The sequence below is a fragment of the Nicotiana tomentosiformis genome, chromosome 6, assembly GCF_000390325.3.
Source record: "Nicotiana tomentosiformis chromosome 6, ASM39032v3, whole genome shotgun sequence".
Taxonomy (NCBI): Eukaryota; Viridiplantae; Streptophyta; class Magnoliopsida; order Solanales; family Solanaceae; genus Nicotiana; species Nicotiana tomentosiformis.
The window spans coordinates 142,472,950-142,545,038 of record NC_090817.1 but is presented as its reverse complement, the minus strand read 5'-3'; the positions used below and the strand labels follow the sequence as shown (position 1 = coordinate 142,545,038).

The 72,089-nt window shown below is 35.4% G+C and overlaps 5 protein-coding genes and 1 non-coding gene across 9 annotated transcripts; 4 read left to right on the top strand and 2 right to left on the bottom strand.

Annotated features, from left to right (window-relative positions):
* Positions 1-5,974: 5,974 nt before the first annotated feature.
* On the bottom strand, positions 5,975-6,047 carry TRNAK-UUU (transfer RNA lysine (anticodon UUU)). Its single transcript has one exon. It is a non-coding gene; the product is annotated as a tRNA-Lys (tRNA).
* Positions 6,048-46,939: 40,892 nt separating this feature from the next.
* LOC104101897 (uncharacterized) lies at positions 46,940-50,963 on the top strand. The gene is made up of 2 exons (XM_009609449.4): positions 46,940-47,528; positions 50,591-50,963. The coding sequence occupies exon 1, from the start codon at positions 47,031-47,033 to the stop codon at positions 47,523-47,525; it is 495 nt and encodes a 164-aa protein (XP_009607744.1). The 5' UTR covers positions 46,940-47,030; the 3' UTR covers positions 47,526-47,528; positions 50,591-50,963.
* A 1,246-nt stretch (positions 50,964-52,209) lies between these two features.
* Positions 52,210-52,963, top strand: LOC104101899 (calmodulin-like protein 3). Its single transcript, XM_009609450.4, has one exon. The coding sequence runs from the start codon at positions 52,484-52,486 to the stop codon at positions 52,946-52,948; it is 465 nt and encodes a 154-aa protein (XP_009607745.1). The 5' UTR covers positions 52,210-52,483; the 3' UTR covers positions 52,949-52,963.
* A 565-nt stretch (positions 52,964-53,528) lies between these two features.
* LOC104085772 (uncharacterized CRM domain-containing protein At3g25440, chloroplastic-like) lies at positions 53,529-57,259 on the top strand. Of its 4 annotated transcripts, none has more exons than XM_033653306.2 (4): positions 53,529-53,805; positions 53,953-54,280; positions 55,441-55,848; positions 55,957-57,259. In XM_033653306.2, the coding sequence occupies exons 1-4, from the start codon at positions 53,687-53,689 to the stop codon at positions 56,494-56,496; spliced, it is 1,395 nt and encodes a 464-aa protein (XP_033509197.1). In that variant the 5' UTR covers positions 53,529-53,686; the 3' UTR covers positions 56,497-57,259. The 4 variants fall into 4 exon arrangements, with proteins under 4 accessions (XP_033509197.1, XP_018622710.1, XP_070034056.1 ...); XM_018767194.3 differs by having other exon boundaries at positions 53,530-53,805; positions 53,956-54,280; XM_070177955.1 differs by having other exon boundaries at positions 53,549-53,805; positions 53,978-54,280.
* Positions 57,260-60,539: 3,280 nt separating this feature from the next.
* On the top strand, positions 60,540-65,303 carry LOC104085771 (probable 3-beta-hydroxysteroid-Delta(8),Delta(7)-isomerase). Its single transcript, XM_009589894.4, has 5 exons — positions 60,540-60,659; positions 62,538-62,723; positions 63,780-63,926; positions 64,035-64,143; positions 64,804-65,303. Exons 2-5 carry the CDS (start codon positions 62,576-62,578, stop codon positions 65,063-65,065), a joined length of 666 nt encoding a protein of 221 aa, XP_009588189.1. The 5' UTR covers positions 60,540-60,659; positions 62,538-62,575; the 3' UTR covers positions 65,066-65,303.
* A 1,388-nt stretch (positions 65,304-66,691) lies between these two features.
* LOC104085769 (photosystem I reaction center subunit XI, chloroplastic-like) lies at positions 66,692-70,169 on the bottom strand. Its single transcript, XM_009589893.4, has 3 exons — positions 69,875-70,169; positions 67,678-67,903; positions 66,692-67,067 (listed from the first exon to the last, which is right to left on the bottom strand). The coding sequence occupies exons 1-3, from the start codon at positions 70,046-70,048 to the stop codon at positions 66,802-66,804; spliced, it is 666 nt and encodes a 221-aa protein (XP_009588188.1). The 5' UTR covers positions 70,049-70,169; the 3' UTR covers positions 66,692-66,801.
* Between the last annotated feature and the right edge of the window lie 1,920 nt (positions 70,170-72,089).

Sequence of the window (72,089 nt, the reverse complement as noted above, 5' to 3'; positions counted from 1 at the left end):
CATGATTATGAACTCTTCCAGATGAAAGAAGGAAAATCCATTGAGGAAATGTTTTCAAGGTTCAGCCAAATCATTAGCGATCTAAAAGCCTTTGGTAAACCCTACTCAAGTGGTGATCAAGTTCAAAAAATTCTAAGGAGCCTACCTACCACTTAGCAGACAAAAGTAGTCTCACTCGAATCTCAAGATCTAAACAAACTTTCATATGATAAACTACGGGGAGATCTTATAGCATTCGAGAAGACCCATCTCAAGAAAATAAACCAGGAAGAAAAGAAGAAAATAGTTGCCTTCAAAGCTACAACTGAAGGACCTGAAAATGATATTGATGATGACCCAGAAGCTCTTGAAGAAGAAATTGCCATATTATAAAGAAACATGGATGGATTAATGAGAAGGTATAGAAACACAAGAAGAGGAAGGATACCACCTAGGCGAACCAGGCAATACAATGAACAAGACAAGAATGATGGAAAATGTTATGAGTGTAGAAGGTATGGGCATGTTCAAGCTGAATGCATAGATCTTAAAAGAAAAGTCTCTGGAGGATTCAATAAAAAAAATCTTTCGGAAGCTGGAGTGATGAAGATAATTCAGAACACGAAGAAATAGAAAACATGTGCTTCATGACCATTTTGAAAAATAATATGAACAGATACTCTGGTTGCTGGACTGATGAAGATGCATCAGACAATGAATATAAAGAAGATACTGAAAATTATTTCATGGCATGAGGTGAAACAAGCGAGGTAAGATCCTATAACCGTGATAGATGTAATGATTTGCAGGATATTCTTGACCTTACTCTAAAGGAGTCTCAAAAAATATTGAATGAACTAAGGAGACTCAATAGAGAAAAGGAGGATTGAGAACTTAAACTCGAAGTCTGTGAAATTGAAAAAGATGTACTTCAAGATGAAGTTCAAGAATTGCAAATGTAACTTAATGGCATGCGCAAGTCCACCAGTCACAGTTCTGTCAAATCTAATAAGGCGACATACAAGTCAACAGGAAAAGGACTGGCTAGAACTGAGTCCACAAGTACTAACACAAGTAGGAGATCAAAAACTGGATCAACTCCTATGTGTCATTACTGTAACAAAGTTGGTCATAAATACTCATTTTGTAGATTTCGTAAAATAATGTCTGAGGATAGATTTGGAAACCCAAAAATAATCCTGATTCAAGTAATACTAACCAACAAGGACCCAAGCAAGCTTGGGTACCTAAAAGAAGGTGATAACTCCATTTTGCAGGAACATCAGAGAAAGAGTCGCAAAGAAAAATGGTATTTAGACAGTGCGTGTTCCAGTCACATGACGGGCGACAAAAATCTATTCAAAGAAGTCACAAAAATAAATGGAGAAAATGTCAAATTTGGAGATGATTCAAGAGGAAAGATAGTTGACACTGGCACAATTCCATTCAACAATAATTGCAATATTACTGAAGTTTATCTAGTGGATGGACTCAATTACAGTCTTCTAAGTGTAAGCCAACTGTGTGATTCGTGGTATGAAGTTAAATTCAAGAAAACTGGATGTGTTATTGAAGATGAGGCATGTAAGATTATTCTTCCAGGTAAAAGGTATGGAAACGTCTACATTCTTGATGGCATTGAAAATTTAGATAGTCATATCTCTTTAGCATTCATATCCGATGATCTATGGCTCTGGCATAAAAAACTTGGTTATGCAAGCATGCATCTTATTGAAAAGCTCTCCAAACATGATTTAGTTATTAGTCTTCCTAAGCTCAATTTTTCTAGAAATCATGTATGTGATGCATGTCAAATTGGTAAACAAACTAAAAACTCTTTCAAAATCAAGGACATTATGTCTACTACCAAGCCTCTACAATTGCTTCACATGGATCTGTTTGGACCTACTAGAACTGCAAGCATTGGAGATAAACGATATGCTTTTGTTATTATTGATGACTACTCACGCTTTACATAGGTGATTTTCCTATCTCATAAAGATGAAACATTGAAGAATTTTGAGATTTTCTGTAAAAAACATTGAACGAGAAAAGGGGCATCTTATAGAAACTATTCAAAGTAATCATGGAGAAGAATTTGAAAGTAGAGCTTTTGAAGAATTCTGCAACGATCAAGGATACACTCATAATTTCTCAGCACCAAGGTCACCGCAACAAAATGGAGTGGTTGAACGTAAGAATAGAACTCTGCAGGATATGGCAAGAACCATGACACTAGAACATTCTCCCCCAAATCATTTCTGGGCAGAGGCAGTCAACACAGCTTGTCATATTCTCAACATGTGTTTGATTCGATCCATTTTGAAGAAAACTCCATACGAATTATGGAAAGGTAAGAAACCCAATATTGGATAATTCCATTCTTTTGGAAGCAAATGTTTCATCCACAACAACTGCAAGGACAATCTTGGTAAGTTTGATCTAAGAAGTGATGAAGGTATATTTCTCGGCTACTCGAATAACAGTAGATCTTTTAGAAGCTATAATAAGCGTACCTTATGTGTAGAGGAATCCGTTCATGTTATTTTTGATGATAATAACTCTATGGCCGAGAAAGGAGATTTTGCAAGTGATGAAGAGATCAACCAAAGATCAGTGAATAGAAGACTTCAAAAGAAACTACTAACAAAACGACTTAAATCCCACAGTTGACTAATGAAGGCATCAATGAGCACGATCAACCTCTGAATGAGTCGACTAATCAACATACTGAAATAGTACCAAATGAGTGGAGAAGCGAATCAGAATATCCTCAAAAGTTCATCATTGGAAATCCAATTGATGGAATGAAAACAAGAGGAGCTTTAAAGAAAAAGGCCAACATCGCACTCATATCTCTAATAGAGCCAAAGAAAGTTGACGAAGCCTTGAAAGACTCAAGTTGGGTACAAGCAATGCAAGAAGAACTTGATCAATTTGATAAAAATCAAGTTTGGACAATGGTGCCCAAAGCAGCAAATGCAACAATCATAGGAACCAAATGGGTATTCAGAAATAAACTGAATGAAGAAGGTAAAGTTATCCGAAAAAAAGCAAGGCTAGTCGCTCAGGGTTACTCTCAACAAGAAGGAGTCGACTATGATGAAATCTTCGTTCCGGTAGCACGGTTAGAATCAATTCATATTTTATTAGCATATGCTTCTTTTAAAGGTTTTAATTTTTTTCAAATGGATGTTAAAAGTGTATTTTTAAATGGTTTCATTGATGAGGAGGTTTATGTTAAACAACCTCTCGGTTTTGAAAATTCACAGTTCTCTTATCATGTGTTTAAGTTGAATGAGGCTCTGTATGGGCTAAAGCAAGCACCTAGAGCGTGGTATGAAAGACTAAGCTCATTTTTGGTTAGTCATGAGTTTTCAAGAGGTAAGATTGACACTACTCTTTTTATCAAGAGATCATCTTCTAGAAATCTCATTATTCAAATTTATTTTGATGATATTCTATTTGGAAGTGCTAACCTTGTTTTATGCAAGGAATTCTTACATCTCATGCAAAGTGAGTTTGAAATGAGCATAACTTAATTTTACTTATAGGAAACTGAATCCCAAAGGATGTTATGAGAATGGGAAAGACTCTAACAGAAGATCTAGAAGCACAAATCAAGGAGGCAAGAATCAAGCTGTAACCGTGCGTTCTATGAAAATTGGATATTTGAATCGACCATTTACGGAAGGCATAAATCAATCAACATAAGATGATCAATCAATCAATATAGAAGATCAATCATGTAGATATTCGAATCAACCATTTATGGAAGGCATCAATCAATCAGTATAGAAGATCCTCTGAAAATATTCTCCCCAACGGCTCGCAAGGAAAAGAAAATCAAGGAAGCAACGAAAGGAAAAGTCCATTATATTTTTGGAATGAAATCATCTTGATTGGTTCTGAAAATCAACTGCCTTGGGTTACTGCTCAATCATTACACTGTCACGCCATGAAAAATGGAGACCAACTCACCATATATATTCTACAGAAGATGTCAAGGATTCATATACTTTGATCAAACCAAATTCAATCTCTTTGTTCTACTTCAAACAAACATTGTAGTCTGTCATAGATTTTTTGTGTAACTAAGAAGAGAAGAGAGGGAGAAAAGAACACTAGTGAGATATTGTATCAATTATAAGAGAGAAGAACAAAGTGATCAAAAGATTGTTGGTGTATAACAACATCGACGCATCTTTACTAAACCACTTCATATTTGAAAGAGATCACCCTTGCAACCCAAGGGGACCGGACGTAGGATTTACTTTGAATCCGAACTAGTATAAAACATTTTGTGTCATTTACTTTCTGCAATTTACTTTCTTATATTTAGTCTTGAAAAACTCAGTCGACTAGAACGCAAGTTAGTCGACTACCTCGCAAAAGAAATAATAAATTTCAATTTACCCCCTCTAGCACTTTCATATAACACATATTGAATATCCTTTGTCGGTAATTTTTTCACTTTTTTTAAATTTGCACATTTTAGGAAATTCCTAGTTTCGCCACCGAGCATAGTCTCTCTTTTTCAAACCACAACCCTCTTTCACTAAAAGATCTTCCTTCTAACTTCTTCACTTTTTTATTTCCTTTTTCTATTACATTGGAGGATCTACAGACGGAGCTAATGAGAGTTGAACCCATACAATAAAGGCTCCTATCGATATTATTAGACTATAAGTTTTGATTATTCCTTTTAATTCACTTTGTATAGCATTGCTATGGAAAGAAGGGATAATACATGGCATGATATACTTAACAAAATATGGGTATCTACGTCTAGAGGCGGATGTAGTACTCTGACACTTGGTTCATTAGAACTTAATACTTTCGACGGGAGCATAAATTTATATGTAAAAATTTATTAATATGTAACAAATAGTATGTGTGAAAGTATAATTTGAAGAACACAATGAGTTCTAACATATACCTTTTTTTTTTGTATAGCTGTGAGGCATTTACACAAACAAATATATTAAAGCACTTTAATGAACGTGGCCAATTCCAAATGCTTTTTATTTCTAAAGGATAATGCCAATGTGACACACAGAGAGAAGATAGGGAACAACCTTACGCATGTGCAGTCTAATTAAGTTGGACCCGGACCAACTAGAAGATCAATTGAATTTGTGTTACATCTACATCCCAAGTTAAGCACTCCAACATTTGGAATTCTCTATCACTTTAAGTAGCATCACATACTTTATAATTATGCAACATAAATTAGTCTTTGTATATTATTAACAATAGAATAAGGAAGATCCATTTGGATAGCAACGATTATAGAACAATTGTTTCTAAGCTTCTTTACACGTAGAAGAGTTAGCAAAGGTACAGACCTCGGACCGAACCAACGAATCAGTGTATCCACTTGAATTTGGATCAATTTCTTAGCGCTCCAAAAATTGTATACTACTATAGTATTAATATATCATTTATCTACTTTAAAACCATTACTATTATTATAATCAAAATCGTTACTAAGTGTATTTTGGTTAATTGAGTTTAGAACTGGTTAATGTGACCACAATTGAAGGACAAGTAGGGCCAATCCACACATGGGTTTCCCACACAACGCCTTTTAAAATTTGTGATTAGATTGATATTTGAGTACAAAATATCATCATTACTAGTGATTTGGACATGTTATAAAGTATGGTTCCACTCATGTGTGGCTTTGATTTGCTTTATGATTGAGATCATATTTGTCTATCAGATTCAGAGCTTTGGAAGACATTATTTGTACAAGAAGCAAATATGAGCTTGTAAAATCCACGACCACACTAATCTTATGAAGCTAACATAGTAACATTTTTTTTAACATAATAGAATCAGCTTATGTTTAGGTTTTGGAATTCCGTAACCTAGACTTTCATTCTTGCAAATTGGTGTAAAAATGAACCAGAAACACAAATTTTAAAATTCAATAGGTCTGCTGCTATTATTAAAACAAGAATTGAAGCGGAAGAGAAAAAATGAAAAAGGTCGCCGTCTGTGGGAATCGAACCCACGACCACATGGTTAAAAGCCATGCGCTCTACCAGCTGAGCTAAGACGGCCTGCTTGAACAATCTCTCTATTTATATTCTGATATCAAATATAACTATATTACCAACAGAGTCATTGCTCCCTTGGCTAAGAATTTAGCTATTTCAAATTTCTTTTTAGATGGGATGAGATGGTATGAAGGGGAGCCTTGGCGCAACGGGTAAAGTTATTGTCATGTGACCAGGAGGTCGCAGGTTCGAGTCGTGGAAACAGTCTGTTGCAGAAATGCAGGGTAAGACTGCATACAATAGACCATTGTGGTTCGGCCCTTCCCCGGACCCCGCGCATAGCGGGAGCTTAGTGCACCAAGCTGCCCTCTCATGGAATGAGCTGGTACATTGTGAGGGAACTGATAATAATTACAGTTGCTAGTTAAATATAAAAAAAAAATACACATTAGTTATCTATAAAATAGAAATATTATATATTAGTGTACAAAAATAATTTTTTGGGGTATTAGTTTTGGAGATGGCTATACGATGTAAAAATTCCATCAATAAATTGCATATGCTGATCCAAGTGCTTGGACTCCTTGGGCCAAAATGAAGTACCTCACAAGATGCTGCATTAATTCGTATCAAGAGTGTTGAAACTGAAACTAAAGTATACCAGAAGTTATATATATATATTTGGTAATTATAGTTTTTTTTGGGTTCAAACTTATATTTATATTAAAAAATTTATTAAATATATGTAAATTATTAATTTAAAATCTAATAATTTAAAAGAATTAAAATTCTGAACTTATCACCTTCAAATCTATGTTCTATGTCTCTGCCACTAGAATACGTAAATAAAGTTGCCGCAACATTATCATTAAGTTCTGCGCTAGACCCACTCGTCTTAATTGAAATGGTAGGAAGGAAGAATTGAGGGAAACTAAGGACAAGAAGACTGTCATTTAGCTTTTCTTTATTTACCTAACACAAATGTCGATAAAATTTCAAAGGTAGCAAATGTTTTTCTTTATTTTTGAATATCTTTGTTCCTAACTACTATTTGAACTGCTAGCTGCACATAATTCTTTGCAATTACTCCCCCGAGAAATCAGATGAATTTACTATCGCACTCAAAACTCATTTTTAATTATTGACTTCGTAATTTAATATTTATATATGTATGATGAATTCCTTAATACAATATAGGATCTAAGCAACATAATGAAATTTATTTGAACTCGTGCATAAAACTCTAACTCCGCCCCGAAAAAAATACATTTAGAAATGGGTGTTCTTAAAAAGAAAGGTTTGAACTTGGTGATACTCCGTGAGATTGAAATACTCGAGATTAACAAACATCAAGTAATCTTTATTTTTACGCATAATAAATTAGAAAATAGCGCACAAGATAATTTTTGCAAAATTACTTTTTCTATTTCAATTGTAAGTGAACAGTGTCACGATCCGAAATTTTCACCTTCGGACCGTGATGACACCTAACATTTCACTTGCTAGGCAAGTCAATGTTAGAATAATATTAACCAATTTTTAAATTATTAATAATCAAAGAAATAAATGCGGAAGCAAAGTTTAAAATATAGTAAAAAATTCATAAAAAATAACGGTGTCTAAATACCATTCCAGAATTTGGTGTCACAAGTGCACGAGCTTCTAGAATAATATAAATAAAGGTATGAATAAAATAAAGTTGTCTAAAAATAAACACACAGCTAAAGTAAAATAGACGGGGACTTCAGAACTACAGACGCCATGCAGTTATATCTCAAGTCTCCTCCGAATAGCTGAAATCCGAGCAAGTCTATGGCACGCCGCTGGGACCAACTCCAAAATCTGCACAAGAAGTGCAGAGTGTAGTATCAGTACAACCGACCCCATGTACTGGTAAGTGCTGAGCCTAACCTCGATGAAGTAGTGACGAGGCTATGGCGGTTCACTTACATTAACATGTACGCAATATTAATAACAACAACAAATAATAAAAATAAATCAGGTAACTCATTTATAATAATTGAAGCCAACTCAGCAGTCATAATCCATTATTATTTCACCCAATTCTGTTGCAGCGTACAACCCGCTCTCACAATATATTCTTTTTAATCAAGTCTGTCATATATTTATTTCAATCAAGTATATATATAGACTTTTAAATAAGTCTGTTGCGGCGTGCAATCCGATCCCCCAATATTAAATTTTAAATAAGTCTATTGCGGTGTGCAATATATATATATATATATATACACACACACTTTTATTTCCGTTGCGGCGTGCAACCCGTTCCCCCAATATAATTTTAAACAACTCATAAATGTAATAAAACTTACTCCAATAAATATCACGTCCAATGAGAAATTATTAAGCATCAAGGCACACAATTTATAATTTATTTATGAACCAAACAATGACAAATAATAATTTATTATAAAAATTATAGAGAAATTAGGCAGTTTAATATTTAATGTGCTAAATGTCAAATAACAATTAAAACACATAATTCAAATAGCATGTAACAATTAATGCAGGAATTCAAGACTTAATATTTGACAAAAAATAGGAGAGAAATAATTATTATAATAATTAATTTATGATTTAAAATTTTTTATGGTTTTTCAAGTAAGCAGGCAAACAATTAATTTGACGACGCAGAGACACTCGTCACCTCGCCTATACGTCGTTCACATGCAATTCACATAACAAATAATTTAAGGGTTCTATTCCCTCAAGTCAAGGTTAACCACGACACTTACCTCGCTTTGCAAATTCCAATCAATTACTCAACCATAACTTTTCCTTTTAGATTTGTCTCCGAAAGCTTCAAATCTATTCAAGAACCATTCGATATATTCACTACTAATCATAGGAATTAATTCCATATGAATTTATAACTTTTTCGGATAAAAATCCAAAATTCATTTAAATATTCGACAGTGGGACTCATATCTCAAATCCCGAAAAGACTCGCGAAATCCGAATACCCGTTCCGCTACGAGTTCAACCATACAAAATTTGTCCAATTCCGATAGCAAATGGACCTTCAAATCTTAACCTTTTGTTTTTGAAAGATTTTATAAAAAGTCCAATTTCTTCCATTTAAATCCGAAATAAATGGTGAATATAGATATGGATTTGTGAAATATAATCATTTTTGGTTAAAGAATACTTACCCAATTCAAAGTCGTGAAAATCCCCCTTTAAATCGCCCAAATCTGAGACTTGAAACTCAAAAATGAGTAAAAATGGCTAAGATCCGATTTTATGTATTCTGCCCAGCATTTTCGCATGTACGAGCTATGTTTTCGCACCTGCGGTCACGCATTTGCGAGAAAAATTTCGCATTTGCGATTATCCCAGGTTTTGCCAAGAACCTGCTGCTTTCAACATGCTCTAAACAATCCGAATTTCGTCCGAAACTCACCCGAGCCCCTCGTGACCTTATCCAAATATCCCTACAAGTCCCGTAATATAATACGGACTTACTCGAGGTCTCAAATCACATCAAATTATATCGAAATTGCAATTCACACCTCGATTCGGACTTTGAGTTTTTAAACTTTTCAATTTGCAAATCTCGTGCCAAAACATATTAAATGAATCAGGAATGACTTCCAATTTGGCACACAAGTCATAAATGAGATAACAGAGCTATTCAAATTTCCAGAATTGGATTCCGGCTCCGATATCAAAAAGTCAACCCCGTGGTCAAACTTGGAATCTTTAGCCTTTAAATTGCTAGTTCCGTTAAATGGTCATAACTTGAGTTAGGGACCTCCAAATTAAATTTCGGGCATACGCCCAAGTCCCAAACCACGATACGGAGCTACCGGAGCTATCAAAATACTGATCCGGATTCGTTTGCTAAAAATGTTGACCAAAGTCAATTTAGTTGAGTTTTAAAGCTCTATTTCATATTTTAACCCATTTTTCACATGAAAACTTTCCGGAAAATTTTACGGATTGCGCACGCAAGTCGAAAAATGATAAATGGTGCCTTTTCGAGGTCTTAGAATATATAATTACTTATTAAATTTAAAGATGACATTTTGGGTCATCACAATATGAGATTATTTTCTCGTTTTCTACGTACTAAAAAAATAAAAATATGTTAAGATTAATTTAACTAGCTCCCACAATAAAAGGAAATTATTTAGTTGGTGAAATGTCTTAAATTCCAACCATAGGGTAGATATACAATGGTGCACTCCAATATATTAGGAAATCGAAGGCTCTTTGATAACTTTGAAAATAGCGAAAGAAGTTTATCAATCTATAATATATTAAAAGCACGAAGGTCCTTAGTAATTTAATAGTCATTTAATTATTTTTTTAATATTTAAATAAGTAATTTAATTAATTTTCTAATATTTAGAAATAATTATTTAATTATTTTTCTAATATTTAGGACTTTTATTTCTATACACTTATAATTTGAGTCCTTTTAATTAGGTACTTTCAATTCACACTAGAAAAGTTTTGACCACGTTGTACTCCTTTTAGGTTTAGGAGGGTTTTTTTTGTTAATAAAATATTCACTTTCAACTCCATTCAAAATGGGGAATTAGGACTATTAAATTTCAACACAAGGAAAGCTTTGATCGCCTAACTCCTTTTAGGTTTAGGAGGTTTTCTTTTGTTAATAAATTTTGTCAAACTCTCGACTCCATTTACATTTAGGAGTTCCATTAACTCCTTTATTATTTTGAGCCATGCGTATTGTTTTTTATTGTATGACATTAAATATTGTCAATCCTTTCGTTAGATTAACATTGGAGTAATGCCTTTTGAGTTATTTTATCTTTGTCCTTCTAATACAAATATCGTATCAGTATGCGAAACTAAAAAGTTTTTAGACCGTTGTAATATTGAGCACCAAAGAAATCAATTAAAAGTGTCAAGTTTGATACCAAATAAAATTTTGTTTCTTATTTACCTTTTAAAAATTATTAGAAATTCCTAATATTTTTGACTTTAGAATTAATTATGATTTTTTACTTTATGCATACAGTTTCACTAATATTTAGAACTTTGAAATGTATTAAAATTTTATTTATTAAGTTGTTCTTATTTTAGAAATTCATATTTAAATCTAAAATTATATTTTATAATGTTATAGAAGGTATAGAATGGATAATCAAGTGGTAAGCATGCAAATGACGTTCTATTATGCGCGCATATGAAGTGAAGGAAATAAATCATAGAGATGAGTTCGAATGAAGCAAATGTCTCATCTATCAACGTATGTATTAGTTCCTCCATAATCAACTATCAACTTAGAGCAACAAAAAGAAAGGTCTTGCTCCAAAGCATAGACCTGCAGAAATCTCTACTACATGTTTGGTCAAGCTTTAAAAACGGTTTATTTTAAAAAGTAAATTTGTCAAAATAATAGGAAAATACTTTTAGAGAATAATTGTTTGTGTTTGTCTAATTTATTAGAGAATTAATTTTTTCAGTATATTATGTGATGACCCAAAATGTCATCTTTAAATTTAATAATTATTTCTGTATTCTAAGACATCAAAAATTACTATTTATCATTCATCGACTTGCGTGCGCAGTCCGTAAAATTTTTCAAAAAATTTTTATGTGAAAAATGGATTAAAATGTGAATTAGAGCTTTAAAACTCAATTGAGTTGACTTTGGTTAATATTTTGAGCAAACGGATTCGGATAAGTATTTTGACAGTTTCGGTAGGTCCGTATCGTGATTTGGGACTTGGGCATATGCCCGGAATCAAATTTCGAGGTCCCTAGCCCGAGATATGAAATTTTGATGAAAAATTAAAAGTTTAAGTTCAAATAGTGACCGAATATCGAATTATGTGCAAACGACCCCGGAATAGAATTTTGATAATTCCAACAGCTCCGTATGATGATTTTGAACTTAGGAGCGTGATCAAAATTTTATTTGGAAGTCCGTAGTGAAATTAGATTTGAAATGACTAAAACAAGAATTTAAGTTTGAAAGTTTGACCGGGGAGTTGACTTTTTGATACCGGAGTCGGAATCCAATTCTGAAAATTTTCATAGCACCGTTATATTATTTATGACTTGTGTGCAAAATTTGAGGTCAATCGGACCTGATTTGATAGGTTTCGATATCGAATGTAGAAGTTGGAAATTCTAAGTTTTATTAAGCTTGAATTGGAACATGATTCGTGATTTTAGCGTCGTTTTATGTGATTTGAGGTTTTAAATAAGTTCGTATGATATTTTAGGATTTGTTGGCATATTTGGTTGAGATCCCGAGGGCCTCGGGTGAGTTTCAGATGGTTAACGGATCAAAAATTAGACTTAAAAAGCTGTTGCAATTTTTCTCTTCTGCTGAATATTCTGGGTTGTGATCAAGCCTAGATATCGAGCCCAGGGTCGACGACCAGGGACGAGGCCCAGGATTGAGCCCATGCTCGATGCCCTGATCGAAGGACCATGCTCGATGCCCTGATCGAAGCCCCAACCTTGATGCCATGATCGAAGGACCAGACTCGATGCCATAATCGAGGCCATGACCGAGGTCTAGACTCGAGCCTGTGATCGAAGCCACGATCGAGGCCTAGGCTCGAAGGCCACGATCAAGGCCCATTTCGAGGCCCAGTTCCGAAGGCTGCCTGGGCAGATTTATAAAAGAGGGCATTCATCCCATTCGCCATTTTTAACAAATTGGAGCTTGAGGAGAGGCGATTTTGGATAGATTTTCAAGGAAAGACATTGGGGTAAGTGATTCTAACTCGGATTTGGTCTATATACACAAATATATTATTATTTTCACCATTTAATTAGTGTTTTGAGATTGAAATTTGGAAAATTTTTGAAATATCATGGAAACGAATTTTCGAGATTACGATATCGATTCAGAGTCGGATTTGAGTGAAACTGGTATGGTTGGATTCGTAATTGAATGGGTTATCGGATTTCGTAACATTTACCGGATTCCGAGATGTGGGCCCCACGAATGAATTTTTAATTAATTTTAGGATTTTAATTGAAAATGTAGTATTTTCTTATAGAATTGATTCCTATAAATTTTAGTGATTGTATCGAATTATTTTTGGTTAGATTCCAGCCAATCGAAGTTGGATAATCGAGAAAAAAGCCTACTAGTGGATTAAATTGGAGCAAGACGAGGAAAGTCTCTTGTCTAATCTTGTGAGGGAGAAATTACCCCATAGGTGATTAAAATTAAATAATTATTGCTAATTGTGGGGGCTACGTATGCACGAGGTGATGAGAGTCCGTGCGTAGCTACTATTAATGCTAAAGTCCGGGTAGTTTAGGACTCAAAGTATGAATTACTTGTGTAAATTGTATTCCTTGTTAATTAATATATATATATATATATATATATATATATATATATATATATATACACACACACACACACACACACACACACACACACACACACTTGATTTTCATATACTTGAATATATATTATGAATTGTTAGATAAAAATATTAAAGGATGGAAATCTCATATACTTGATTTTCTGTTTAAATTAATTAATTGTTAAGAGAAATTGTTCTTCCTCCCAAATTTATCTTGTAATAAATATACTCTCCTTTCGGAGGTACATAAAAAAATGTCCTCCTTTCTTGTTGAGCGGGCCAAATACCTCGGCAGGATAGATGCATCTATGGATTGTGTCGCACGTTCCTCAACAGTGTACACGACACTCTAGATCGGGTCGTACGACCTTGACAGAAATCGTGCTTAATAATAATAATAATTACACGATACTTGGTCAATTTATTGCATCTTGTAAAGCTATTTAATAAATTAAAAATTTATTAAAATTGAATTGCAGCTTGTAAAGCTATTTGATAAATTAGAATTTTTATTGAAATTGAAGGATTTAATTAATAGATTAAAAATTGTTGCATTTGAAAGATTTTTATTAATTCTGCTAATTGAATAAAATTATTATTAACTCTGTGAATCATGTTGATTTGAATAATTATAATTTATTTTATTTATTATTATTGACCCTTAGTAAGTGTCAAAGTCGGCCATCTCGTCTCTACCACTTCGAGATTAGGCTTGATACTTACTGGGTACACGTTTTTTATGTACTCATGCTGTACTTTTTGTGCATGCATCTAATAAAGATACTAGTGGAGGACCTATCATCGCACATCCTCGTTATCCAGGGACGTAGTGGTGAGCTGCCTTTCTGAGCCGTCCTGCAGCTACCAGTGCCTCTTCTTGTATTTTTTTAATTCTGTCTATTTTCATTTCAGACAGTATTTGGAGTTTTGTATAATCTACTAGATGCTCATACACTTGTGACACCAGGTCTTGGCACACACATTGGTAGAATTTGGTGTCTTATTATTTTTCTTAGATTTAAATTTTATCGATATATGTTTAATTTATTAGTTGGGTTGCCTAGCTGTAGTGTTGGGTACCATCACGACCTATAGGTGAAATTGGGTCGTGACATATGTTATTGTATTTGGCTAATCTTTTTAAAAAATATTTGTGAGTGTCATAAACGAAAATATGGTATGATGATTAAGGATTTCTATAAGATAATTTTTTTTTTTATTGATATATATATATATATATATATATATATATATATATATATATATATATATATATATATATATTAAAAGCATGAAACCCCTTAGCGAAATATCGTTCGCCTTTTTTATTCCTTAAAAATAGATTTCATATTAGATAAAACAGTCATTTAATTAATTCCCTAATATTTAGACCTTTAAAATTGACTAAAATTTTGATTATTAAATCTTTCCTTATTTGAGGTAGGTAAGAGGTTCTAAAATTTAGGACATTAAATCAATTGGTCTTTTACCATACATAAATTCTTTCTTTGTTTAAACTCTATATATAACATAATTATAATTCTTTTCATGTTACTTTTAGTCTATGTACAGTTCTATTGGAAAAAGAGTAAAGTAACGCTTGTGTTTTATGCCTAATATTTAAAAGGTTATGTATTTAGGACTTTAAATAAGTAATACTAAAAAAAATTCACATTTAGTTCTTGTAGAAGTTATAAAAATATCAACCACGAAAGACGAGTAAAAATATTATTTTTGCAAATATAGCTCTTGTAGAAGTTATATTAATATTAACCACGACACTGTGAATGGATAAAAGGTGCAAATTTATACGTAAAATAATGGTTAATACTTCAGGAATTGTCCCTTTCTTGCACCTAAAGTTTTTGTTAAATCCTTAAATTAGACCTTAAAACTAATTAATATTTTAATTATCTTACATAAATTATTTTTATTTGAATAATATAACATAATTTTAATTCCTTTCACGTTATTATATGTGAATTATAATAGTTCATATTATATTTGAACTACTTCTCTCTCCAAACAATATTTTTCTATTTTGTAAAATTTTATGTATAATATCTTTAAAAATTTCACTCAATAATTAAAATAAATGACTAAAATAATATTTAAAAGTATAAAATATAGGGATGTGGGGTGGGCAAGGGAGAGATAGACTAGAAAAATATTTGGTAACACTAATGATTCTGCAAACACAAATATCCAAAAATAAACTATCACATCGTTTTTTATTCCTTAAAATAGAATTTGTACTGAATAAAATTATAATTACAGTTAAATATTTAAAATTTGGGATGGAATAATATCAAGAATCTTAATCAATAAAAAATAAATTATTTCCTTATTGAGAACAAATAATTAAAATTTTGAATTAACTAATTAACAAAATAATCCTATCCAAATCCTTTTCTAAATTCATCATATTAGTAAAAAGAATTTCAAGTTGAAAAAACTCTTAGGGTGCACAAATGTATTTCAATAAAAGAGAATTGGTGGTTAAAACAATCAGAAATAAAACAAAATCGATGATGAAATGGTATTAAGAGTCAAATTAAAATAATACAAACTGGAAGTACTAAGGATGAAATAATAGAAGATAATTATTTGAGTTGTCATTGATTTTTTTTTTATGTTTGCTTTTATTACATTAAATGATAGCTCCCTATATTTTTATATCGTCGTCAGAGAAAAAAAGTTGTCGAGGACGAACGTTTGTATAATAGATGGAGAATGTAATGACCCAACTGGTCATTTTGACTTTTAGAAACCCGTTTTCTAAAATAAAACTCCCCAAACATACTTTTATTAATTTATGACTTGCGGGGATGGTTGGTTCGGGATTTGGAAGCGTTTGGGTTTAAATCGGAACACTTGATTTCTTAAGTTAGCTTTAAATGGACAAGTTTGACTTCGGTCAATATTTTAAGAAAACGACCCCGGAATCGGAATTTGACGGTTCCAATAGGTTCGTATGATGATTTTAGACTTGGGCATATGTCCGAATCGGGTTTTGGATAACCCGGGAGCGTTTTGACGCTTAATAGTAAAAATCAACTATTTGAAGGTTTAAAATTCTTTAAATTTGATTTGGAGTAGGAGTTTTAGTAATTGAAGTCCTTTTGAAATTCCGAGTTTGAAAATAGTTCCGTATAGTGATTTAAGACTTGCACGCAAAAATTCGTGTCATTCCGAGTAGTTTAAGTGTATTGGAAGTAATTTGAAAAACTTGAAATTTTTAAGTTTGAATCAATTTGGTTTAGGGTATGATTCTTAGATTTGATGTTGTTTTACGCGTTTTGTGAGTTCGAGCTAGTCCGTTTTATGATTTCAAACTTGTTGATATGTTCGGGCGGGATCCCGAGCGTCAACCGGACGAGGCTCAGATCAAGTTGGAAGTTGGGAGCCAAAACTGAAGCTCCCAGCTACTGTCAGAATCGCACCTGCGCTTGGCCAGCCGCAGATGCGGCAGTATCTCGCAGATGCGAGTTTTTGTGCGCAGAAGCGGAAAAAGGGAAGGGGGCAATCGACCGCAGATGCGGAGAATTTGCGCACCTGCGAACGCGAAGGTGCGAAGCTTTGTGCGCAAATGCGAGAATTGTCCAGGCAAGTAGAACTCGCACCTGCGAGGATTTTCGGCAGGTGCGGTACTCTGTCCGCAGGTGCGAAAGACCTGTTTGGCAGAAAGCTTAAAAGAATGGGAATTCACCATTTTTGCCCATTTTCTTCCATTCTTGGGCAAATTTGGAGCTTTTTGAGAGGAGATTTTAACTAACAACTTTGAGGTAAGTTAATTCTATACCCTTGAGTTAAATAAATAGATTATGGGTAGATTATAACTAGTAAATCTTAGAAATTAAGGGTTTAGGTGAAAAACCTAGATTTTTATAAAAGTGAGATTTTAACCACGAAAATAGTTATGGAATTGAGTAGAAATTATATATTCGAGTTCTTGAGATTATGGATAACGTTTCCATCCGAAAATTTTCAGAATTCGAGCACGTGGATAGGGTAATTTTAGAAATTTTACTATTTTGGATAGGGTAATTTATTTAATTGATGAATTTCGAATTATTGAACATATATTAATTATTTTATGTAACTTTTGGATAGTTTCGGATTTTTCGGCATTGAATCGAGAATTTTACGCAACGTGATAATCGGGAAGTGGACTTTGAGACGAGGTAAGTCTTTTGTCTAATCTTGTGAGGGAAAAATTACCCCATATGGATTAAATTGAATAATTATTTTTAATTACGGGGGCTACGTACGCACGAGGTGACGAGAGTTCGTGCGTAGCTACTATAAATGCTAAAGTCCGGGTAGTTTAGGACTCAAAGCATGAATTATTTGTGTAAATTATACTCCCTGATTAATTAATATTAAATTGATATATATGAATATATTTTGAATTGTTAGATAAAGATATTAAAGGATAGAAATCTCATATGCTTGATTTTCTGTTTAAATCAATTAATTGTTAAAAGAAATTGTTGTTCCTCCGGAATTTATCTCATAATAAATATACTCTCCTTCTAGAGGTAGATAAGAAAATGTCCTCTTTTCTTGTGGAGCGGGCCGAACGCCTCAGCAGGATAGATGCATCTATGGATCGCGCCACACGTCCCTCGGCAGTGTACACGATACTCCGGATCGGGCCGTACGTCCTCGGCAAAAATCGTGCTTAATAATAATAATAATTATACGATACTTTAATAACTTATTTCAGCTTGTGAAGTTAATTGATAAATTGGAAAATCCTTGGAATTTAATGAATTATTATTCTTGCTTGTTAAATAATTAATTGTTATTCCTGTAATGATATTTAATTGATAAATTGAAAATTATTTGAATTAAAGAAATATAATTAATATATTGAGAATTGTTGCATTTGAAGGAATTTGATTATTTTCGCTGATTAAATAAATTATTTTTAATTCTGTAAATCATGCTGATTTAAATATCCTAGTTGTATTTCAATTATTATTATCGACCCATAGTGAGTGTCAAAGTCGGTCATCTCGTCTCTACCACTTCGAGATTAGGCTTGATATTTACTGGGTACAAGTTGTTTACGTACTCATACTACACTTGCTGCACTTTTTGTGCAGGAACAGAGGCAAGTACTAATGGGGGACATATCGTCTTACACCCACGTTATCCAGGGGCATAGTGGTGAGCTGTTTCTCTGATCCGTTCTGCAGCTACTAGTGTCTCTCTTTGTATTTTCATTATGTCTATTTTTATTTCAGACAATATTTGAGGTTTTGTATAATCTACTAGATGCTCATACACTTGTGACACCAGGTCTTGGCACACACATTGGTAGAATTTGGATTTTATTATATTTTTCTTGGTTTTAAATTTTATCAATGTATGCTTAATATATTAGGTGCCTTGCCTAGCTGTAGTGTTGGGCGCCATCACGACTTATAGGTGAAATTGGGTCGTGACAATATGGTATCAGAGCACTAGGTTTACGTAGGTCTCACAAGTTATGAGTAGGCCTAATAGAGTCTTGCGGATCGGTACGGAGATGTCTGTACTTATCTTCGAGAGGCTATAGGGTGTTAGGAAATTACCTTTCTTCATATTACATCGTGCAATTGATGTAGTTCTAAATATCCTTATCTTATTCTCTCTCAGATGGTGAGAACACGCTCGAATGAGGTTCCAAACCAGGGAAGAGCTACTCCCCCAGTTGCTAGAGGCCGAGGGAGGGCTACAACCCGTGGTAGAGGGCGAGTACATCCCAGGACTGTTCCAGTTATGCCGCCAGTGGGTCTAGCAGAAAATTCCATTATTGAGGAGCAGGGTGAGGTGCCTGTGGCAGAGCCAGATCTGGTGGATTTCACATCTGCACCGGAATTTCAGGATGTCATAGGTCGTATGATGCGGTTCATGGATAATATGACTCTGGCCGGTTTATTTCCGGCAGGCCCAGCCACATCTCAGGCGGGCGGGGGAGCGGAGGGGGGAACACAGACCCCTACTGCACATGCTCATGGAGAGGCAGCTGCTGTATATCAGACCCAGGGTGCACCACCCGTGGGTGGAGCCTAGCCAGTGGTAGCAGCTACACCTGAGCCCAGGCCAGCTGTAGCCGCTGATCCTCAGAAACTATTGGACAGATGGACTAGACTACATCCTCCTGTCTTTGGGGGTGAGCGACATGAGGATCCACAGGACTTCATTGATTGGTGTAAGGATAGATTGTACAACATGAGGATATTGGAGTCTCATGGAGTAGACTTTGCTACTTTTCAGCTAGAGGGCTGATCCTGTAGATGGTGGCAGTCTTATGTTCTTGGCAGACCAGCAGATTCTCCTCCCATGACTTGGGACAGGTTCACCCGTATCTTCATGGACAGGTATATTCCACCCTCCCAGAGGGAAGATTTGCGATTTCAGTTTGAGCAGCTCCAGCAGGGTCAGATATCAGTGACTGATTATGAGGCGAGGTTTTCTGAATTATCTCGCCATGCACTTATGATACTCCCTACTGAGGCGGAGAGAGTGCAGAGATTTGTAGCCGGTTTACATACTGGTATTCAGGCCACTATGGCTCGAGAGGTTGAGATGGGTACTTCTTATGAGCGAGTTATGTAGATAGCCCGGAGGATTGCGTGTGTGCGTCAGCGGAGCCGAGAGCAGATTATGAGAGATAAGTGGTTTAGGTACTCTAGAGAGTTGAGAGGTGCTCCGTCTGGGGGAAGAGGTCAGTTCGTGAGGGGGCAATCTAGCAGACCCCCATTTCCAGCACCACCACCTCCTCGAGGTGCTCCAGTGCGACCTTATCTCAGTGCTATACCAGAGAGTTCTTACCGCCCACCAGCTATTCAGGGTCCTCCCAGTGGGTATTCAGGTCCCCAGGGCTAGACTCTTAGTTAGCAGCCCATCGCACCGAAGAGTTGTTATGAGTGCGGGGATCCTAGTTACATGCGGAGGTTTTGCCCCAGGCTCCAACTTGGTCCGAGCCTCGTCCGGTTGACGTTCGGGGCCCCCGAGACCTCGCCCGAACATACCAACAAGTTTGAATTCATAAAACGGACTCGCTCGAACTCACGAAACGCGTAAAACAACATCAAATCTAAGAATCATACCCTAAACCAAATTGATTCAAACTTAAAAATTTCAAGTTCTTCAAATTACTTCCAATGCGCCGAAATACACTTAAACTACTCGGAATGACACGAAATATTGCGTGCAAGTCTTAAATCACTATACGGAACTATTCCCAAACTCGAAATTCCAAACGGACTTCAATTACTAAAAATCTATCACGACCCAATTTCACCTATAGGTCGTGATGGCGCCCAATACTACAGTTAGGCAAGCCAACTAATAAGTCATACGTATATTGGTTAAACTTTTATTCCAAGAAAATAATAAAATTCCAACTTCTACCAATGTGTGTGTGCCAAGACCCGGTGTCACAAGTGCATGAGCATCTAGTAGATTATACAAAACTTCAAATATTGTCTGAAATGAAATAGACAGAATATAAATATAAGAAGAGATACTGGTAGCTGCAGAACGGCTCAGAAAGGCAGCTCGCCACTATGCCTCGGGATGACGTGGGTATGTGATGATAGGTCCTCCACTAGCACCTGTCTCAGATCCTGCACAAAAAGTGCAGGAAGTGTAGTATGAGTACGTAAAAAACGTGTACCCAGTAAGTATCAAGCCTAATCTCGAAGTGGTAGAGACGAGATGGCCGACTTTGACACTCACTATGTGTCAATAATAATAACTGAAATATATCTAGAATATTTAAATCAGTATGATTTACAGAATTTACAATAATTTGTTTAATCAGCAGAGATAATCAAATTCCTTCAAATGTAACAATTCTCAATATATTAATTAAATTCCTTCAATTCAGAAAAATTCCAATTTATCAATTTAAATCTCATTTATAGGAGTAACAATTAATTCCATAAACAAGCAAGAATAATAATTCATTAAATTCCAAGGATTTTTTAATTTATTAATTAGCTTCTCAAGCTGAAATAAATTATTAAAAGTATTGTGTAATTATTATTATTAAGCACGATTTCTACCGAGGACGTACGGCCCGATCCAGAGTGTCGTGTACACTGCCGAGGGACGTGCGGCGCGATCCATAGATGCATCTATCCTGCCGAGGCGTTCGGCCCGCTCCACAAGAAAGGAGAACATTTTCTTATGTGCCTCCGGAAGGACATTATGTTTATTATAAGATAAATTTGGGAGGAGAACAATTTCTTTTGACAATTAATTGATTTAAATAGAAATCAAGCCTATGAGATTTCCATCCTTTAATATCTTTATCAAACAATTCACAATATATTCATATATATCAATTAATATTAATTAATCAAAGAATACAATTTACACAAGTAATACATGCTTTGAGTCCTAAACTACCCGGACTTTAGCGTTAATAGTAGCTACGCACGGACTCTCGTCACCTCGTGCGTACGTAGCCCCGACAATTAGCAATAATTATTTAATCTTAATCACCTATGAGGTAATTTTCCCCTTACAAGATTAGACAAGAGACTTACCTCGTCTTGCTCCAATTTAATCCACTATAAGGCCTTTTCCACGATTATCCAACTCCGTCTGGCTCGAATCTAGCCAAAATAATTCGATACAATCACTAAATATTATAGGAATCAATTCTATAAGAAAATACTACATTTTAAAGAAAAGATCCGACATTAATTAAAAATTCGCCTGCGGGACCCATATCTTGGAATCCGGCGAAAGTTATGAAATTCGATAACTCATTCAATTACGAGTCCAACCATACCAGTTTCACTCAAATCCGACTCCGAATCGATACCGAAATCTCAAAATTTCGTTTCTATGAGATTTCTAAACTTTTTTCCAAATTTCAATCTCAAAACACTAATTAAATTGTGAAAACAATGATATATTCATGTATATTGATCAAATCTGAGTTAGAATCACTTACCCCAAATGTATTTCCTTGAAAATCTGTCAAAAGTCGCCTCTATTCAAGCTCAAGTTTGTCAAAAATGGCAAATGGGTTGAATGCCTCTGTTTTTATAACTTACAGATCTGCCCAGTTCGATCTTGGGAGCTCGATCTGTCCAGTTCGATCTGTCTTTCGATCTTAGGAGCTCGATCTCGGGAGCTCAATATCGGGAGCTCGATCTTGGGAGCTCGATCTCGGGAGCTCGATATCGGGAGCTCGTTCTTGGGAGCTCGATCTCGGGAGCTCGATCTCGGGAGCTCGATTTTGACAGCATTTCCAGCAGAAAAATTGCAGCAGCTAAGTCCTACTTTTGATTCGTTAACCATCCGAAACTCACCCGAGGCCCTCGGGACCTCAACCCAAAACACCAACAAGTCCTAAAACATCATACAAACTTATTTGAAACCTCAAATCACATCAAACAACGCTAAAATCACGAATCATGCTCCAATTCAAGCTTAATGAAACTTAGAATTTTCAACTTCTACATTCGATGTCGGAACCTATCAAATCAACTCCGATTGACCTCAAATTTTACACACAAGACATAAATTACATAATGGAGATATGAAAATTTTTGGAACTGAATTTCGACTCCGGTATCAAAAAGTCAACTCCCCGGTCAAACTTTCAAACTTTAAATTCCTATTTTAGCCATTTCAAGCCTAATTTCACTACGGACTTCCAAATAAAATTTCGATCACGCTCCTAAGTCCAAAATCACCATACGGAGCTGTTGGAATCATCAAAATTCTATTCCGGGGTCGTTTTCTCAAAATGTTGACCGAAGTCAAACTTAGCACTTTAAGGCCAATTTAAGGAACCAAGTGTTCCGGTTTCACCTCAAACACTTCCAAATCCCGAACCAACCATCCCCACGAGTCATAAATCATTACAAGCACTTACGGAAAGTTTTATTTTACGGAACGGGGTTCTAAAAGTTAAAATGACCGGTTGGGTCATTACAAAATCCTACTCCAAACCAAATTTAAAGAAGTTTAAACCTTTAAATAGTTGATTTTTACTATTAAGCATCAAAACACTCCCGGGTTATCCAAAACCTAATTTGGACATACGCCCAAGTCCAAAATCATCATACGAACCTATTGGAACCGTCAAATCCTGATTCCGGGGTCATTTTTTCAAAATATTGACCGAAGTCAAACTTGTCTATTTAAAGCTATCTTAAGGAACCAAGTGTTCCGATTTAAACACAAACGCTTCCAAATCCCGAACCAACCATCCCCGCAAGTCATAAATTAATAAAAGCATTTTCGGGGAGTTTTATTTTAGGGAACAGGTTTGTAAAAGTTAAAATGACCAGTTGGGTCATTATATTCTCCACCTCTTATACAAACGTTCGTCCTTGAACGGGTTTAGAATAATACCTGGAGTGCTAAATAAGTGTGGATATTTGCTCCGCATGTCCTCCTCGGCCTCCCAAGTCGCTTCCTCGACTGGTTGGCCCCTCTACTGTACCTTTACTGCAGAAATCCTCTTGGACCTCAACTAACGAACATGTTTATCAACAATGGCAAATGGCTCTTCTTCATAACCCAAACTCTTATCTAACTGAACTGTGTTGAAGTCCAACACATGTGATAGGTCAGCATGATACTTTCGGAGCAGAGATACATGAAAAACCGGATGAACTCCCGATAGACTGGGAGGCAATGCAAGCTCATAAGCAACCTCCCCAACTCGTCTCAACACCTCAAATGGGCCTATAAACCTTGGGCTCAACTTGCCCTTCTTCCCGAATCTCATAATTCCCTTCATCGGCGAAACCTTCAAGAGAACTTTTTCACCTACCATAAATGATAAATCACGCGCTTTCTGATCCACGTAACTCTTCTGTCTTGACTGTGCTGTACGAAGTCGCTCCTGAATCAACTTTATCTTTTCCAAGGCATCCTTTACCAAATCAGTACCATATAACTTAGCCTCACCGGGCTCAAACCATTCGATAGGTGAACGGCATCGACGGCCATATAAAGCCTCAAATGGAGCCATCTCGATGTTGGATTGGTAACTATTATTATAAGCAAACTCGGCCAAAGGCAGGAAATGATCCCACTGACCTCCAAAGTCAATCACACATGCCCTGAGCATATCCTCCAAAATAAGAACTGTCCGCTCTGACTGCCCGTCGGTCTGTGGATGAAAGGTTGTGTTGAGCTCTACACGGGTCCCTAATTCACTCTGTACTGCTCTCCAGAAATGTGAAGTAAACTGGGGGCCTCTATCTGATATGATGGAAATTGGCATACCGTGTAACCGAACTATCTCCTAAAAATAAATCTGGGCCAACCTCTCTGAAGTATACGTAGTCACAACAGGAACAAAATGTGCCGACTTGGTCAACCGCTCAACAATGACCCAAATTGCATCAAACTTCTGCAAGGTCCGCGGTAACCCAACTACAAAGTCCATAGTGATGCGTTCCCATTTCCACTCCGTATAGTCATATGCTGAAGTAGGCCATCTGGCCTCTGGTGCTCATATTTAACCTGCTGGCAATTTAGACACCTAGCTACATACTCAACTATGTCTTTTTACATTCGTCGCCACCAATAATACTGCCTCAAGTCACGATACATCTTCGGAGCACCTAGATGAATAGACTACCGAGAACTGTGTGCCTCCTCAAGGATCTTTTTCCTCAGTTCATCCACATTAGGAACACACAGACGATCCTGGAGTCGCAGAACACCATCTGCACCAATAGTGACTTCCTTGGCACCACCTCGTAGTACCGTTTCTCGAATATCCATTAAGTGTGGGTCATCATACTGGCGAGCCCTAATCTTCTCAAATAGTGAAGACTGAGCTACGACACATGCAAGAACTCAGCTGGGCTCTGAAATATCTAGCCGCAGAAGTATGTTGGGCCAAGGACTGGATATCCAAAGCTAATGGCCTCTCTTCTGCTGAAATGAAAGCCAAACTACCCATACTCTCTGCCTTTCTACTCAAGGCATCTGCAACTACATTTGCTTTACCTGGATGATATAGGATAGTAATATCATAATCTTTTAGTAATTCCAGCCATCTGCACTACCTTAAATTTAAGTCCCTCTGCTTGAACAAATGTTGCAAATTATGATGATTAGTATAAACTTCACAGGACACCCTATGCCTCCAAATCTTAAGGGCGTGAACAATCGCAGCTAACTCCAAATCATGAACCGGATAATTCTGCTCGTGGGGCTTCAACTGAAGTGAAGCATATGCAATAACTCGCCCTTCCTGCATTAATACATAACCCAAACCAACACGTGAAACGTCGCAATACACTGTATACATCCCCGAACCGGAAGGTAACACTAACACTAGTGTTGTAGTCAATGATGTCTTGAGCTTCTGAAAGCTTGACTCATAATCATCGGACCATCGGAACTAAACACCCTTCTGGGTTAATTTGGTCAAAGGTGCTGCAATAGATAAAAACACCTTACACAAATCGACGATAATAACCTTCTAAACCCAGAAAACTCATGATCTCAGTAGCCGAAGTGGGACGATGCCAATTCTGAACTGCCTCAATCTATTTGGGATCAACCTTAATACCTTCGCCCGATACAATATGTCCCAAAAATGCTACAGACTCAAGCCAGAACTCACATTTAGAGAACTTAGCATATAGCTTTTGTTCCCGTAATGTCTGAAGCACTACTCTCATATGCTGCTCATGTTCCTCCTTACTGCGCGAGTAGATCAAAATATCATCAATGAAGACAATGACAAATGAATCAATATATGGCTTGAATACCCTGTTCATCAGATCCATAAACACTGCCGCGACATTAGTTAAACCGAAAGACATTACCAGAAACTCATAATGACCATATCTAGTACGGAAAGCATGTTTTGGAACATCCGAATCTCGAATCTTCAACTGATGATACCCCGACCTCAAGTCAATCTTAGAGAACACCCTAGCACCATGCAACTGCTCAAATAGGTTATTAATACGCGACAACGGGTACTTGTTCTTAATAGTAACTTTGTTCAATTGGCGATAATCAATACACATTCACATTGTGCCATCTTTCTTCTTCACAAATAATACCGGTGCACCCCAAGGCGATACACTCGGTCTGACGAACCCTTTGGCTAGTAACTCTTCAAGTTGTTCTTTCAAATCTTTAAATTCTTTCGGAGCCATGCGATACGGTGGGATAGATATAGGCTGGGTATCTGGAGCCAAGTCAATACAAAAATCAATATCTTGATCAGGTGGCATACCTGGAAGATCTGAAGGAAATACACCGGAGAACTCCCGAACTACTGGCACTGAATCAATAACCGGAGTCTTTGCAGTAGTATCCCGAACATAGGCTAGATAAGCCAAACAACCTTTCTCAACCATGTGTTGAGCCTTTATAAAAGAAATAACCCGATTAAATGAACTAACCGATGAACCCTTCCACTCCAGCCTAGGCAAAGATGGAATAGCTAAAGTAACAGTTTTGGCATGACAATCTAGAATAGCATAATATGGAGATAACCAGTCCATACCCAGAATAATTTCAAAATCGATCATCTCGAGCAATAAGAGATCTGCTCTAGTTTCGTAACCACAGAATGTAATAATACAGGACCGGTAGATCCGGTTCACAATAACAGAATCGCCTATAGGAGTGGATACATAAACAGGAGTACTCAAGGACTCACAAGAAACACCCAGGAATGGAGCAAATAGAGACGACACATATGAATACGTGGATCCTGGATCAAATAATACTGAGGCATCTTTGCCGCAAATAGAAATAATACCTGTAATCACATTATCTAAGGCCTCTGCATCTGGTCTAGCCGGAAAAGCATAGAACCGAGTTGGAGCGCCAACTGGTTGGCCTTCGCCTGGCTGACCTCCACTTGTAGGACAGCCTCTACCCACCTGTCCTCCACCTCTTGGAGGTCGGATTACTGGTGGAGAAACTGGTCCAGTAAGCATAAGTTGCTGACCATGCTGTACTGGTCTACCTTGGGAGCCAAAACTGAAGCTCCCTGCTACTGTCAGAATCGCACCTGCGCTTGGCCAGCCACAGGTGCGACACTCGTAGGTGCAGTATCTCACAGATGCGAGTTTTTGTGCGCAGAAGCGGAAGAAGGGAAGGGGCAATCGACCGCAGATGCGGAGAATTTGCCCACCTGCGAACGTGCAGGTGCGAAGCTTTGTGCGCAAATGCGAGAATTGTCCAGGCAAGTGGAACTCGCACCTGCGAGGATTTTTCGCAGGTGCGGTACTGTGTCCGCAGGTGCGAAAGACCTGTATGGCAGAAAGCTTAAAAGTACGGGAATTCACCATTTTTGCCCATTTTCTTCCACTCTTGGGCGAATTTGGAGCTTTTTGAGAGGAGATTTCAACTAACAACTTTGAGGTAAGTTAATTCTATACCCCTGAGTTACATACATAGATTATGGGTAGATTATAACCAGTAAATCTTAGAAATCAAGGGTTTTGGTGATAAACCTAGATTTTTATAAAAGTGACATTTTAACCACGAAAATAGTTATTGAATTGAGTAGAAATTATATATTCACGTTCTTGAGATTACGGGTAATGTTTTCATCCGAAAATTTTCAGAATCCGAGCACGTGGGCCCAGGGTAAATTTTAGAAATTTTATCATTTTGGATAGGGTAATTTATTTAATAGATAAATTTCGAATTATTGAACATATATTAATTATTTTATGTAACTTTTGGATAGTTTCGGATTTTTCGGCATTGAATCGAGAATTTTACGCGATGCAATAATCGGGAAGTGGACTTTGAGACGAGGTAAGTCTCTTGTCTAATCTTGTGAGGGGTAAATTACCCCATAAGGATTAAATTGAATAATTATTGCTAATTGCGGGGACTACGTACGCACGAGGTGACGAGAGTCCGTGCGTAGCTATAATAAATGCTAAAGTTCGGGTAGTTTAGGACTCAAAGCATGAATTATTTGTGTAAATTGTATTCCCTGATTAATTAATATTAAATTGATATATATTAATATATTGTGAATTGTTAGATAAAGATATTAAAGGATGAAAATCTCATATGCTTGATTTTATGTTTAAATCAATTAATTGTTAAAAGAAATTGTTGTTCCTCCGGAATTTATCTCATAATAAATATACTCTCCTTCTAGAGGTAGATAAGAAAATGTCCTCTTTTCTTGTGGAGCGGGCCGAACACCTCAGCAGGATAGATGCATCTATGGATCGCGCCGCACGTCCCTCGGCAGTGTACACGATACTCTGGATCGGGCCGTACGTCCTCGGCAGAAATCGTGCTTAATAATAATAATAATAATAATTACACGATACTTTAATAGCTTATTTCAGCTTGTGAAGCTAATTGATAAATTAAAAAATCCTTGGAATTTAATGAATTATTATTCTTGCTTGCTAAAGAATTAATTGTTATTCCTGTAATGATATTTAATTGATAAATTGGAAATTATTTGAATTAAAGGAATTTAATTAATATATTGAGAATTGTTGCATTTGAAGGAATTTGATTATTTCGCTGATTAAATAAATTATTTTAAATTATGTAAATCATGCTGATTTAAATATCTTACTTGTATTTCAATTATTATTATCGACCCATAGTGAGTGTCAAAGTCGGCCATCTCGTCTCTACCACTTCAAGATTAGGCTTGATATTTACTGGGTACACGTTGTTTACGTACTCATACTACACTTGCTGCACTTTTTGTGCAGGAACTGAGGCAAGTATTAGTGGGGGACCTATCGTATTACACCCACGTTATCGAGGGGCATAGTGGTGAGTTGTTTCTCTGATCCGTTCTGCAGCTACTAGTGTCTCTCTTTGTATTTTTCATTCTGTGTATTTTTATTTCAGACAATATTTGAAATTTTGTATAATCTACTAGATGTTAATACACTTGTGACACCAGGTCTTGGCATACACATTGGTAGAATTTGGGTTTTATTATATTTTTCTTGGTTTAAAATTTTATCAATGTATGCTTAATATATTAGTTGGTTTGCCTAGCTATAGTGTTGGACGCCATCACGACTTATATGTGAAATTGTGTTGTGGCAGAAATAATAATTCTTTATTTAAAAAATAAGTAATAAAAAGTAGTACAAGCTTGCTGTGTCTAACCTTATTTGTGTATAATATAGATAAATGTAGGCACCCTTTTTGACAAGGAAACAATCAAAATACACGTTTTGATATTTACACATACCTTTTTATAAAAATTAGGTTTTCAGCAAACTAATTTTTTTAAATTGAGATTGAAAAATCAAGTTTGAATTGATAGGAGCTAATTATTATAAAACGAAATTTAGCGAACCTTATTGATTTTTCGCCGTGCTTAATTATTGAATTTGTAGAGAACTGGATTTTTTTTAATGAAATATGATCTGTAAATATAGTAATCATATATTGTGCATCTATATTTTTTATAGGTGCGATATTGTGTGATATATTATAGGAATATGATACTCTTAGAATATTTTTAGGAGAGATTTTTGGGAGTATGAACTTAAACTCATGTATATATACTCTTCTTTTTAGGAATAAGAAAGCAAAGTAGATCCATCTAAAATTTGTGTAATCTCTAATGTATTACATTTCCCTTGAAGTAGTAGTGCGTTGACTTCTCCATTTCTTTCTTATTGATGAAATTTTGAAAAATTCTGTAACCATTATATGATATTGTTCTTATTGTTTAATTCATTCATTTTCTAGAAGTACATCATCAGTTTTTAAAAGTAAATAATATGATTTTTTGGTGAATCTGAATATTGTAAGATTTATCAAGTTGATATAAATTAAATTAAAGACTTTCTATGATGTTCATAATTGGATCATATGCATGCGTTATATGTAATTACATATAATTATTGTATTTAAATTTTCAGTCTAACATTTTATTATATCGTCTATCATTTATTTTGATTACCTTCATTTCAACAGGCTTCCTATTTGGTTAAAGAACCAAAAAAATACTCTTTCGAATATATACAAAAAAATGATAATAGTTACAATTGTTAAATTTTAGAGAACACTCATAATCTTTGTGCGGTAATTATCTCAAATGATTGGACCCATGTAATGCATTCTTCTTTAAAATAGAGTACCGAGGACCGAGAATGGAATGACTAAAAAAGAGAGCTTCTTTGTAATATAAGATGGTATTGGTTGACTCTTGAGTCATTTTTTCATTGGTGTATGCATGGGAAGAGCATGATTTGAAATAGTATGTATGTGTAGAAAATGTAACGACCCAATCGGTCGTTTTGACTTTTAGAACCCCGTTCTACTCAATAGAACTTTTCGTATGTGCTTTAAATGATTTATGACTTGTGGGGATGGTTGGTTCGGGATTTGAAAGTGTTTGGGTTGAAATCGAAACACTTGGTTCCTTAAGTTGGCTTTAAAAGGCCAAGTTTGACTTTGGTCAACTTTTTGAGCAAACAGACTCGGATCGGTATTTTGACAGTTTCGGTAGGTCCGTATCGTGATTTGGGACTTGGGCGTATGCCCGGAATCAAATTTCGAGGTCCCTAGCCTGAGATATGAAATTGTGATTAAAAATAAAATTTAAGTTCAAATAGTGACCAGATGTCGAATTATGTGAAAACGACCCCGGAATAGAATTTTGATGATTTCAACAGCTCCGCATGGTGATTTTGGACTTAGGAGCGTGATCGAAATTTTATTTGAAAGTCCGTAGTGAAATTAGGCATGAAATGGCTAAAACAAGAATTAAAGTTTGGAAGTCTAACTAGGGAGTTGACTTTTGATACCGGAGTCGGAATACAATTCCAAAAATTTTCATAGCTCCGTTATTGCATTTATGACTTGTGTGCAAAATTTGAGGTCAATCGGAGTTGATTTGATAGGTTTCGACATCGAATGTAGAAGTTGAAAATTCTTAGTTTCATTAAGCTTGAATTGGGGTATGATTCGTGGTTTTAGCGTTGTTTGATGTGATTTAGAGGTTCGACTAAGTTCGTATGATGTTTTAGGACCTGTTGGTATATTTGGTTGAGGTCCCGAGGGCCTCGGGTGAGTTTCGGATGGTTAACAGATCGAATTTGAAATTTGAAGACAAGTTGAGGCAGCTGATATGTGGTGTGATCGCGGGTGCGAAAAATCCATCGCGGGTGCGAATCCGCGGATGCGAAAATTTTTGCCGCGGGCGCGATGATCACTGAGCAACGAGTGTTTAAAGCGGGGATTTGAGCATTTTTGCTCATTTCTTCAATCTTGGGCGATCTTTGGAGCTTCTTGAGAGGAGAATTCACCTAGCAACTTAGAGGTAAGTTAATTCACACCTATTGCAAGTTAAACATATGGTTTATATATGGATTTAGACATGTAAATTTGTAGAAATTTGGAGTTTTGAAGAAAAACCTAGAAATTGGTATTTTTGATTTTCACCACGGAAATGGTTATGGAATTGGGTAGAAATTATATATTCAAGTTATTGAGATTATGGGTAACATTTTCATCCGAAAATTTTCAAAATCCGAGCATGTGGGCTTGGGGTGAATTTTAAGACTTTTATCATTTTGGAGAGGGTAATTTATTTAATAGACGAATTTCGAATTTATTGAACATATATTAATTATTTTATATAACTTTTGGATAGTTTCGGATTTTTCGGCATCGAATCGAGAATTTTACGCGACGCGATAATTGAAAAGTGGACTTTGAGAAGAGGTAAGTCTCTTGTCTAATCTTGTGAGGGGAAAATTATCCCATTGGAATTAAATTGAATAATTATTGATAATTGCGGGGGCTACGTACGCACGAGGTGACGAGAGTCCGTGCGTAGCTACTATTAATGCTAAAGTCCGGGTAGTTTAGGACTCAAAGCATGAATTACTTGTGTAAATTGTATTCCTTGTTTAATATATTCTTCTTTCGGAGGTACATAAATATATTCTCCTTCCGGAGGTACATAAGAAAATGTCCTCCTTTTTTGTGGAGCGGGCCGAATGCCTCGGCAAGATAGATGCATCTATGGATCGCACCACACGTCCCTTGGCAGTGTACACGACACTCTGGATCGGGCCGTATGTCCTCGGCAGAAATCGTGCTTAATAATAATAATTACACGATACTTGGATATTTTATTATAGCTTGTAAAGCTATTTGATAAATTGGAATTTTTATTGAAATTGAATTGCATCTTGTAAAGTTATTTGATAAATTGGAATTTTTATTGAATTTGAAGGATTTAATTAATATATTGAGAATTATTGGAATTGAAGGAATTTAATTACTTCTGCTGGTTCAATAAAATTATTGTTAACTCTGTGAATTACGTTGATATAAATATTTCTATTTTCATGATTATTTAATATTATTGACCCATAATGAGTGTCATAGTCAGTCATCTCGTATCTACCTCTTCGAGATTAGGCTTGATACTTACTGGGTACACGTTATTTTTGTACTCATACTGCACTTGCTGTATATTTTATTGTGCAGGTACATATATGCATAGCGGCCTTGTGGGCTCAGAGGTGTGGTTAATAATTGTGGGAATATAGGTGTGCTGCATTCTATATTACGATCTGTAACTAACAGAATCTCCGTCAGAGTTATTATAGTTTCCTGTCTAATTTGTATTCTGGACAGATGCTGTATTTTATTTTAATTCCCTAATAAATGCTCATGCTCTTGTGATACCGGGTTTTGCGAATGGTTGTGAATTGTTTAGAAATTTAGTTTTTAAAAAAATATTTATCATTTACTCTATGAGTTTTATCTTTACTATTTCATTGATGAAAATTTTATTTCAAAAATACTAAAATGGGTAATTAAATAAATTGATTATGGTTGGCTTGCCTGACAGTGGTGTCTGGCGCCATCATGACCTATATGTGAAATTGGGTCGTGACAACATTGTATCAGAGTATTAGGTTCACGTAGGTCTCATGAGTCATGAGCAAGTCTAGTAAAGTCTTGCGGATCGATACGGAGACGTCTGTGCTTATCTTCGAGAGGCTATAGGGCTGTTAGGAATACTTCCCTTTTTAATTCCTCATCGTCCGATTCAATTCCTTTGAGGCTTATGCCTACATTTCCTTCCTATTCAATCTTATGTGACGTGAAGCGCTTGTTATACATTGAGGATCGAGAAAAATTTTAATGGTACTACAGGTGTAGAACAAGATACTTCTCCTTGTGTAATTAATTGGGCTATTGTCATCGCCTTGCGAAAGGCCGCTCTGTCATTTCAAATTAAGTATCAGTACTACCTAAGGTTTTGAGATTTGGCATTGATTGTTATGACGATTCGTGCATTGTTATTGCACAGTGTTTATGAAATGAAAAAAAAAAATGCCCGTCTATGTGTCAGGGCAGTAAACGACTTGAAAGAAGGTTTTCTCAGTACATGATTCAGAGGTTCCATGTTTTAATTCCAGCGGAGAAAAGGCAACCGGACTATGAATGTTCATGTTTGGGGTTGATGGAGTAACGAAGCTTAATATTTTCGAGTGTGGTAGAGTTCTCAATTTTGATGTGGTGTCATCGCCTTGTAAAATGCGTTAAGGTTCACCAGTGTTATGGTTTTCTTCAACTCGCCTTCATGACGGAGTGTTAGGAATTGGTATAGGGGAAGCAGTCGTTAGAGATCGCGGTGTGCAGTAATTCAGGATCGAAGCAGCATTTCTAGTATTGATGTCTCGAGAAGGATGATCGTCAAAAAGGTTTAAAGCTGGTAACGAGCTATTGGTTCAAGTGCTACAGAGATGTATTTTGTATTAAGGCAACAACTGGGCAGCGAAGGATGAGGAAAGACATGTGGAAGGTGCCTTGCGGTGGTTAGGTTTCGAAAAGGCCAAGTGTAAGAAAACAGAAGCAAAGTAGTTGCTTAAAGGAGATGGTTGACCAAAGTGGGAGAGTGGCAAAGTAGTACATGGGTTACGTGGTAGGATGATTGCATGTCTTGAGGAATGTTTGGAGTGATTTGGGATGTAAAATGGACAGTGACTAGGTCTACGAACTTAATTTAGAATATTGGCTGCTATATTGAGGAAGATTGGATACAACAGGAGGGCGTTGCTTGATATGAAGAAGGATACAACATGACTTTGGATTGGAATGTATTGTCGCACCTTTAGTTGACGTCCATGAGGAGTGAACGGACTGGTGCAGTTGGTGAATGAGCTCGGACTCAGGATGATCTATTGATTTCGTAGTAATTGCACCCAATGCAGCGACGTTTGAATATGTCGGCATGTAATTTCCACATGTGGGTTATCTCCTGTGAACAGGTTAGCAGTCGCGTGGTGTTGACGAAGCTTCTTCGAAGAATTCTACTGGTTACCCGATAAGAGATTTAATATTTAAATGTGGCTAGTGGTTCAGAGTGTTTATTAAAGGTTACTAGAAGGATTTCGAGAAAAATTTGGCGAGTTGCGTGTGCAGGATCATGTCAACGATGAAGAAAGAATCTCGGTGGATTTCAGAATTTTGTAATTGTAGCTTCAAGCTAAGTGGGAGAGCCCCATCGTCTATAATTGGATTGCATAGTGTCAAGTTGTGCGGTTTCTGGTTATCAGTGTATTGGTGGGTCATTGCAACTAAGGAAAGAAAACTTCAGTGGTAATTTGAGCAAAGGATTTGGGAAATGTGTGCCATATTTGGCCTTATCAATTCATATTCAGGTTTTTGGAAGACTCAGAGTTTATGCTTCGTGTAGATATAATGCACAGGAAAGTGAGACAGTCGGATGTTTCCTTGATAAAGTGTCCATGTGCTAGCAGGGCCTTGGAATTGATCAAGTTTGGGAACATGTCGGAGCAAGTGACTCTCAATAACGGTCTTAGCGGGTTCAAAAATTTAAAGTGCGGTGTCTAAGGATCTCGAGTTCGTAGTATGGTTGAGTATCGAGCTTTTGCAGCAGATTATGAAACAGGGCTTGGAGTACTCTGCGTTATCTTTAGGTTGTGGTGTAGCATTTGAGAAACGGAAGAAAATTACTTCGGATTCAAAAACAAAAAAGTATCAGAATGGGTGTAACAGTTGAAGATGAAAAAGTGTGCACAAGGAGGGGTATGAGATGATTTGTGGATTTTGAAACAGCGTGGTCTCGTGAAATAACGTCACTTGGGATGAGTGCGGATTTGAGTTCGTGATGTAATGAATGAAGCTATTATTATTTCTAAGGCAAGTTGAGAATAAATTGAGAAAAAAATGGGTCGGCTAACAATGATTGAATTGGCATGATGGTGGTAATGACTAGTTCCTTCAGCGCATAGAGTTATGCATGTAATTTGTGGCGGTACGTGCGAGGCTTGGCGGCCGCCGTAATTGATTTTATCTGGAGGAATTCAAGTATTATGGTATGTTATGTGTAGAGGGATCCCAGAAAAGTTATGGTGGCTTAGACCACTACTTGAGGCCGGTATTTTCTACGGATATGGGAATTCAGTCACGTGTTGCAATGGTTCTCTTGAAATGAGTTAAGAAGAAGGTTTCTATATGATGAAGTGTTTACTCTATTAGTGGTTCGGGAGTTATGATGGAATTCTTGTACTCCTGCGCATGGGCGTGGTTAAGTGCACTAAGTAGCATGGGATTCGAAAGTTGAGGACCTAAGATTTTGGTTCGGTGTTGACAAGGATGTCATGAGCTCGGATGAGCAGGAAAGGGATTTAGATGTTTAAAGTAAGATGGTATTGTTTTTGGAATCATCTAAGGTCGATGTCAGGTGTAAGAGACCTTGTGTATTGATTTGTGGATTTTTGCTATGCTTTACAACATTAGTGTAACCGGTAGCATAGATGTGCAGACTTATTACCTAGTGCGAAAGGTCGTGGGAGCATGTCTCACGGAAATATTGTGTAAGAGTGACATGTAGTCACTTGATTGAGTGAAGATTGAAACCAAGTATGAAGATTGTGGTAATATCGCTGATTCGAGAATTTATACATGGAGGGCGCTCTGTTCATTTGGTTGTGGACTGTGGAAGTTGTTCCGATTATGATGGCTATTCTTGTGTGTTATGGGACAAAGGGTTATTATGGATCCTTGAATGGTTATTAGCCTAGTACAGTGCGATCAGAATCGGCTTGATGTATGTGGATAGATTTAAATATGAATACGGGCTCTATATCAGGCCGAATGTGTTCATTTCAGCATAAAAGCTCTCTGTGGTGGAGTATTCGGACGTTGGATGTCGTTTTGTTGTCAATTATTTCATGTAATACTATATTGTATCATGTGAGTTATGAAATGGCTTGATAAATTTCTTATGTGATGAGGTTCCGCGTAGCGATGGTGTTATGTGAGCAGGATGGCTCCCGAGATTCATATCATATATCACACCTTAGTTGTGCTTGAGTTTTGTAGCGTATGGCACTGTCGGTCCTTCCAGGGATGATATTATGCACTGAACGTGCTTGTGTCCGATATTCGGATATTTTGTAGTAATGAGCATTTTAGCTCAGTAAGTATTTTCTTATAGATTCTTTTTGTGCGGATCGGGTGCACGCCGCCACGGGTATGTTGTTTGGATCGGGTTGCACGTCGCAACAGTGTGATGTTGAGTACAATCCCCTATATTCTATTTTGTGTGTTTGTGTCCCATTTTCTGAGGAAGGTTCATGACACATTTTCAGGTGTCTAATTAGTCACGTGGGTTGAGTAATCCTTTCCAGAGTTCGTTTTTCTTATGTATCGCAATCGAGTCCGTAGCTTATTAGCTCATCGTGGCATCATATGAGGCTTTTTTTATCGTGTCTGAGGTGGTTTATTGCCTGAGTAGCTTATACTTGGTGAGACCAGATTATTGGATTTGGGATCTGTGCGATCAGATTATATGGAGTGTAATAAAGAGCAAATACCATTATTTGGTTATAATGAGGCAATGGTTCTTGTCGTAAGGAGAAACTCAATAATTGTTGACTCGGCAGTTGATTATAAGTTTCTACACATTTCTTCCATCGTGGAAGCATTTCAAGAGTTGGAACATGACTTATATGTATCATGAGGTGTGTTGTGAACATCAGATTCGTGAAATTTTGGCTATTGTTATCGGAGGATGTTATTATAGTCATGTGAATGATGCGATGCATGGTCTAAATTCAACAAAGGTATGCAATCATGTATTAGTGTATCGTGTAGTGATTGATACGACATTCATAGGTTGGAAACACGCATGGTGGAGAATTCTGGATATTAGAATTGTGCTCTAAGGCTTATTTACTTAAATAAATGGGAGAATTTTAAGATTGGCTCGAGTTAATGTGCTCAACTGGGTGTGGTAGAACGGGTAGGTGCACGAGGTGTTGAACAGTAATTTTGGATAACTCCAGAACACTCCTTAGCACGTTCGAGGACGAACGTATATTTAAGTGGGAGAGAATGTAACGACCCAACCGGTCGTTTTGACTTTTTGAACCCTGTTCCCCTAAATAAAACTTCCTGTATGTGCTTTAAATGATTTATGACTTGTGGGGATGGTTAGTTCGGGATTTGGAAGTGTTTGGGTTGAAATCGGAATACTTGGTTCCTTAAGTTGGCTTTAAAAGGTCAAGTTTGACATTGGTCAACTTTTCGAGCAAATAGACTCGGATCGGTATTTTGACAGTTTTGGTAGGTGCTTATCGTGATTGGGATTTGGGCGTATGCCCGAAATCAAATTCCGAGGTCCCTAGCCCGAGATATGGAATTTTGATTAAAAATAAAATTTAAGTTCAAATAGTGACCAGATATCGAATTATGTGAAAACGATCCCGGAATAGAATTTTGATGATTTCAACAGCTCCGTATGGTAATTTTGGACTTAGAAGCGTGATCGGAATTTTATTTCGAAGTCCGTAGTGAAATTAGGCTTGAAATGGCTAAAATAAGAATTTAAGTTTGGAAGTTTGACCGGAGAGTTAACTTTTGGTACCGGAGTCGGAATACAGTTCCGAAAATTTTTATAACTCCGTTATATCATTTATGACTTATATGCAAAATTTGAGGTCAATCAGAGTTGATTTGATAGGTTTCGACATCGAATGTAGAAGTTTAAAATTCTTAGTTTTATTAAGCTTGAATTGGGGTACGATTCGTGGTTTTAGCGTTGTTTAATATGATTTAGAGGTTCGACTAAGTTCGTATGATATTTTAGGACTTGTTGGTATATCTGGTTGAGGTCTCGAGGGCCTCGGGTGAGTTTCGAATGGGTAACGAATCGAATTTGGAATTTGAAGAAGAGTTGAGGCAGCTGATATCTGGTGTGATCGTGAGTTGCTCATTTCTTCATTCTTGGGCGATCTTGAGAGCTTCTTGAGAGGAGAATTCACCTAGCAACTTAGAGGTAAGTTAATTCACACCTATTGCAAGTTAAATATATGGTTTATATATGGATTTAGACATGTAAATTTGTAGAAATTTGGAGTTTTGAAGAAAAACCTAGAAATTGGTATTTTTGATTTTCACCACGGAAATGGTTATGGAATTGGGTAGAAATTATATATTCAAGTTGTTGAGATTATGGGTAATGTTTTCATCTAAAAATTTCCAAAATCCAAGCATGTGGGCCCGGATGAATTTTAAAACTTTTATCATTTTGGATAAGGTAATTTATTTAATAGATGAATTTCGAATTTATTGAACATATATTAATTATTTTATATAACTTTTGGATAGTTTCGGATTTTTCGACATCGAATCGAGAATTTTACGCGACGCGATAATTGGAAAGTGGACTTTGAGACGAGGTAAGTCTCTTGTCTAATCTTGTGAGGGGAAAATTACCCCATAGGGATTAAATTGAATAATTATTGATAATTGCGGGGGCTACGTACACACGAGATGACGAGAGTCCGTGCGTAGCTACTATTAATGCTAAAGTCCGGGTAGTTTAGGACTCAAAGCATGAATTACTTGTGTAAATTGTATTCCTTGTTTAATTAATATTATTTGATATATTTATATATATGTTGTGAATTGTTAGATAAAAATATTAAAGGATATATATATATATATATATATATATATATATAGTGAATTGTTAGATCACAATATTAAAGGATGGAAAAATTTATATGTTTGATTTTCTATTTAAAATTAATTAATTGTTAAAAGAAATTATTCTTCCTCCCGAATTTATCTCATAATAAATATATTCTTCTTCCGGAGGTACATAAAAAAATGTCCTCCTTTCTTGTGGAGCGGGCCGAACGCCTCGGCAGGATAGATGCATCTATGGATCGCGCTGCACGTCCCTCGGCAGTGTACACGACACTCTGGATCAGGTCGTACGTCCTCGGCAGAAATCGTGCTTAATAATAATAATAATTACACGATACTTGGACATTTTATTATAGCTTGTAAAGCTATTTGATAAATTGAAATTTTTATTGAAATTGAATTGCAGCTTGTAAAGCTATTTGATAATTGAAATTTTTATTGAATTTGATGGATTTAATTAATAGATTAGAAATTATTTGAATTGAAGGAATTTAATTAATATATTGAGAATTATTGGAATTGAAGGAATTTAATTACTTCTGTTGGTTCAATAAAATTATTGTTAACTCTGTGAATCACGTTGATATAAATATTTGTATTTTCATGAATATTTAATATTATTGACCCATAATGAGTGTCATAGTCGGTCATCTCGTTTCTTCGTCTTCGAGATTAGGCTTGATACTTACTGGGTACACGTTATTTTCGTACTCATACTGCATTTGCTGCACATTTTATTATGCAGGTATATATATATATATATATATATATATATATATATATATATAGCGGCCTTGTGGGCTTAGAGGTGTAGTTAATAATTGTGGGGACATAGGTGAGCTGCATTCTATATTACGATCCGCAGCTAACAGAATCTCCGTCAGAGTTATTATACTTTCCTGTCTAATTTGTATTCTGGACAGATACTATATTTTATTTTAATTCCCTAGTAAATGGTCATGCTCTTGTGATACCAGGTTTTGGGAATGGTTGTGAATTGTTTAGAAATTTAGTTTTTTTAAAAATATTTATCATTTACTCTATGAGTTTTATCTTTACTATTTCATTGATGAAATTTTTATTTCAAAAACACTAAAATGGGTAATTAAGTAAATTGATTATGGTTGGCTTGCCTGACAGTGGTGTCTGACGCCATCACGACCTATAGGTGAAATTGAATCGTGACACAAAAAATGTCGAATTGAGTTTGTAATTCGTCTTTACTATGACTTAATTTTTATTTGCTCATCTTCAAACCTTTTTATGTAATTTATTTGCTTTTGCAAATAACAGAAGTTGTTATTTATTTGGTATGCCAGAAGTACAATTATTCAGAATACTTATTTTCTTTTTACTACTTTTCTTATTATTTAAAGAAAGGTCAAATTACTTTAAAATAGAAATTATTTTATGTTGTTCTGTCATAGTTAAACCTAATTTTCTTCTACTTTTTACCTTTTTTTTACTCAACCGATTGAATTTTACATAATGAATAAATTTCTAACTATAACATAAGAGTGTGAAAACAAATTAAATTTAAGAGTTAGACTAAGTATTGCATAATGCAACAACGAACTAACATGGTTTAAAAGGTTGACAAAATAAGACTTATTTTAGTTTGAGATAATAAATTATTTTTGATTTGTGATAAGCAACGACATACAATGGATAATATTACATAACTCGAATTTCAATAAGTAAAGTCAAAAATAAAAATATTGAATAATAAATTTTCTGAGCAACATAGTAAAATTTTAGACATATAAAGAAATTTCGCATATAGAAATTTTTTAATAATTAAAATAAAATAGAAGAAAAAATATTTCGTTAATAGACGTAATACAAAATAAAAAATTATTAAAACATTGAATAAAAAAGTAAATGAGGAAAACCAATATATCATAGCATAACGACGACAACAACAACTCAGTAAAATTTCACTAATGGGGTATGGGGAGGGTAGTGTGTACGCAAACCTTACCCCAACCCCGAAAGAGTAGAGAGGTATTTCCGAAATACCATTGGCTCAAGAAAACCAATATATCATAGTATAACAAATATACAAAACAGGGGATAGAGAAAATGCTAGGATATTAATTAATTTTAAAAATAAAATAAAGTAATGAAATACAAAATTATTATTGATATATTTAAATATTTAAAAACTTATTAACAATATAATAAAATTTTAAAAATTAAAGAATTAGAAGAAGAAAAAATATAGATCGATGATATATAAAATGGTAATGGACAAGAATACTAAGCCATTAATAGAAATACAAAAGCTAATTAATGACTATGTAATTAGTTTTCTTTAATTTCATTTTTTTTTTTTGGGCACATTGCATTAAGATACAAAATTTTGAATTTTTTTAAAGAATATGATCTAATATGTTAAACAAAGTCAGACCATCGTTTAACATAATTAATATTTTTCTAATGTTATTCGTGCATCGCGCGTGTAATGACCCAACTGGTCATTTTTATTTTTAGAAATTCGTTCCCTAAAATAAAACTCCCCGAACATACTTTTATTAATTTATGACTTGCGGGGATGGTTGGTTCGGGATTTGGAAGCGTTTGGGTTGAAATCGAAACACTTGATTCCTTAAGTTAGCTTTAAATGAACAAGTTTGACTTCAGTCAACATTTTAAGAAAACGACCCCGGAATCGGGATTTGACGGTTCCAATAGGTTCGTATGATGATTTTGGACTTGGGCGTATGTTCGAATAGGTTTTTGGATAATTCGAGAGCGTTTTGACGCTTAATAGTAAAAATCAACTATTTGAAGGTTTAAACTTCTTTAAATTTAGTTTGGAGTAGGATTTTTAGTAATTGAAGTCCGTTTGGAATTCCGAGTTTGGGAATAGTTCCGTATAGTAATTTAAGACTTGCACGCAAAATTTCGTGTCATTCCGAGTAGTTTAAGTGTATTTCGGCGCATTGGAAGTAATTTGAAGAACATGAAAATTTTAAGTTTGAATCAATTTGGTTTAGGGTATGATTCTTAGATTTGATGTTGTTTTACGCGTTTTGTGAGTTCGAGCGAGTCCGTTTTATGAATTCAAATTTGTTGGTATGTTCGGGCGAGGTCCCGGGGGCCCCGAACGTCAACCGGACGAGGCTCGGACCAAGTTGGAAGTTGGGAGCCAAAACTGAAGCTCCCAGCTACTGTCAGAATCGCACCTGCGCTTGGCCAGCCGCATGTGCGACACTCGCAGGTGCGGCAGTATCTCGCAGAAGCGAGCCTCGCAGATGCGAGTTTTTGTGTGCAGAATCGGAAAAAGGGAAGGGGCAATCGACCGCAGATGCGGAGAATTTGCGCACCTGCGAAGCTTTGTGCGCAACTGCGAGAATTGTCCAGGCAAGTGGAACTCGCACCTGCGAGGATTTTCCGCAGGTGCGGTACTCTGTCCGCAGGTGTGAAAGACCTGTTTGGCAGAAAGCTTAAAAGAACGGAAATTCACCATTTTTGCCCATTTTCTTCCATTCTTGGGCGAATTTGGAGCTTTTTGAGAGGAGAGTTCAACTAACAACTTTGAGGTAAGTTAATTCTACACCCTTGAGTTAAATACATAGATTATGGGTAGATTATAACTAGTAAATCTTAGAAATCAAGGGTTTATGTGATAAATTTAGATTTTTATAAAAGTGAGATTTTAACCACGAAAATAGTTATGGAATTGAGTAGAAGTTATATATTCGAGTTCTTGAGATTATGGGTAACGTTTTCATCCAAAAATTTTCAGAATCCGAGCACGTGGGTCTGGGGTGAATTTTCGGAATTTTACCATTTTGGATAGGGTAATTTATTTAATAGATGAATTTCGAATTATTAAACATATATTAATTATTTTATGTAACTTTTGGATAGTTTCGGATTTTTCGACATTGAATCGAGAATTTTCGTCATGACCCAAAATCCCACCACAAGCGTCGTGATGGCACCTAGTCTCTAAGACTAGGTAAGCCGGATTTCATTAAATTTCGAAGTCATTTTTCTTTTATTATAAACGAAACCAACAACGAAAATAATTATAACAACCTCCCAAGAGTAGTAGTACTGAGTCACGAACTCTAACATAATACATGAAATGATCTCAATGATCGAATACTCAATACTGTTTGATTAAAAATTAAAGTACAATAAAATGAACAGACTCCAAGGAACTGCGACGACCAAGCAGCTCTACCTTGAATCTTTGCGATCACACTCTAACTCTGTCCAGGTCCGATACCTCCAATACCTGGCTCCACACAAAAATGTGCAGAAGTATAGTATAAGCACACCACGGTCAGTACCCAGTAAGTATCAAGACTAACTTCAGTGGAGTAGAGACGAGGTACAGTCAAGACACTCAAAAGTCAAATAACCTGTACAATATAGCAGTATACAATAGTACTGAAAAATAACTAGCAATGATAACAACAAACTCAACTAGTGACATAACAACAAGGCAATAAGAACATCATAATTATTACTCAGGCGAATAAGGAACACAAGTACAATCAACAAGTCAAGTCCTTCAAATATAAATCTGTGATGACCCAAAATGTCATCTTTAAATTTAATAATTAATTATGTGTTTTAAGACCTCGAAAAGTACTATTTATCATTCTTCGACTTGCGTGCGCAATCCGTAAAATTTCATGGAAAGGTTTTAGGTGAAAAATGGATTAAAATATGGATTAGAGCTTTAAAACTCCATTGAGTTCACTTTGGTCAATATTTTGAGCAAACAGACTCGGATCAGTGTTTTGACAGTTTCGGTAGGTCCGTATCGTGATTTGGGACTTGAGCGTATGCCCGAAATCAAATTCCGAGGTCTCTAGCCCGAGATATGGAATTTTGAAAAAAAATTAAAATGTTTAAGTTCGAATAGTGACCGGATGTCTAATTATGTGAAAATGACTCCGGAATAGAATTTTGATAATTCCAACAGCTCCGTATGGTAATTTTGGACTTAGGAGCGTGTTCGAAAATTTATTTAGAAGTCCGTAGTTAAATTAGGTATAAAATGGCTAAAAACAAGAATTTAAGTTTGGAAGTTTGACCGATGAGTTGATGTTTTGATACCGGAGTCGGAATCCAGTTCCGAAAATTTTTATAGCTCCGTTATGTTATTTATGACTTGTGTGTAAAATTTGAGGTCAATCAGAGTTGATTTGATAGGTTCCGATATCGAATGTAGAAGTTATAAACTCTTAGTTTCATTAAGCTTGAATTGGGGTATGATTCATGGTTATAGCGTTGTTTGATGTGATTTAGAGGTTTTGACTAAGATCGTATGATGTTTTAGGACTTGTTAGTATATTTGGTTGAGGTCCCGAGGGCCTTGGGTGAGTACCGGATGGTTAACAGATCAAAAATTTGAGTTAAAAAGCTGCTGCAATTTTTCCTCTTCTGTTGGACATTCTGGGCGGTGATCGAGCCCAGATATCGAGCCCAGGTATCGAGCCCAGGGTTGACGAGGTACATGCTCGAGCTTGTATCACTAATTCTACCAGTATTTAATCGTACCCAATATCCTTTCAACTATCGCTCTAGGGACATATGTGTCTAGTATCAAAGCACAATAAATAACTTGTCAATTACTATGATGATATCAGGTCAAAGGAAACTCTTACATCACATTTTTCAAGAGAATATCCTATTGACAGTTTATGGTAATTCTAACCATTAGGAATTATCCAATGAATTAGTTCAATGATCATATCTCTATATAGATCATCTATTTATGTTATTTAGTTAATGAGATCAACTAATCTTTATCCCATAAAGACGATCACATAAATATTGATCTAACCGGATTACTAATGTCCAAATTAATAATCCTACGATCAAGAACAAAATTTTGATTAAATTGTAAGAGACTTTACTCTCATTATCATGATCTCCATCATGATGAAAAGTCTCAAAATTTAATCAAGGACCTTATTAAATTAATCAAGCAATTAATAATAACTATGATAAACGAATATCAAATACCATATATTTTTATATCAAATAACATTCACAAAAATAAATTCAAATCATCAAATATGAGATTGGATCTAGGGCATATCTAATATATCCCTAACAATTGTATAGCCGTTCTTGAAATAATAGCCGAAAATATATATATTTTTTGTATATATACATTTTGTATGTTATATACAAACTTTATACACCTTTTCGGCCACCAAATATAAATAATTTTTGGCGCAAGCTAAAAGTGAAAAAGAACCTAAATAAAACGGATTTCTTTAGTTTGAGCAACGACACTTCACGGGGTAATCTTTGTTTCTTAGTCTAATAATGCAATCAAGAATTTATTTAACTATAATTATCTCTGACCGTATGTTTTCAAAAAAAAGCGGCAAAATATCCATTGAGAATTACCATTCTCTATCCATTTGAAAACTAGTTACAATATATAACTACCCAATTAAAACTAATTACCCAACCTACCTACCCATCTCACTTTTCTTATACATTTGGCTTAACATAGTTTGATTTGACTTGGTTTAGATTGAATTGTCTTGGCTTGATTTGATTTGGTTTGACTTGGCTTTGTATGAATTGGCTTGGTTTGGATTGAATTGACTTAGCTCGATTTGATTTGGTTTGACTTGGCTTGGTATAAATTGACTTGGCTTGGCTTGATTTTAGTTGCTTAGTTTGACTATTTGGTTGGAAGGGCTGGCATTAAAAAAAAATTGGGTAGGGGAAAAACTTTATGGGTAGGGACTAGTGGCGGAGGCATGATCTCTCCGCTAAGATAGTTCAAAAAAAGAAAAAAAAAGATTATAGCTAGTGACAATTGAACCAAAGATCTTACAAAAGTTTTGAACTCCTTGACCACGAACTATGTTTTTTGCTATGCCAAGGAGATTCAAAACATAATATATAGAAGTAAAAAATATATTTTACCCTATATATATATATATATATATAGCATAATTTTTCGACGACCCCCTTCCGCCTCCTAAATTCGCCCCTAATAGAAATGGGTAAATAATTTGTAGTGGGCGGGTATTTACAAAAGATCCCATTGTATAAGAAGTATGTATACATTTAGATTTTAGATCAGTTATAAACTAACTGAAGCGTCTACATTAAATATAGGTTAATAGGCTGATAAGTTTAGTAACAAAGTAGTACTCCTTGTGTCCAACTTTCATTTTTCGAGATTCAAATTTCTTAATTTTGATCGAGTATTTAGACATAAATTTTTTAAATTTTTCGAAATAAGATTTATATATTTGTAAACTGCGTAAAAAGTACTATAGGTCACGATAATTAATAATTCGAAATACTTAAAATGCATATAAAAAAAATACGATCAAATAATATTTTTTTTACTCTTGAAATTAGAATAACTTCACATAACATTTAACCATAAATTGAGAAAGAGGGAGATATTAGCAAGTCATATAACATTTAACCTTAAATTATTATATTCCCGGTAAAGAGAATGTTAATCACCCAATCCAAACAACAACCTCCTTTTTACTAAAATTTTGTTTGCCAACATATAGCTGTAGCCAATATTTCCTTTTTCACGGTTAATTAACAGTCAGAGTTTGTTAAATATTGGATGGAAATAAAAAAATATTGAATTTTGATAAATTTTAAGGACCAAAAGTGCTCAAAAATATATTTAAATAGGCTATTTTAAACCTACCTCAAACATGATGGATTATTTTTGACATTTTCTCCACCTCCTTCGTTCTACTCAAAATCACTCATTTTCCCTGAAGTCTCCATTTGCCAACTTCGAAAAATGGCTATCGCTAATCTGCAGAGATTCGCTTCACGAATCGCTCGAAACCCTTCAATTTCTTCCTCCTTCAGAGCTACAATCGCTCGATCTTCCGCCACTGCGTCCTCATCTCCATCCCGCTGCGGTTCCGCCAAAGTCTCCGATCGGATCGTCAAGCTCTTCGCCGTTGACCCGGACGGCCATAAACGTGAGATTATCGGACTCTCGGGTCAAACACTCCTCAAAGCCCTAACAAATCACGGGTTAATTGATCCGGATTCTCATCGCCTTGAAGATATCGACGCGTGCTCTTCCGAGTGTGAGGTGCACATTGCTCAGGAATGGCTCGAGAAGCTTCCAGAAGCTTCCTATGATGAACAGTATGTTCTCAAGAGGAATTCTAGGGCTAGGGTTTTGAACAAGCATTCGAGGCTCGGTTGTCAGGTGGTACTCTCACAAGAGCTTCAAGGAATGGTTGTGGCAATTCCTGAGGCTAAGCCATGGGATATTCCATAAAAGGTGAAATTAAATACTTTTCGAAGTCTATGAATTGGAATTTTATTGGTTTGAGTTAATATTATGTGGAACTTATGGACTTGATAAGCAATTTCTGTCAAAATTGTCTAAAACTTGTCAACTTTGTTCTTTTTTAGATGAATGCTGTCTTTGAACTGGAAATTTAGTGCTTTGAGTTAATAATTGTGGAACTTTATGGCACTTGAGAGGCAATTTGTTTCAGAATTGTCTGAAAGTTGACAGCTTTGTTCTGTCATATGAGTGCTACTGGAATTTTAGTGGTATGAGTTAACAATATGTGGAACTTAAGGACATTGAAAGGCAAATTTCTGTCGAAATTGTCTGAAAGTTGAGAACTTTGTTCATTTTAAATTAATGCATGAATATCTTTCTTGGTTTATGAACTAGAAGTTTTAGTGCTTTGAATTAATAATATGTGGAACGTATGGTACTTGATTGGAAATTTCTAAAACTCTTTGAAAGTTTACGACTTCTGTTCGTTTTAAACGAATACTTTCCCGTTTCCTGTATGAGTTTTCTCTAATATGAGGATAAGTTAATTTACTGGTAAAAGAATGAAATTGGTTTGATAGAGCGGAATGTGTATACAAGATTCATATAGCTGATGCCAACTAACTAATTAGTGATTAAGGCATAGTTGTGCTGCTGGATGTGCCTATAACTATTTATAATCTATCCTCTATTCATTGTCTATTACCATAGTATGTGCTCATTTAGCCATATGTTCATTGCATAATTCTCTATTTAATGAATATTGGCATCTCCTCCCAAGTCCTTTTTTGCTCGTACTTATGTCTATCTACCTTTGATATGCTTCTTATTACCAGCCTCCTTTTCATTGTGCCACCTCTGAAAGGCACTCAGACTTACTTGGAAGTACGTAAACTTTATAGTTCATCAAGAAACTAGGTCAAGAAGTTAAAGTGTGCAACAAAGTCTGTTGCCTGCAATTGTAATTTCCGCATACGCTTGAGAGAAAAGCTTGAACTAGCAAATTCAATTACAGAAGCCAGAAAGACTTCAAAGTTCCAGCATACTTACCTTTTCTCAAAAGAAAAGAGAGACTCAAAAGTTCCACCTTTTAGTGTTCATTAATGATTCACCTAAAGCTCTTTAGTAGTGATTGATACGTAACGAATGAGGTGATAACATTGAGTTCAATATAGTTCCTAGCAAATGTCTTAGGGCTTAGGGATTATCAGTCTAATGTTTTTGAACTTCTGTTGAGATGTACATCAGTACATCTCCCCAGAAAAATTGTGTTAGTAGTTCTGATCAAAATCTTGTCGAGAAGTAACTGTAAGACCTTCAAGTTCCATTATTACCAATATTAATTTAAGTCGAGTTCTTGGTTGTTCCGTCCAAGAGCCATCATGGGAGACGTAATGATGGCTCTTGGACGGAAGAAAAGTAGAGTTTCTCCTTTGATGGTACTTTCCATGTGCTACTGCTCCTTGTGTGTAGACACCCAATAACGTCTCTCCCTCTTCCAAATCTTTTTCTTTCAGGCTCCTATAATTACACAAATTTACTTTATTAGTAAGATTTTATCTACTGTATTCTTCGTATTTTTACTAGAATTACTATAGTATTTTATTGTCATTATTTTGATTATAAGTATTTTATTTTACTACCATAATATCATTCTTAAGACTTTATGTTTATATATTATTCAGCTGTTTTTTTGATACTATAATCACTAGTATTTTCACTATTATGGTTATTTTACCATTACCATATATTTTGGTATCATTTACAACCCTACCACTATTTTAATTTTACTACAATTGAGTATTACTATGTTATTGAAATAATAAAGTTAAATAATTATTGATGTACTGTCATTTGAAACATTTGTTATACTTATCAAATACAATACTATATTTAATTAAGTTTTCTTGTTTGTAAAAGCCCAAAGAAAATAGAAGTCCAATCTGGTCAAGCCCAGACAAAATTGCCACGGATTTAACAAATTCATATGAAATCAGCATTTAATGCTTTATTTCCCAAATCCCATGAAATCCTCTCCGGGTTGTAAAAATGTTGATGTCATTACGGCTATATTACTGTTTCCAGCTATGAAACCACTCAACCCCATCCTTGAAGTGGCTTCTATAAAGCCTCTATGAAGAGCAAGGGATCATCGGAAAAATGCTTCACTGATCGGGAAACTTTCCTGGCAACCTTGTTTATCGCAATCCTCCTCTCTTTTCACTGTCTCAAAACCCTCACTAAAAAGAAACCTTCGGTTTCGTGAAATCCGTTTGTGTAGCTTCTATTTTCAAATGAAAGATTTATCTTCGACAACTTTCTATTTCTGTTCTATCATGATATATTCTACAAAGTTGATATGACTTTTGATGGTGTTGAATGGGACCATCGTCTTGATTGGAATATTTTTGAAAAAAAAAATTCACAAAGGATAAACTTCTTGATCATGGCCATTCTTAGACAAGCTTCTGGAGGCTAGTACTTGGGGAGAACCCTCTGAAGAAGCAGAAGCATCATTGGCTTTTTGTTGTACTTCCCCATCAAAAAATTTATCCTTCGTGGATTTTCAGCAAAAAAATCCAATCGAGGCGGTGGTCTCATTCAACACCATCAAAACTTGTATCAACTTTGTAGAATATATCATGATAATCCATCAATTTGTGACGGTGTTGATCAAGAATCTTGAAGATTCTACAGAAAATGAAAGCTGTCGTAGATAAATCTTTCACAAAAATTTAAGCTACATGAGCAGATTTCACGAAGACACACAGATAGGAAATAAGAAGCATAGCTTTATATGAGAAATGATTCTTCGATACAAAATAAAAAGATAGGAGATGGAGGTGAGTTGTTCTCTGAAGGTATGGGCTGTTTGAGCAATGGCCAAGTGTAGATGATAGATATAAATATGCAGAGTCACTGTTTATGAAGTCCATCTCTAGTAGGAAATCAGCCTGGTACTAAAGTCATAACAACCACTAGCTTCGTGGCAGCTCCATTCTTTTATAAGATTCTTTTCCTGTGCAAATAAAAGTCTGCTGCTGTGTTTGCAGGTTACATTACCCCCTCCTTCTCAAAGTTTGATTCTACTTTTGCAATTCGCCAATACCATGAATTGGGAAATAAATAGGTCAGCTTGGGTGGATTTGTCAACTCAATGATCCACTCCATCCTATGACACAAGCTTGCAAGAAAGAATTGTACTGGGACATCTCATCAACCATTTTAGCATAGCAACTTATAATATGCTATCAAATTTTTCATTGAGTTTCCTATTTGCTTGGGATCTTGTTCTGGTGCTTATCTATTTCAGTATTCTACTTTCTGTTTTCCGAATACTTGGAGCAAAAGCACTCTATCCAAAACCAATCATGTTTTTTAGGCAATATCTTTGTTTTCAAGAGCAATGAGATTTCATTTCATGTAGACTCGTGCATTAGATCTTTAGTTTCGTAATCTTGGAGGACACACAGTTTGATACATTCTTATTCTTCTCTATCTCCAACAAAAATTATTGTGGAATAGTCCAGTGGTCAGTAGGTTGATATGAACTCCAGTTGTCCGTTGCTGTTTAGTTGGGTAAACCACCCCCCCCCCCCCTCTTAAGTATGTAAAGAATATCTGCAGAGAAGAAAAAACTTCAGGAAATATATAAAATATTTGTGATTTGAAGAGTTTGAGCCAGTCTGTAAGTACTAATTCAATGCCTCCAGAATTCAGATATAGATTTTGATTCATTCTGGCTATAACATAAGGTATGAGTTCAGTCCATGTTACTTGTTAGTGCTTTTAGTCGGAGTGCATTACTTGTAAACAAGTCAACAATGGAATGAATAATTACTGGAACTTGTATTAGATTTGGAAATCTATTAATGGCTTCCATGCCAAGTGAAATACCGTGACCAATGCCAGTAGCTGTAATAGAAACTTTATCCTCTCTTGCCTCCTATTTATCAACTAATTTAATTGACTAGATTCCGAAATGTCTCTGGATTAGCAAATTTTATTTTGGTTCTTGGTTTTGTTAGACTGAAAATATTATTGGTATATGGTGAACGTTCTTAAATTGTAAGTATGAATTACTGCAAAACACAAACCTGTCACTATCTTTTGCAGCTGGGCATGAACAACATTAGTACATGTGAACCATACCTTCGGTAACTTACACCACCCTTGAACGAAAAATTACACTGTATATATATGTAAAATATTAGATTTTAATGGTATATAATATAAATTGAACACCCTTTATAGAGATTTTTCTACTTATTACATTTGTAGATAGGAGAGAAAGGGTCTTTCTGTCTGCTAAGTGCTATCCAATCAAATATTTGCAAAACATCCGCCACAAACCAAGGAGTATCTCAAAATCAGATTCAATACATAGTCTTTCCAGTTATCCAACAGCCACTTCTTACGAATTCATCGCTGAATCAATCAATTTCTCCAACCTATATTTAGCTGGATACTATTTTAAGTATATTTTAAGTGGTCCAATCCATATTAAACCCCCCCCCCCCCCCCCCAACAAACCCAATCTCACCTCACGTCTACAGACATGAGATCCACATATAACATACTTTCATAGATACCCACCAATTTTGAGACCCTTTTAGAGGTCCACCTTTTGCCTTTAGTCTTAATTATATATAGACAGTAAAGTCACAAAACCAACCAAGAAAACAGAGGTCCTATATATTTTGAGAGGTTTTTTATCTTATAAGAGAACCTCAAACAAAATCCAGTCATTCAACCAAATCAGTGGGTGTCCTAAAACCATATTTGTTTTGCTCCATCTTTGTTCTTTCGTTTATATCATTCAAGATCATAAATCTTGACCAAACCTCAAATCCTTTTCCTTTTATACTAAAACCTACGAGGTTTTAAATCATTCTCTTTTTAATTTCCTTTATTTCATTATTACTAGCTCTATCTCATCCTAGAAAATGGACTCCGTAGAACTACACAGAATTTTTCAAATGTTTGATCGTAATGGAGACGGAAATATTACAAAAAAGGAGCTTAGCATCTCGTTACAAAACTTGGGAATACACATTGAGGAAAAAGAACTTGTACAAATGATCGAAAAAATAGACGTAAACGGAGACGGATACGTAGACATAGATGAATTTGGAACATTGTACAAGAATATAATGGACGAGAAAGATGAAGAGGAAGATATGAGAGAAGCTTTTAATGTGTTTGATCAAAATGGTGATGGATATATTACAGTGGAAGAGTTGAGGTCAGTTTTGGGATCACTAGGTTTGAAACACGGCAAAACTTTAGAAGATTGTAAGAGGATGATAATGAAAGTGGATGTGGATGGTGATGGAATGGTTGATTTCAAGGAATTTAGACAAATGATGAAAGGTGGTGGATTTGCTTCCTTGAGCTCACGAAGTTTATGAAATTAAAAATGAAAAGAGAGAAAAAAGAAAAGGATATATAACTAGTGCCACCCTTTTTGTATAATGTGTCCTTTAATGAATCAATGCATGTCATATTTCTTCAATCTTGCGATCATATACTTGTTAAGACTTTTGGCATCTTTTCCTTTTTCGGTTTCATCTCTCCCACGATGATGTAATATCTTTTTAAGAATTCTTAAAATCAATCAATTAACTAACTGCATCTCAGTATCAAATCAGGTTAGAGCCGTTCCTTTATATCTATCAAACAATTTAAACTGCAGCGCCATGAGGTTAGATTCCCAACATTTTCTATTTATGCTATTTGTACCAATTAACTATGTCCAAAAGATTGTAGAAAAATGACACTAGGTAATCACTTTGAGCACTCCTATTTAAAACTTATTCAGATTTTAAAAATTATTTAAAGTTATAGCCAGTTTTGGCAAACTTCAAATTCATGCATACTGCTGCAGCTTCTTTTTCTCCATCTGACTGTATGAAGTTAACTTTGAGGTGGCTAAACTTTGAACTTTATAAGTTTAGGTTATTTCTTAAATTGTGGGGGGGGGGGGGGGGGGGCTGAAACGGCTATTTGTGCACTTTTTACCAAAAGGTAGTGATGGTTTGGGCCTTTAGCGAAAGCCGTACTAGCACAGTCCATTTACCTTGTTCATTTTATCTCAAAAAGGCCTGCTCTGTTCCCCGTCGGCGGTCGGACACCAGAAAGAGTGAAAAATGCTAGGAAGAAGTTTTGTTCCGGCGATGCTCTGCAAATCACGGCAGCTTCAACATCTCTTCTTCTACCCATTCATTTTCCAACCCGTTTTAGCCCATTCCTCTCCCCATCAAACCAGGTAATTCTCCCTCACTCTCTCTCTCTCTCTCTCTCTGGTATGTGTGTGTGTGTGTTCTGTTCTCCTATAAATGTTAATTCGAACTCATGCATTTACACTGACAATTGCTTAGCTCGAAGTAATAATTGTGCTAATCTCATGATATAGTAGTCTTTATAATGCAATGTGCAAGGTTTTTAAGAGAGCAGTCACAATTGGGCCAAATTTTAGAGTACAAAAATGTGATCTTAGATTGGTAAATTCGGGTCGGTATTTCTGCACGAGTGGCAAATCCGGGGAAACGTCGAATGGCGGTAGAAATGATGCTGTTGCAGTTGCAGAGAGTTCTGGTGAGTTTAAAGAAGATAAAATCAAGAGGAAGAAACTAAAGGGTAAAAGAGAGGTTGTGAAGTGGTTGAAGTTCTTCAGGTGGAAGAAGAAGAAAGAGCTCCAAAGGATGACTGCAGAAGAGAAAATCCTCTTCAAATTGAGCAAGGTAATGTTTTTCTTGTAGCATGTTACTTAGATTAGTGGAAGTTTTGTAACATGATGTTTGAAATACCATTCTCCTTTTCTTTTGACAACTCCATTTTAAATTGTCTTTGCATGTTTATTTTCTTTGAATCGATCGATAAACCATACTCTGCCCCCGGACTTTGGTCTAGTGGTAAGAGTGTAGCAAGTGATGTGTGGTTTGGCGCACGTCATGGGTTCAAACTATAGGGCAGACAAAGTTTGGTATTTAAGTAGAGAAAGATAGAGGGGTGGGCCCTATTATCCATCGAGTTTCAAACCGTGCGTGCACCATTGGTTCTTGGGGATCTCGCGTTTATCAACGAAAGGAAAAAAAAAGAGAGGAAACAATACCTTAATCTCAAGCTAATTAAGGTCGGCTACGCGAATCTTCTATGTCTATTCCACTATGTCCAACAGCATTTCATTCCAACACTGGTAAGTATGTGTTTCTAAGGCAAATAAGGATTCTATAAACCTAGTGGTTCTCTAACACTCACAGTTATCCCTACACTGACATTCAAGTCTTGAACGTGCCTAAAAGAATCTCTTGAAAAATATGGATCTAATGTAAGTTTAACAACAAATGACTCTTGATTTCCCAACTAGTTGATATCACCAATATAGATCTTTTGATTCCATAATGTTCTGTTTTTAGTTTAGGCCGCATTTCTTCCAAGAGATTGTGGGTCTTTTGGTTTATTTTCTTTTTTCTGAATAAAGTTTATGTGAAAGGACTAGTTATCTAGATATGCCTGTTCTAATATGTTGTTTCTCGAATGTATTACTCTTTTCCATTTCCGAACGTATAAATTATGTGTACCTAATGTACATCTTTGTTGAGGTTGAATAATTTAATGGACTGCTGGTATTAATCTAGTTATGTCAGATGGATATACGAGTTGTGCTGGTTGTGGAGTCATTTGCAAATTTGGAACTGTATTTGCTGTAACTCAAGTCTCTTCTCCTATATGCTTACCAAGATATGTTGAGGACTTGATCACTGTATGTTCAATTGCTCTATGTTAATTTTGGATCCAACAAAATATTTTAATGATGTATGGATGGGGTTTACTGTCTCTTTAATGTGTACTTTTAAATACAATTCAAGCTCTTATGAGATGGCAAATTTCATCTTTCTAGGCAAGGAAAAAAGAGGAAAGGCTTCTTGAAGCTCTGAAGAAAGTTGAGCCCAAGGAGATATCAGAAGCTACTCACGACCCAGAAATATTGACACCAGAAGAACACTTCTACTTTTTGAAAATGGGGGAGAAGTGCAAGAATTATGTACCAGTTGGGAGACGTGGGATATACCAGGGTGTGATCCTTAATATGCATCTACATTGGAAGAAGCACCAAACTCTGAAAGTGGTGGTGAAAACATTCTCTCCAGAGGAGGTTAAGGAAATTGCTGCAGAGCTTGCAAGATTAAGTGGTGGGATCGTTCTTGATATCCAGGATGATAACACCATTATAATGTACAGGGGAAAAAACTACTCCCAACCACCAACCGAGATAATGTCTCCAAGAAGTACTCTTTCTAGGAAAAAGGTTCTCTTACTCGTCTGCTAATTTTTGTGTATGCAATGTTTTGGTGTTTGTCCTGAATGACCCCCATCGTTTCTTTCTCTCTTATTTGTTATTGCTCTTTGTGTACAGGCCTTAGATAAATCTAAATACAGAGATTCCTTAAAAGCTGTTAAGAGATACATTCCACGGCTTGAGCAAGATCTCGAGCTGCTTCGATTGCAAGCTGAAAACAAAACTGGTGCTCCTGACAATAATCAAGAGACTGGCTTTGAGAATTTTAGCCATGCACACTGTCCCGACCAGCAAATTGGGGCATCTGATAAGCTCAAACGGCTAATGATTGAAAATGAAGAACAGGGTGAAGAAGATGATTCCATGGTAGATACAGATATAGGATCGGCTTCTGAAGATCTTTCAGATATTTTTGAGACAGACTCTGAGGAAGAGGATAAGGAGAAGATTGAAGAACCTCTTTACTTGGATGTGTTCGAAAAGTTTCCAGTGCAGGGCAATGGAGATGCACATGATTTTGAGGAGGATTTGCTTCAGATATCTTCTAACTCGAGGAGAGAGAAATCACCAGGTAAAGATGTCGATACACCAGCACTTGATGAGGTTGATAGGATAATTCTGCAAGCTGCATCGCTTTTGAAGAAAAGGAGGAGATGAGTAGTGGTTCATTAGCTAAACTTGGAGGCTCTGTCCAGGGATTCCGTCTCCCCAGTGGGGTTCGTTGAGAGAGAGGGATTGTGAGCCGGTTATAGTCTACAGTTTTGCAGCAGGTGAGAAGCAGCAATTACATCCAGGTTCATCATCTGGTTCAGCTCTTGTCCCTGTCAACAGAACTCTTAGGACTGAAGTGGAGAAAATGAGCAGTCGCAGCTGTTAACTGGGCTTCAACAAGAGCCTAGACAAGTGTGATAGAAAATCACATATGAAAAAGTTGTTCTGGGAAACAAAGACGATTACAACATTAGCAATCTAGACTTCTCACAATGACCAGCAGTGATGGCGACGGCGAACTAAATATCATAGCTATTATATAATACTGGGATCACTCACTGATTAGCTGCAATTCATTGTGGGATTCCTGCACAATGGGATTACTGTTTTCCAATTGTTGATTCTTCTCTAATCCAGAGTGGAATTTAACATGTTTGAGCAGAAAAGAAATGCTTACTAGTACTCTTTCTGTGAATTCTTCAGCGAGGTAGCAGTAGCCTGGTTTTAAGCTCTTGCTGACACCAGAAAATAGTTTTATACAGTTCATTCATCCCTTACAATAATCATCATTTCAAAGTCTTAGTGGCCATTTGCAAAAGCTTTACCTTTTCAGTCTAGACAAGAGAAAAAAAACTTGCTCAAATCTGATATTTACATTGTGACTACAATGAACTAATATGATTTGGTTCCGAGCACTTCAAGCGTGTAACCAATGTTCTTTCTTTTTTCAAAAATGTTTTTAGTATGTCAGAAAGTATTTCAACTCAAGACATATTTGTCCTGAAAAATTTAACTGAAATTTTAAAATTGACAAATTTTTAAATAGCAACCCTTTAGAATGGGGTCATTTATACACTGAAGTCGAACCTTACTGGTTGCAAATCAATTGGGTGTAAGATTCATATCTCAGAGAAAACTTTTTTTCTCTTTATTTCTTTCTTTACTCTTCGAACAAATTATATTGGGTGATGAGACAAAAAAAAATTGTCAATCATGTTTTCCATGTGAAAAATAGAAGAAAAATGCAAAAGTGACAACATTAAGGGGTCGTTTGGTATGGTATATAAGAATAGTACTGAATAAAATGTATTAGTAATGCAGAGATTAGTAATGTAAGCGTTAGTAATTCAAGCATTAGTTATGCAGATATTATTTCTTATTCACTATTTAGTGTAGTGTGTTAAAAATTAAAATACATTGCATAATTTTTAAGAAAATTAGTTGTTTACAAAAATACCTTCCATATTCTTTAGTTTTAAGGGACTTTAAGGATATGCTAATGCATGCATTAATTGCCTTGGTATTGTTAATACCATGGTTTAGTATGTATTAGTTATACACAGGATAATACCATATATGTTGGATAACTAATACTTGCATTAGTAATATATAGGTTAAAAAAGTGTACCAAACAAGAAATTAGTAATACCAAAAGTTAATGCATGCATTATTTTTTCTAATGCATCTTACCAAATGATACCTAACTCTTAAAGGCTCTGGCAATTTTTTGATGCAAAAGGCGTTGGTTTGAGCTTTGTCAAAAAAAGCTCTCTAGAAAATAAGTCATTTTATAATAACTGATTGCCATTAAAAAAAATTGGGAAAACAATTTTCAACATGTAGGAAAAATGACTTCACTCACTTTTCGGCCTCATTATCCTTTACAACTATTTTAACTCTTAATACATAATTTTTTTTAATCAAAACACTATTTGCTAACATTATAATCAGTTTTTAAGAAATAATTTAAAAAATAATATTTTCTGTTATATCAAACACTCATCAGTATGTGTCACCTGCATTGTGGTCCTTTCTTCACGTGACTCCACTGCTCTGCCCCAAACTAGGGGTGTCAATGGTTCAGTTCGGTCAGTCATTTTATAAAATTTGTACCATATTAATTTTTCGATTATTTTATTATATATAACTAAAATTAGACTTTCGAAATCGTCTTAATCATGTCGGTTTCTCTTCGGTATCGGTACAGTTCGGTTAATTTTCAGTATTTTTTTAAATATCATATAAAAGTCACTAGTAGAAATAGAATGCAATAACATACGTACTTTTATAGGACTTCGTAAAACTCTTTAGACATTTTTGGATGATGAATTTAGAAAATATGAAAGATGGTTAGAGTATAGATCTATCAACTATTCTACATCAGCGTAAAAGAGACTAATGAAAGACAAAAAAATAATATAAATCACACGAATGAAAAGATATTAACTAAGCTGGGACTCAAGAAAAGGTTTATGGAAGATTAATATTCAAAAAGATAAATCTAAATCATACGGAAGGAAACATATTTAATACATTGCAGTTTGATACTCATAATCGCTAGAATACCTTGTGTCTTGCTAGCGAATATGCTGGAAATAATTTAGTTTCAATAGGAGTAGCATAATAGGTTTAGGAATTAGGATTTTGAGTTTAATTACTCGTTGACTTGTAATAATTTTTATAATTCCAAGATCCGAGAAAAAAATTAAATGCTTTATTATTTTTAAACTTAATACTATATAAATATATTTTCTACATGTAAATTTATTCGATACGGTTCAATATTTTTCCGGTTTATTTTTCATAAAATAAAAAATTTACCCTAATTATTAATTCGGTTACAAATTTATATAAAAAAATTACGATTTTATTAAAAAACATGAAAATCAGTTCGGTACGTTTTGATGGTTTAGTGAGTTTTTAAATACGGAAAATGTCCAAATATGCCCTTATACTATACGAAATTGAGCACATTTGCCCTTCGTTAATACTTTAGCTCAAATATGCTCTTACCGTCACATGGTTCGTCCATATATGCCCTTAGAGTTACACAGTTGGCTCATATATGCCCTTTTTGAAACGGAATCCACCCAAACTAATTAGCTATTTCGTTAATTATTTTAAAGTGTATTACAAATACTATTTTCTTTTTATTAGTATTTTTTTTCTTTACCTTTCTCTTTTCTTTCTTCTTTTTTCTGTTCTTCTCTTCTTCTTCTTTTTTTTCTTTCTCCCTTATTCGATTTTCTCCATTACTGATGTCTTCTCCATTTTCGTCACCAATTTCACTTGACAAAACTAATAAATTCTAATTACTAAGAAAATTCTCCCATAAGAATATTTTTATAGTTCATATGTTTGTCAATTTTTTAATTTTTACTGAACATATATTTAGTTCTAAAAAATTTAACAAAGTAAGATTGAAATAATATTTATATAACAAAAAACCTGAAAACTCCAACAAAATCGAACAATCCAAACCGATATAATTGGTTTGGTTTGGTTTTGATAAAAATCGAACCAACCCGTTCCATGTACACCCCTAATTTACATAGTTAATAAAATAAAAAATAAAAAATATCCAGCTGAAAAAAGATGAAAAAAGACTAACAACTCAAATTTATAACACTATAACTTGAATTCTAGGTTTTTAATCATTAAATTATATTTTTGGAAATAATTTAAATATTTTGGTCTTTTGAGTATTGTTAAAGGTTGAGATATTTTTATTATTTTAAAGTTTAAACCATAATTTTTGGAACAATTTAATTTCGTTTATTTAGAGGGCCAGTGAAATTGGAACTTGATTACCTTATGGGAGAATTTTCTTAGTAATTGGAATTCATGAGTTTTGTCAAGTGATATTGGTGACGAAAATGGAGAAGATATCAGTAATGGAGGAAACGGATAAGGGAGAAAGAAAAAGAAAAAAAAAACAAAAGAAAAAAGAAGAAAGAAAAGAGAAAGGTAAAGAAGAAAAAGTACTAATAAAAAGAAAATAGTATTTGTAATAAACTTTAATACAATTAATGAAAGAGCTAATTACTTTGGGTGAATTCTGTTTCGAAAAGGGCATATATGGTCCAACTATGTGACGGTAAGGGTATATTTGAGGTAAAGTATTAACGAATGGAAAATGTAGTCAATTCCGTACAGTAGAATGACATATTTGCACCTTTGCCCTTTTAAATATCTATTCGCACCCTATACCTTTCATTTCCCACTACTCAGAACTTCTTAAATTCACTTTACAGTACTCGCTACTTTTTCTACTTCATATCGCCAGCAAGTCAACTCTCACTGAATCTGAATCTCCGTCAGATTAAACCGTGAGTACACTTATGAGCCCATTTAAATTCTGTGTTTCTAATTGAATGTTTTGAATAATTTACTGATTTACTTTGAAACCAACCTCATTTGTGTACATGCATATCTCAAGAATTATGTACATCTTGGATTTAATAGTTATGTTAATACAAGTGGCTGAATTTTTTTAAACTTTCATCCTTTGGGGTAATTGCTATGTTTTATTTGTACTTCTATTTTGCGCTACATTTGCCTGAAATTAAAAAGGGATTTTTTGTGTGTTAATTGGATTTCTATTGTTATAGCCTTAATTTAGTGTTTTGAACTATTTTAATGGTTTACTGAAATGGGGTGACCTCATTTTTGTATATGCATGTCTCAAGAATTATGTATATCTTGGATTTAATATTTATCATACTCCTATATGTTAATAAAAGTGACTGAAAAGTTTGAAAGTTTCGTAATTGCTATGTTTTATTTGTACTTATGATTTGTGCGACATTTGCCTGAAATTAAAAAGGGATCTTTTTGTGTGTTAATTTGATTTTTAGAGATATGCCCTTAATGTAGTGTTTTGAACTATTTTAATGGTTTACTCAAACGGGGTGACCTCATTTTTGTATATGCATGTCTCAAGAATTATGTATATCTTGGATTTAATAGTTATTTTACTCCTTTATGTAAATATTAGTGACTGAAAAGTGTGAAAGTCTCCTCCTTTAGGGTAATTACTGTGTTTTATTTGTACTTCTGTTTTGTGCTACATTTGCCTGAAAGTAAAAAAGGGATCTATCTGTGTGTTAATTTGATTTTTGGAGATATGCCCTTAATATTTCATCTCTAGGTATTCTTGGGTTTCTGACCTTTTTATGCCCTTTTGAAAAATTTACTCGTTCTTTCTAATGGAGTGTTTTGAACTATTTTAATGATTTACCCAAATGTGGTGCCACCAGCCTCATATTTGTATATGCATGTCTCAAGAATTATGTATATATTGGATTTAATAGTTATTGTAATCCTATATGTAGATATTGGTGATTGAGAAGTGTGAAAGCTTCCTCCTTTAGGGTAATCACTAATATCTTTTAGTTATACTTCTGTTTTATGCTACATTTGCCTGAAAGTAAAAGGGATCTATTTTGTTAATTGGATTTTTAGAGATATGCCCTTAATTTTTCATCTCTATGTATTCTTGGGTTTGTGCCCTTTGAAGAATTGGCTCATTCTTTTCAATTTTTTACCAGCATTACTTTCCCCGAGTTAGGCACCTAGTTGTGTTTGGTATTAAGGGAAATGTTTTGGAAATGATTTCCTGGAAAATGTTTTCACGGTGTTTGGTTGGTGAGTGGAAAATGTTTTCGGGAAAATATTTGTTAAGGTTTGATAATAAGTGTTGAGAATTGGATAATGTTTTGCTCTGGAAATTTAATGGAATTTCTTAGTGTTAAAGATTGATAATAATGTCTAAGTATTGGTTGGAGCAAGTATATGGATTAAGAGTTGCGATATTTTTAAAGGAAGATATTTTACGCCATAGGTGCAGAAATTGTTTCTTCCATCAGAAGTGTTGTCCAGTAAATTCATCATGGAAATATTTTCTAGGAAATTGTTTTCCTCCGTACCAAACACACCGGTGTTGTCATTTTCATTAGAATGAAATACAGCTGAATAGAGTGGAAGACGTAGTTGATTAATCACTTCCCCTGATTTCACTATGATTCTTGTATTTGCTTTTAGTGCCCCTTTTCCTTAAAAAGTAATAGGTGTATGACAGTTTCCCTTTCTAATTTTTGATAGATCATCAATTAGAGTTCAACTAATCTTTACAAATGAAGTAAAATGGGAATTTATAAACCGTGGAATAGTTCATTGAGTAACTCCACTCTTTCTGCTAATTGCAGATCACAGGAAAGGGTCCTCAAGTCAAGCAGTTGAAGAAATGGTAGCCCAGGGAGAAGCTCACCCCTACGTTCCGCAGGATCTAAAATTGCCCGATTTTGTTCCCATATTCCTCTCACAGTCACACATTGTTGGTGTATATGGCCTCTCATCCTTCCTTGTTGTCTTGTTCATGTGGATACTCTCAGGTTATTATTCAATGGTCATTGCATTACTTATTGCAAGCAGTTCACCCTGCTTTTTTCTGATATGCTTTTAATTTTAGAAGCAGTTAGATTTCTCGTTATTCTTTTTCTGAAGTATACTCTAGTAACTGCTTAGAAGTAGAAACGAAAGAAGTTGAATTGAGTATGAAAGAGTATTCTGGCAATTGAGGCAACCTTGATCAAACATTTCATTGTTCAGAGTAAATATTTACTGCAAAATCATGCTTCCAGCTCCATGTTTTAAGATTCAAATGACTTCTTTACTCAAATTAGATATTCCTTTGAAAATTTGTAAGTAGAGATTCTATAATAGATGTATGTTGGTGTCTGATGTACTTGTAACCTAACCAGGTACCAATGCCCTAGTTGAATCACTATTTTTGTCAGTTCTTTTCCCTTTAGAGATAATAATTGCCGTTGACATGCTTCCAAAAGTATCATTCACAAGTGAAAATAGAGAAGGAAAAAAGAGAAGCTAGTTTGATGTTAATGCCAATCCACAACTTTGCTGACTAGTGAATGTGATTAAAGAAGATATAGAACCATAATCTCAAGTTGTACAGTTTATTCTATGCCTCAGCCAGGACTTCAAGCGGTCTCAACCATTTTTTCATTCTTCAATTAAGCACATCCAACCCCTTGGTGTTGGTTTCTTGTTCTCAAAATTTAGTTAATGATAAATATACCAACAACAATAACAACTATGCCTCAGTCCCAAACAAGTGGGAGTCGGCTGTGTGAATCCTCACTGATCATGTTTCTCCATTTAAGCTCAGTAGTGAATGATAAATGAGGACATAAAGTAATATCTTGTTGGCATGGGTTCAGAGATTTCTATCTCTACAAGTTTTGAAAAAATTATGATCTAAGTGAAAAGATTTCTTTACAAATTCTATAATAGTTCAAAACTTTCAGCTGCATTAGTGTTATAAATTTCTACATGTTAAGTGCATCCTAGCTGCTTGTGTGGTGCTTTTGTTTCCCCATTGTGTCCACGCCTTGTTTTCTAACGTCATTTCTCCATCTTTTACTTGCTAGGGTTTGTTCCTAAAATATCAAAGACTGATAGGGTGCTCATGTGTTGGTGGATCTTCACGGGCCTAACCCACATGGTCCTTGAGGGGTATTTTGTTTTTACTCCAGATTTCTACAAAAAGACTTCTCCGGTTTACCTAGCTGAAGTCTGTAAGTAACAATTTAGCAAGTCTTTCATCCAAATGAGACAGTTTACTTCAATTAGGAAATATTGTTCATTTGTCCTGTAAAAGTACCAACAAAAACAATATTTTGCAGGGAAAGAATACAGCAAAGGTGATTCAAGGTACGTAGGGCGGGATTCTGGAGTTGTTAGTGTTGAAGGAATTACAGCTGTCATAGAGGGGCCAGCATGCCTTCTTGCAGTGTAAGTATCGTTGTCGAGAGATATTAACTTGTCATGCACTTTGAGATTGGCACAATTAATGTTTTTATCCTAAGGGGTCGTTTGGTTCACATACTAGTTTATGCATGGATTATAATGCAAGGTGTTTTATGCGGGAAACAACAATGAAGGGATTATTATGCATTGAATAAATTTTGTAGGATTATTTTGCGGTGAGTAATTATAATACATGGAATAACTTATCAAAAAAGTAAATAATTCAGGGAATATAAAGTAAGGATTACTTACTTTAAGCGAATTTTGTCTTTAAATACTTTTATGCCCGTAATGCGAATACACTATTCTTATTCCACATTCTATCCCTCATAAAATAACACATAAATTCTCATATAACTTAGTGCAGGTATTTTTGATAGCGTCAACTAAACACTGCATTAGTTTATCTGATGATTATTTTTTTCTTATACAACCATCCAAATGCTGCATTAACTATGCGGAAGATTATTTTTTCCAATTTCTTTAGCCAAATATTTTACTATTATTTTATGTGAGATTTGATGCTGGGATTACTTTTGCTAATCCATTCAACCAAACGACCCCTAAAAGTATATGGACAGAGCATATGTATTCATCTCTACTTCTATAAAACTCAGTGTGATTTTGTTTATTGGCATTGGACAGGTATGCTATAGCTGCTAAGAAGTCATACAGATATGTACTTCAAATAGCCATTTGTTTGGGACAGCTCTATGGCACGGCCGTATACTTCATAACAGCTGTATTGGAAGGCGATAATTTTGCTGCAAGCCCCTTCTACTACTATGCTTACTATGTTTTCGCAAATCATTTCTGGGTTTGGATACCAACTCTCATAGTGATCCATTGCTGGAAGAAAATATGTGCTGCAGTCAAGGTCCACGAGCAGAAGACCAAGACTCGCTGAGGTGATTCTAAATATTTGCATACGAATGCCTCAACTGAATAACATTGTCACAGTTTTCTTCTCCTGGTTCTTTTTTATGGTTGTTGAATTTAATTGGCTGCATCAGAAACAATGCTGGAATATTATTTAGATGAGATGTCCTAAAAGTCTGATCATTCCTGCAGAAATGTTGTCATTCTTGCTTCACATCATTCAAAAAAGCAGTTGCATTTTGAAAACTAAGACCAAAGTTATTATATTTCTTTGTCCTCCGTCCATATTTTTTAGTTTGGCGTATTGTTTACCAATACTACCGGGTTGCATGAAACAAAACAACATACCCAGTATATTCCCAACAGGTAGGGTCTGGGGAGGGTAGTCTGGGGAGGGTAGTCTGTACGCAGACCTTAGCCCTACCTAATGAAGGTAAAGAGGTTGTTTCCAATAGACCCTCGGCTCGGAAAGAAATTGGGTTGCATGAAAGAAAAGATAAAAATAGTATAATGCGAACACAAATTTAGCATTTGCGCAACTTGCAAAAACAAATAAAATCTATCTTAATAATCAAATATAAGACACTGCACTATGCATTAGTGCGAAAATTATCTATACATTACTATATTTCATATCTTAGGCAACAGATTTTCCAGTGTGGACTTTCCTGTCTATAAGAAGACCAAATGATAAAAAACATAAAAAATTTAAGCAACTGTTCCCCTTACGAGGGTATATGACTTAGCTGTAAATTTGGCCTACCAGACCAAAGATGAAAATCAAGCTCCAGTAACCTTTTCTTGTGATGGCAAAAGAAGAAAAAAAAAGGAAGCTCTTGTTGAGTTATTGCCTGGTACCGTACTGGTCATAGTTATCTGGTATTTGTGTTTGTAAGACGTAGCGTCTGATACAATAGACAGTTGAGGTACACACAAACTAATCCGGTCACCTCTTGTTGAGTTAGTGCCTTGGTCCGGTCATAGTTATTTGGTACTTATGTTGGTGGGAGATAGCAAATATCTGGTAGAATAGTTGTGGCACACGTAAACTAATCTAGACACCACTCGTATTGATATAGCTACAGAAGCTTGAAAAATCAAGCGGAGGGAAAACAACTATCGACCAGTCCCGTCTTCGTGGGGGGTGGACGTGTGCATGGGTAAATGCATACCATGCAGCAGAAATATAGACCAGAAACCACCAGGACTATGAGGAAAGTAACTGAAACAGTAGTAGATTTAGCCCCACAGAATAGCATCCCAGTCTTGATCTCAACCACACTCAACATAGAAACCATGAGAAACAAGACCACATAACTGGTAGTGAGAGATAATTAATACACATAACAAGTGAAAGTAATAACCTGTAAGTAACATACGGCAGCATATTAAATTGTAAAAGGGCAGCCCAGTGCATGAAGCATCCCGCTTTTACGCAGGGTCTGGGAAGGGTCGCACCTTAAGAGGGTGTGATGTAGGCGGCCTACCCTGATGCGAGTATCAGTGGCTGATTCCACGGTTCAAACCCGCGGCCTATATGTCAAATGGAGACAACTTTACCGTTGCTCCAAGGCTCCCCTTCGCAGCATATTAAATTGTACAGTTAGCTTAAAAATTCACTTACGCTGATGTCTAGCTGCATAAATCCGATCAATGAAGAAAAATACTTCAGATGTAATCATGGAAGAGCTCTTGTTCAATATACAACTTTCATTTCCAATTTAACATTCAGAATAGTTACATCAATTGCAAGATTTAAAAGATCTACTTAACATAGTAAGGAAGATCAAGGACATAAAGGAGGAAATAAGCCCAAGTAACACCAGAAATTCCACCAAAAAAGAATCCACCTGTGAACTTTGACCATCCCTCTGCAGTTTGCAATTGGTCTGGCACTTTTTTCCTCCCAGTCAATGTTAATGCTGGTGCTGTTGAAGCCTCTCCTTCTTTGAATGATGATATTCCATAAATAGTCAAACACATGCTAAGAATCACTACAAGTCCTGCTGCTGCCAAAGAACCAGCTCCCCCTACATTAACAGTGGCGGATCTAGTTAGCGGTATCAAATGAGCGGGCTAGGCTGAATTTGAGCAGGTCAAAATGGGTTGAGTTAATAAATAGGACGGTCATTAACTTGCCCAAACTTGAACGGGTTGTGTCACTTGTGCGAGTCATATTTTCATGGGCTAGTTAAGAAGATATAGATTTAGAAAAGCGCTGACATCTTTGACACAGAGCTCAATCAATAAGGTCAAAATGTAATATGTGTTTATGTAGCTATTGGGCTCAAAGTCACTAAACTGCTCTCTTCCACCCGATTTAAACTGAACCTCCCTTTTTTAAATTGAAACTCAGTTGCCTATCTGTTCCTTGGTCTAATTGGGCCTTTCTCTATAGCTCGAATTGAATAGCTCCCTTGGTTTGGTTGGTTATATAATAGAATCCCGGGAGAAAGTAAGTTAGACCTTACTTAGGGCGAAAGATTTATTGGATGGTGACACATATATATTAGCAAAATATCACTAAAATTTTAACAAATATTAAATTTTGAGTCTATATTTTTTGAAGTACAATAAGTTCATCATTAAGAATGTATAAAGATAGAATGCATGAAGTTAAAATTTTGAATCCGACTTTACCTGCATATTCAGTGTTTCTTAATGGACCAGCCTTTACAAATGGGCCAACAAGTAGGAATCCATGGGCCAGGCCCACTTCAACTCCTCTGAGAAGTGGGTTCACAGCGGTCCGGTAGGCTGGTAAGTTGGACAAGTACCAAGCAATTAATGGGCTTGAGGTCACTGGAGTTTCAAGACTTCCAATGAAAGGATCACCATTCAGAGGCTGAATCACTTGGTAAGTAGGCTGCATAACCAAAAAAGAAGAAGAAAAGAAGATGAAGTAAAGGAGAGTTGTTGAGAATTATGGGAAAATGACACCGTATATCCGGTATCAAAATAATAGCCGGAAAAATATATATTTTTTGTATATATATACATTTTGTATGCTATATACAAAATTTATATAAATTTTATATACTTTTTGAGCTACCGAATATAAATAGCTTCTGGCGTGGGCTAAAAGTGATAATACCCCGAGAATTATTGACATCGAACAAACCAAAAGTGGGCAGAGCTATATGGTTTGAAGTTTAATCGAATGCCTTTTGTCAACAATATCGTGTATATAGATAATAAGTTTTTTAAGAGAACATATATAAAAATTGGTGAATCTTTTGTTAGTACGATATAAACTTCTAGCATAATGGCAAATGTGAATCAAAATAGTGTTGTTTTACATCGCCAATAAACTACGAGAGGCTCATGTAGCCTATGTTGGATTAATCACTTTCTAGGCCGAGGCAAAAGGTTGAGAATTAACTCATTCTTGACTAACATTTATGACTTAGGATTACGAATCAAGAAGCTTTCATCAACAAGAGTGGCCGCTTCCTCTTGTTAAATCGACGAATAACATGAATTTCTTCTACTTGTCTTGGACGTACAAAAATAAAAAGGCAGTCCAGTGCATAAATCATCCCGCGTTCACACAGAATTTAGGGAAGATCCGCACCTCAAAGGAACATAATCTAGGCAGCCTGCCCTGATACAAGTATCAGTGGCTAGCTTTGTGCACCGGAGAATATAATTTGACATTTAAATAGAAATAGGATTTATGTATTTTTCTCTATCTCCGGGAGAAAAGGAGATATAAGGTGATTAGCTTAGTAACTTATTCAATTGAAGGTTGTTATATTCTTTGCTCTGGCACTTGGCCAAGAAATCACACTTTTTTTATTACTCTGTTTCAAAAAGATTGATATATTTCTATATTTAGAAACAATTTGCCTTTAAACTTTTCATTCTACTCACCTTACCCTTAATGAAAAACGTTTATAGCCACATAAATATCATGGCCCCACTAAACTTTTCTTTTAGTACCACATTTCAAAAGTCCTGCATATTTTTTTTTCTTAAACTTTGTGCTAAGTCAAACTAAGGGCCCTTTTGGATTGGCTTAAAAAAATAACTTTTAAGTTAAGTGCTTAAAAGCACTTTATACGTGCTGAAACTTATTTTATAAATAAGCAGTTACGTGTTTGGATAAAAGTGCTGAAACTTAAAACAAGCTGATGAAATGTTTGGTAAACAATGACTGGTAAACACTTTTTCTTGTTAAAATGACTGAAATATTCTTAAAGTTGTTAACATTATAAAGAAGATGATGACTATAATATTATATTTTCCGTTCATAGCTTCAAATTCAGGGGTAACACGTAAATTCATTTAATGATTTGATTTTAGAATATAGTTACACCAATTAAAAAAAAAAGGAAGGATTCAACGACCAAAAAAATTAAATGTTATGGAACCAAAAAAAGAAGCTAAAAGAACAATATTTACAAAATATTGGAATGTATCAAACATTATTTAAAAAATTATTGTTTGCTTCACGTTAAGAACTTCAAGAAAATGACAAATATCGGAGAATGGAGAAAAAAAAATAGTATGTTGTAGGGTTTTTACTTAGGGGTAATTTCGGGATTAAAAAAATTTATAAGGGAATGTAATATCCTTGATCAAAGCAATATGGCTTTTAAGTCAATTTAGAAAAAGTTGGATTTTCCAACTTGTTGGTTTTGACTTTTTTTAAAGCAGATTTTAACTTTTTTTAAGCTCATTTTTTTGTTGACAAACACTTCCACAAGTTAACTGCTTGACCAGCTTTTAAGCCCATCCAAACAGGCTCTAAATCATCTAAATTGAAACAGAAGACGTATTACTAGTGAAATTCAAGAACATTACAAGAATGAAGAGAAGTGAATTGCTATCTTACTTTGTCTGTTTGGACAGCTTTGATAGTGAAGTAAGACTTTCTAGTTGAAGGAAAGAATTTAAAAGGAGCACCAGAAATGCCTTTGGGAGTGACAAGTCCACTGCCTCTTGTTAAAGAAGAAGCAAAGCTGCTCTTGAGTTGGCTAGCCATTGTGGTGGAAGCAGCAGTAGCCATTTTGGAAGTTTTGTTGGTCACTGTTTTTGGTCAGTTAGGAAATATAGCAATAACAAGGGGATGTCATGTGACTGACAAAGAAAATCTTTTTGCTCACTAAAATTCGTGGTTCTGAGGGTTCAAGATGACTTACGTGGAAGCTTGTCATTGGTCATATATAGAACGTTATCCCTTATCCGAACTGCATTGGTTAAGAATGGATAGCTGAGTCACGAGGCTGAACCAAGATCTGGAGGTAGCGACTACATATTTATATTCAACTAAAATTTGAGTTATATATAGGGTGATCCCTCATTTTATAACATAGGTCCGCCTCTGTAACTCACTTTGGAACACGATTTTAACTTTAAGAGTCACAAATTAAAAATTATGGCTGTATGATAAAAGTTTATATGCAAGATATAAACTATGCATTAATTGATTTGGTGCAAATATCATGCTTTAATATAAATTATGCTCTGAATCCTTTCTTCATATAGACTTTTCACAATAGAACTCAAATTCGAGATATCTAGCTAAAATAGGAGGACCAATCATCCTATAGATTCAACGTTTTATGTTATACAAAAAAATATATAAATTTTGTACATTTTTTTGGTTACTAGATATAAATAGTTTCAACCACAAGCTAAAAGTGATATTTGCCCTAGTTTGATTGCAATATCATAATTAATTAATTTAGATCTTTATTCCCCTCCAATTAACACTTGAAAAGCAGGAACTAGTTTGCTGCGAAGTGAAAATATGAACCATTCTGCTGTTGAGGCGAAAGTACGAGGGAACCTTTTTATGCGGATCTATAATCTATTGAATTGAGGTTTAATTAGTAATTAATTAATATGAGCTTATATATTGAAATTGAAAACCTAAAAGCATTTTTACATTTGTATATGGGTAAAGCCGGGGTTAATAAGCACCCCGATTTCCAGGTGGGGCAAACAAAGCAAGGACGTAACTACAAGGAATCGAAATCGAAGTTGGGAGCCTCTCGTATCAAGGCCCGAACAAAATACCTGCCATCGAGACCATGCCCCCCGGATCCGGTTCGAGCTCTAAGACCTCGGAAAGCATTACCAAACGTCCGCACACGAATAATAAAGAGCTGTGATATCAGTGCCCGACCGGATATCACGGCATGGATCTCGGTCCGTATCGGCAGCAGATCAGTGATTAACGAAAAAGAAGATTTTTTACTTTTCTTAGAATTGTACTAGGGGTAGAACTCTCCTACTATATAAATGAGATAATTTTTATTCAAGGGACACACTGTAACACGCATACCAAAGCAATATACATTTATTTTCTCTGCTTCTAAAATTTATTCAAAGTTCTTAATTTCGCTCATAGCTCTTCATAAATGTTTGGCTCCGAACTGAAGGCAGGCTAATTATTAAGCTCATAACCGAGCCCGGACTCAATACTACTACTGGTTTGGTTGTTTATTCTATTTTTAATTTCAATTGTTATTCATTTTTAAGGGTAAACAGTTTGGCGCCCACCGAGGGACTAAGGATAATAGTGGTAGTTTGATACAAATTTCCATAACACACTCTATTTTATGCTTGTTCTTTGAGATTTTAATTACAAATCTACCTAAGAATGTCAAACTCTCAGTTTGCTCACTTGAACGTTGATGCTGAGTCTGGCCATCATGGCGAAAACAACAATATAGTACCTAGCAACGAGGTGCCTCTGTTGATCCCAATGGAATCCCAGTTACAGATCTAATCGACGCCAACTCACATGTGGCCATCGGTGCCATCCTATCGACCAATCCTGAGAATAGTGTTCGCGGAGGAGCCCGACCAACGACTCGAGGTATGCCCGAAGGTGAAGGCAACGGGATCAATCATCGGGTGATATTCGAAATGTTACAGGCCCAATAGGCGGCGATAGCACAACTGCAGAATCAAAGTCGCGCCCCCAGCAGAGTTGAGCCCGAACATCCCCGGAAAACACCCGAAGAAATGAGCAAGTCACAGAAAGGCCGTGTGAAGCTGAGCCCGGGACCAACCCCGAAATAATAAAAATGCTTGAGGAA

What these genes read in the sequence shown, in the direction of transcription:
- LOC104101899 (XM_009609450.4), top strand. Translation starts at nt 52,484, where the DNA reads ATGGACTCCGTAGAACTACACAGAATTTTTCAAATGTTTGATCGTAAT.
- LOC104085772 (XM_033653306.2), top strand. Translation starts at nt 53,687, where the DNA reads ATGCTAGGAAGAAGTTTTGTTCCGGCGATGCTCTGCAAATCACGGCAG. An exon ending in TCCTCTCCCCATCAAACCAG is followed by an intron (nt 53,806 to 53,952) that starts GTAATTCTCCCT and finishes CTCATGATATAG; the next exon opens with TAGTCTTTATAATGCAATGT. An exon ending in TCCTCTTCAAATTGAGCAAG is followed by an intron (nt 54,281 to 55,440) that starts GTAATGTTTTTC and finishes TCATCTTTCTAG; the next exon opens with GCAAGGAAAAAAGAGGAAAG.
- LOC104085771 (XM_009589894.4), top strand. Translation starts at nt 62,576, where the DNA reads ATGGTAGCCCAGGGAGAAGCTCACCCCTACGTTCCGCAGGATCTAAAA. An exon ending in GTTCATGTGGATACTCTCAG is followed by an intron (nt 62,724 to 63,779) that starts GTTATTATTCAA and finishes TTTACTTGCTAG; the next exon opens with GGTTTGTTCCTAAAATATCA. An exon ending in GGTTTACCTAGCTGAAGTCT is followed by an intron (nt 63,927 to 64,034) that starts GTAAGTAACAAT and finishes AATATTTTGCAG; the next exon opens with GGAAAGAATACAGCAAAGGT.
- LOC104101897 (XM_009609449.4), top strand. Translation starts at nt 47,031, where the DNA reads ATGGCTATCGCTAATCTGCAGAGATTCGCTTCACGAATCGCTCGAAAC.
- LOC104085769 (XM_009589893.4), bottom strand. Translation starts at nt 70,048, where the DNA reads ATGGCTACTGCTGCTTCCACCACAATGGCTAGCCAACTCAAGAGCAGC. An exon ending in AAGCTGTCCAAACAGACAAA is followed by an intron (nt 67,904 to 69,874) that starts GTAAGATAGCAA and finishes TTGGTTATGCAG; the next exon opens with CCTACTTACCAAGTGATTCA. An exon ending in AAGAAACACTGAATATGCAG is followed by an intron (nt 67,068 to 67,677) that starts GTAAAGTCGGAT and finishes CTGTTAATGTAG; the next exon opens with GGGGAGCTGGTTCTTTGGCA.